The sequence below is a fragment of the Mya arenaria genome, chromosome 17, assembly GCF_026914265.1.
Source record: "Mya arenaria isolate MELC-2E11 chromosome 17, ASM2691426v1".
In the NCBI taxonomy this organism is placed as follows: Eukaryota; Metazoa; Mollusca; class Bivalvia; order Myida; family Myidae; genus Mya; species Mya arenaria.
The window spans coordinates 40,986,898-41,047,016 of NC_069138.1; the positions used below are offsets into that span (position 1 = coordinate 40,986,898).

The 60,119-nt window shown below is 36.9% G+C and overlaps 4 protein-coding genes across 4 annotated transcripts in view; all 4 read right to left on the minus strand.

Annotated features, from left to right (window-relative positions):
* LOC128222863 (DBH-like monooxygenase protein 1) overlaps window positions 1-5,990 on the minus strand; it is an 11,654-nt gene extending 5,664 nt beyond the window's left edge. The window contains exons 1-6 of the mRNA XM_052932017.1: window positions 5,647-5,990; window positions 5,043-5,187; window positions 1,926-2,075; window positions 1,194-1,364; window positions 690-776; window positions 227-409 (exon numbers count right to left, since the gene is read on the minus strand). Coding sequence (XP_052787977.1) covers window positions 227-409; window positions 690-776; window positions 1,194-1,364; window positions 1,926-2,075; window positions 5,043-5,187; window positions 5,647-5,783 — 873 coding nt within the window. The 5' untranslated portion in view covers window positions 5,784-5,990. The remainder of the gene's footprint in view (window positions 1-226; window positions 410-689; window positions 777-1,193; window positions 1,365-1,925; window positions 2,076-5,042; window positions 5,188-5,646) is intronic.
* A 5,910-nt stretch (window positions 5,991-11,900) lies between these two features.
* LOC128223489 (spidroin-2-like) lies at window positions 11,901-12,656 on the minus strand. The gene has a single exon (XM_052932769.1). The coding sequence runs from the start codon at window positions 12,654-12,656 to the stop codon at window positions 11,901-11,903; it is 756 nt and encodes a 251-aa protein (XP_052788729.1).
* A 7,527-nt stretch (window positions 12,657-20,183) lies between these two features.
* Window positions 20,184-28,725, minus strand: LOC128223490 (uncharacterized). Its single transcript, XM_052932770.1, has 9 exons — window positions 28,601-28,725; window positions 28,287-28,447; window positions 27,333-27,449; window positions 26,780-26,923; window positions 26,000-26,264; window positions 24,264-25,789; window positions 23,887-24,122; window positions 23,193-23,301; window positions 20,184-20,350 (listed from the first exon to the last, which is right to left on the minus strand). The coding sequence occupies exons 2-9, from the start codon at window positions 28,426-28,428 to the stop codon at window positions 20,190-20,192; spliced, it is 2,700 nt and encodes an 899-aa protein (XP_052788730.1). The 5' UTR covers window positions 28,429-28,447; window positions 28,601-28,725; the 3' UTR covers window positions 20,184-20,189.
* Window positions 28,726-31,635: 2,910 nt separating this feature from the next.
* Window positions 31,636-41,937, minus strand: LOC128224517 (monocarboxylate transporter 9-like). Its single transcript, XM_052934385.1, has 8 exons — window positions 41,693-41,937; window positions 38,119-38,235; window positions 37,564-37,707; window positions 36,781-37,045; window positions 35,315-36,570; window positions 34,911-35,146; window positions 34,236-34,344; window positions 31,636-31,840 (listed from the first exon to the last, which is right to left on the minus strand). The coding sequence occupies exons 1-8, from the start codon at window positions 41,832-41,834 to the stop codon at window positions 31,695-31,697; spliced, it is 2,415 nt and encodes an 804-aa protein (XP_052790345.1). The 5' UTR covers window positions 41,835-41,937; the 3' UTR covers window positions 31,636-31,694.
* Window positions 41,938-60,119: the final 18,182 nt, after the last annotated feature.

The window sequence follows — 60,119 nt, forward strand, 5'->3', positions numbered from 1 at the left end:
GAAATACTAGTACGTATTGTTAAACAACATTTTAAGTAGATATCTTAGTGTTAAATTTTATTTTGTTTTAGTTTGAATGGTAATGCCGATCAGCTTTTTTAGCATACATGTGAGGCAAGTTTTGTTTCTGTTGTTAAACAGCTGGTATGTCGCTCGCTGTAAATGCTTTTACAAAGATAAGGGATATGATCGATATTTAACAGTTGAATGTCGGGAACGTGCATACCTTTTGCCCATGGCCGAAGCTAGCAACATGTTCGCGACAGAATTGTACATGGTCTGGGGCGTCGGAGAAGCAATTGAAGCTACTTCCGGCAGCCAGGATGCTGGCGGGGTCCGGATGTCGGCACCGGTACAGCGCCATGTATTCCACGAAAGTTTCAGTCCCCGGGCTGTACACCGCGGCTGCCTGTCGAGAAGGAAGTCGCATATGCGAAGATTAGCAAACACTATACATCATAAAAGAAGTTATTATATGTATATATATATACTATGCACTATACTATGTGATATGTATTCTCATGTACTATATTTATTCATGAAGGCAAAATAGCGATGTCTTAAATCTCTTCTGATTCATATCGAGAAACAATCGAAAAGCTGGCAATAGTTAAATAACCAGATGTTAGTTTTACCCATCGCACGCGGCCATGCATGTCTCTTTGTACAAAAGGATTGTTATTATTTACCTTAATGATGTGGTATTTGTCGGGGACGGCACTAAGATCAAACACTCTACAATGGTAACTGGACTCTCTGTCCGAGGGGATTGTAAACTGCAAGAAAAAGATGAAGTTTTAATTTTATGTAAAATCGAAGCAATATATATGTAGTTTCACAGCCATTTACTGTCACACCGAGAATACTGAGATAACAAGGACAGTGTTGATATAAAATTGACATGCAAAAGTTTGAAAGTCATGGTGCAATCTGGTTCATTCTGGGCGTTCTGAGGTCCTTTACTTAGTACTGGAAAATGGAATTAATATTGCAACCTTGGCTGTTCTTTTTTATTTATTTTTGTCAGAATCGTGTAGATTCAGCCGCATACTCGCGTATAGGCAGCTCCACGCCTTAATTGATGACACGATGGCATTTTAAAACTAAATTTACGTTTCAAAGATATGTTTGAAGGTTTTTTTCTTTTGTAACGCACAGAAATTTACAATTTTCTGAACCAATTTGATGCTTACGTTTTCGTTTGTAAAGTCTATGACGTCAGCATCAGGCGGAAAGGACACGGGAGATGGGTTGAGAAGCGAGACTGATTTAGAACCCCTGTAATCGTGGTGAAACAGCGGCGTGGCACTGTTGGCGTCTGGGTCAACTGGGTCGTACGAATATATCAACTTCATCGTGGTTTTCTGAAAAATTAAGATGTGTCGTTGAATGAAAGACAATGGGATGGTGCATTGCACTATTTGTGCATATGAGTGTAGATTGTTACTTTTGAAATAACAACGTTGTTTTTTTAACAATGCCGACCGAAAAACGACACCAATACGTTAAAGCACCACTCTCACAGATTGAAAATTTTGACAACTTGAATGCTGAAAAAATCATAATGCAGGTTTTCATATTTATGTTTAAAAAATGATGTTTTATGCATTTTAGTAAGGCTTTTAGTCATAAAACATTATTTTTTGCAAGGAAATATGAAAAACTGCGATCTGATCTTTTGTCAGCAGTCTTATATCACTGGATTTCAGATATTGAAGCAACAGTTGGCTCATTCCAAGACAAAAAAATAAAAATAAATGTTGTCAAAGCAGTAAATCTGTGAGAGTGCAGCTTTAAGATATAATCTGGTGTTTCTTTCGACATAAAAGATTTGAAGCCAACCATTATTAACTGAATATCACTAAGAAATATTCTGTTTTTGTTAACAAATAAAATCACATTCTATGATATGGTCGGATACATACGTCAATCTTGATGTCGCCCACAGTATCGCACGTGTCCAGGGCTCTGTGGAATCCCAGAACCGTCCATCCGTTCTCCTCGTACCCGTAATCACCGAACCAGTCCGTGGTCTCGTTCCCGTTCGGGTGTCCGTACCGCTCCGTGTGGTAGTCCTAGAAAAGGTCCATGCACCACATGGTGAATTGTGAACATGAATCACTACATTATCAGGTAACGTGAACATGAATCACTATCTACATTATCAGGTAAGGTGAATGCGAGTTGCATTTCGAGGGGTAAAAGCGAAAAGGTTCTATCTACTTCTTTATTTAATGTCACTTAGAACCTTTTCGCATTAACCCCTCGATTTGAACACGTGACTTCCGTCCTAATGCAGTAACCATCACATGTATCGATACGTCAGAGTGGTGGCATCAATGTTGTACTGTTGAATTTGTTGTTGCTCGTAAGTTGTGTAAATTGCATGCCGTATATCGGCTGTGCCAGGGGACAGTGACAAATGTTCAAGCCACTGCATCGTTATATGTAAATATGAAATAATGATGTTAATTGTTTACAATTAAGCTTATGCAAAATATTATAATTAAGCACATGCAAAAAGCCCCCAAATTTCAAGTTTATTTTAACTTATTTTCAGGCGGATACACATGTTGTATTAATTATAATTTGTAAGAAAAGAATCGTTCTCACTGACGACCAAACCCTAACCCTAGAACAAGACGACTATTGGAATAAATGGTTACAATCTTCATATTTTTATATTTTCAAACGATAAAAACATGTTAGTGTACATTTAAACAATTCAGTGTGATCGATTGATATTTAATTACATCTGGTTCAACTTAGCTTTAACTAATGCATCAAAATGTGTGAGGAAAGTAAACCTGATTTGCTAAAGCCAAATTAGATGAAAACGTAATTCGTGCTCTGGTGCTCTGTTGTGAACTAGTCTTTCTTATTAGTTTAAACTAAGTCGGCGCCCAGACTATATTTGATATTACTTTAGAAATATTTCAACTAAGGGTCTAGTTCATATATTGCAGAACAATGCTTTCAATATTTTCCACGTTGCATGATAAAATATGAAGTTTAGTATGTTTTATAAAACTTTTCACTTTACTTGATAATGAAACATTAAATTAAAATGGCCCTGCTTATCATTTTGAAAATTTTGATTTTAAATAACAACTCAATCATAACAACGCGGCCATCTCCGGCAAGCTTCGAGATACAGACCGAGGTGTTCCGATTGATACCAACTTCCGCCCGAATAGAAGAAGGGTACACGGCACTATTACAATATCCTTTATGTCTTTAAACCTTCTACGCAGTAATGTCCCTTGGCGACAGCAAAAATGGTGAGTTTTGAAAATTTAACATTGAGCTTAATTGTTTGTTTTGAAAATGTCATCTCCAGATAATTCCCTCTTAATTTATAGTATTTTTTTTTATCCCGTTCTATATACTCATATGAGTGAAATGTGTTACAAAAACTTATACAATATATAAAGCAAGGAATTCACATAACATGCCAGTACAAATCAAAGGTGAATTTCATGCTATTGACGTTTATGTATAAGACCATTGACTCTATTTCTTCCGAAGAAACGTATGAATATTTTTGGAATAATTTACCGGAGGATTAGCTTGGAATAAACAGAATATCTATAATTCCGGGTTTAAACTATTGTAACAATATTATTAACCATAATGTCCTTCGAACATATGTACACCCAACATGAAAATATTATCATTGAAATAATAACCATTTTGGGTTATCTACATGCACGTTTTTCTTCTAATTTCATTGCGCCGACTTGATGCTATGCATCAACTTTTTTTGTCTTATGTGTGTTGATAATTTATGTACACAGCTTTAGTCATATGCCCGAGTCGGCGTAAACGGCGGTTTTTTTACGCCCGAGTAAGCGTATGGTATGAAACCGATACTGAAGTGCCTCTCAAGGGGGTTAAATCAGGAGAAAAGTATCTTTGGGGATGTTCTTATTTTACGCCCGAGTTTGAACTGACACTGGGGCCATTTTTAATTAGATTGCAACCTATATTTTCAGCCAATTTTCAGACAGAAGGCGAGTAGTTCTCAGACAGCAGTAGTATTCGGGCATTCGCGATTTTCGGCTTATTTCAGCAAAACATATTAATTAATTAGGTGATTGAAACGTCTCAGCAAGTACTGACACTTTTCATCAGACAAGGATTATAAGAAGTTGAATACCAGAAATTTCCAGTTGTTTACAAAATCACAGTTAACTTCCCCAATTGGGAATCGCAATCGCAATGCGCATGCGCAAAAAGCATACCATAATATACGTGCAACAGTCAGGTAAGACGGTTTTACCGGTAAACATGAACTATCTTTTTGTGCAGACGACATTATACATTGTAAGGAAATAATGATTTTGAGTTGAACGTTTACATTCCAAACGCCTTTAAATAGATACCCTGGTACCACTTATGTCGTATGCAAATAAATAAAAGTAATTTAATGACAAAATAATAGAATATGTATATACTGGAATTAGAATTCCTCTTATATTCATAATAAATACATAAAAACTCGCTTCAGGGAAGGTTACGGTTTTGTTGTTATTTAATGAAGCGTCCGAGAACTACTTCTTTCTAATTAAAATTTGACCCATTTTGAACCGTACGGTCGGAGCCTAAAGTGATTTAATTTCACTCTTTTTTGCATTATGTTATCAGAAGAAAGAGCTGAAGTTCATAATAAAAATAGTCAGATATCTTCAGAAAATCAGGAGAATATCTCGATAAAACCTAAGAAAGTATCCGAAAACTATTTGCCTACTGGTACGCTTAATCATTAAAAATTTCAACTTTCGCATGTGTTTAAAGGTCCAACTATTGCCACTCATCCGGTAACTCTCCCTGTGTCGGATTCTGCGTCAACAATGTGTCAGCCAATAGGTTAAGCTAAGTCAGTGAGATGACCTAAGTTATGACCTTAATGATATTCTTAATAATTCAGATTTTACTTCATATCATCTAACTATCACGAAGCTTAGAGAAAAAACTCTAACCCGAACGGATGTGGTCATAGGCGGACATCTTTACAAACAAAATAAATGAAATGCTCTCACTCTGAAATAGGCCTGTTCGTTGGCGATCCAGCCGACGACTACGTCCGCGGGGAACATCCGGCCGCTCTGAGATATGCCGAAGCCGACAAAACCTAGTGTCTGTACCTGGGCCTCAAACCAGATGTCCGAGCTGTTGAAGCCCCACCTATAGGACGATCGATAGAAGGAATTTTAGTAAACATGTTATCACTGTTCTGGTTGCAAACAGTTCGAATAAATAGGGGTTTTTAAAACCTGTTTTACACCATTCAACAATTCGTGATGTGGTGCACAAAATATTAGAAGTACGCATCGAACCGCTACTGTCAGAACCTTCAAATAAAACCTCTTTCATTTTTTCCCTTTCCCTAGAATGCCCTTTTAATTTAAAAAGTTCATACACACTAAATAGCATAACTGTATTGCTTTGTAAGTTTTGTATACCAGTAAATCATATCGTATACTTTCTGAATTGAATTTCTGGGCATACATTAAACAATATTATATTTCCATTTATATATATAAAATGATAAACTATGATTAAAATAATTACACACAGTTCACATGTATAGTCATCTTAATGAAAGCTTAAAACATGGTTTCCAAAAGTTAAAACTGAGCTTACCTGAGCACATATTTACCCTCTTGGTCCATATCAGTGGAGTATTGATACCGCGAATCCGGAGACCTGTTCGGAAGCTGTCCCTGTACGAGCGTCACGTATACCACGCACGTGCACAGTAACGCTACCCTACTGTTCATTGTTCAGTCTGATGCTTGCAACGTGAATATATATATCAGAATTTCGAGTCAAAGCAAACACTATTCGAGATTTTGATTATTTGTGAAAGAATTACAGAAAATGCTTGGTATATCACAAACAGAACAATATTTACTCTCAAATATCCGTACGAACAAGAACACGGTGAGATATAGAAGTGAGTTAACGATTATCCGCAGCTTACGTATATAATGCATCAAGTCATGGTTGACACGATATATACATGTGGTAACGTATTACTGGTATTCCATTCATTCGACAAGATCGCAGTACGCGTTAACGCTTGTCAATCCGTCAAAACAAATGGCGCGTAACAACCGTCAACGTAACGTTGTACGTTAACTGTGGTATTTGACTGGCTTAAAAGCCTTATAACGTCATACACTGGAAGTGGATTGGCAATGTATTTGTTTATAATCAGTGCACCTTAATTTCCAATTAATGAATTCGACATCATACGTAAAATCCTAAAGATTCATTGTAAAAACAAATCAAATATATGTTTGTATTGCTATAACGTCGTTTACAACGACGTTATCAAATATCGATACATTTTCACAATGCATTGCTTTTGTTTCGAAGCATTAAGCGTGTACATATGTTGTATATATTGTCAAAGTAAACGTCCTTTCACTTCACTAAGGTGGGTGGGGAATGTCGCTATATTAGACAAGTACAGAAAAGTGATTAACCACTCAAATCACGATGGTACGAGCTACACTTTCAAAAAATAAACTGGACAGAACTACATCTTAAGTTAGACAAGCGTGGTAAACCCACGTGACTAGTGACGTCATTTTTTGCGACCGCGTCAAGCAAAAAAGCCATAGATTCGACTTTTCAAAAGGCTGTAAGTATGTTAATCTTACCGCAATTGTGTTGAAATATAGCCTATATTTCGCCAAAAACGATCAAAACTGCATAATAAGAGGTTTTAATATGTGCTTCACCGATTCACAGAAAAAAACGAACGAACGTTGATGTGTGACGTTCAAGAAATTGCGTGTCTCCAGATCGGGCTGTTGGTCTAAGATAGACTCTATCTTTGATGTGCGACTTTCAAGAAATGTCGTTACTGCAGATCAAATTGTTAGTCTCAGATAGACTCTACCACGAATATGTGACGTTTAAGAACTGGTGAATCTGCAGATTGAGCTGTTGGTCTCAGATAGACTCTTTCAATAAAGGTGACGTTCAAGAAATGGCGTGTCTGCAGATCGGACTGTTGATCTCAGATAGACTCTTTCAATAAAGGTGACGTTCAAGAAATGTCGTATCTGCAAATCGGCCTGTTGGTCTCAGATAGACTCTATCAATAATGGTGACGTTCAAAAAATGTCGTATCTGCAGATCAGGCTGTTGGTCAAAGATAGACTCTATCAATAATGGTGAATTTCAAGAAATGTCGTATCTGCAGATCGGGGTGTTGGTCTCAGATAGACTCTATCAATAATGGTGACGTTCAAGAAATGTCGTATCTATAGATCGGGCTGTTTGTCTCAGACAGACTCTATCATGAAAGTGTGATGCTCATGAAATGGCGTGTATACAGATCGGACTGTTGGTCTCAGATATACTCTATCATTAATGGTGACGTTAAAGAAATGTCGTATCTGCAGATCGGGCTGTTGGTCTCCGATAGACTCTATCAATAATGGTGACGTTCAAGAAATGTCGTATCTGCAGATCGGGCTGTTGGTCTCAGATAGACTCTATCAATAATGGTGTCGTTCAAGAAATGTCGTATCTGCAGATCAGGCGGTTGGTCTCAGATAGACTCTATCAATAATGGTGAATTTCAAGAAATGTCGTATCTGCAGATTATACTGTTGGTCTCAGATATACTCTATCAATAATGGTGAATTTCAAGAAATGTCGTATCTGCAGATCGGGCTGTTGGTCTCAGATAGACTCTATCTCTATCAATAATGGTGACGTTCAAGAAATGTCGTATCTACAGATCGGGCTTTTGGTCTCAGATAGACTCTATCTCTATCAATAATGGTGACGTTCAAGAAATGTCGTATCTGCAGATCAGGCTGTTTGTCTCAGATAGACTCTATCATGAAAGTGTGAAGTTCATGAAATGGCGTGTATGCATATTGGACTGTTGGTCTCAGATAGACTCTATCAATAATGGTGACGTTCAAGAAATGTCGAATCTGCAGATCGGGCTGTTAGTCTCAGATAGACTCTATCAATTATGGGGACGTTCAAGAAATGTCGTGTCTGCAGATCGGACAGTTGGTCAAAGATAGACTCTTTCATTGATTTGTGACGTTCAAGAAATGTCGTATCTGCAGATCGTGCTGTTTGTCTCAGATAGACACTATCAATACTGGTGACGTTCAAGAAATGTCGTATCTGCAGATCCGGCTGTTGGTCTCAGATAGACTACATCAATACTGGTGACGTTCAAGAAATGTCGTATCTACAAATCGTGCTGTTGGTCTCAGAATGACTCTATCATTGATTTGTGACGTTTAAGAAATGGCGTGTCTGCAGATCGGACTGTTTGTCTCAGATAGACTCTATCATGAATGGTGACGTTCAAGAAATGTCGTATCTGCAGATCGGGCTGTCGGTCTCAGAAAGACTCTATCAATAATGGTGACGTTCAAGAAATGGCTTATCTGCAGATCGTGCTGTTGGTTTCAGATAGACTCTTTAACTGCAAATGTCAACCGACATCTCAGCTGTAGATGGTTCAGCTTCTGAGTTTGTTTGTACAAGGTGCCAACCATGCTTCTTTTTATTAGGTATTATTTATGGTAATAAAATGATAATAAATATTTTCTTGGCACAATTCACCCATAGATTGACAGTTATTTACATTTAAACCAAAATTGGAGAACGATATTATTTTTGATGAAATTGTGCAACTTGACCGTTCTACATCTTTTTTCGTAATCAACGCATGATAGCTTTGAAGGTTTCGGCCCACAACGAAATGCTTCCGGGGCCTCTGTGTCCCTTCAAGTAGTTCTTAAAAACAATGTTTCTCCGCTCTTAGGTAGCACTTGATGATGTTTACATTGCATTCTTGTATGTATTTTCAATATGACACATGATTTACCTCCAGCGGGCCGGCAAGTAATGTTTTTTGGGGCACATCTTTATTGATTTAACTGTACAAATAAGTTGTTTTGTCACAATTAAATTTTTATACATGTATAAGCATTTGAGCAATTAAACAATTGAACCTGATTATCGAGTATAATATAGTATACGAAACGAAAATGTCTCTTAAAAATGACATTGGGGCCCGAACATTCGATAAAAAAAATCGGCGCCGCATTTTACACAGACTGATCACAAGTAGACAAATATGGCTGCAGTTAAACGCGTAAGTTTTCTATTTTCGGAATATATCATATACCAGAAATGTTGTTTTAAACTGTTAACATGTGCACATTTTATGTTCGTCATTGCTTTTAATAATGTCATTATGTGTCAACAAGATATGTGTGTGCATGACGTGCATTTAACAAAAGATTAAATTCAAAACGTTGCCGCCTTGAAACTTTCCATTTCGGTCTTTATTATCGTCTAGTTCTCGGAATTATGCTAAAACTTTGTAAATTAATACGTAATAATTTATTTAAAACCCTTTTTGAAATATGTTGTCAAGTTGTTTTTACTTCAGTTAACTTAAATAACAATGACATCCGAGGTACTTACAGTATCGTAGAGTGCAATCAATATATTGTAGTTTTGTATAGCATTTATTCTACTGCATATAAGTGTTTCTCAGGTAAACGAGTGGTTAACGACATAACCTGTTATTCCGTCGACCCTGGTTCGATTCCCCAAATTGGTTATATATCTTTGTTGTTTTTTAAAGGTTTATCTTACTTAGATCAGTAAATGCTATATTTTTAATTCAATTGTTCTGCCAAACATCATCGACAGTGAAGACAAATGTGAATTCTAGGTCATTATATGATTGAAATAATGCATTCCAAAAAAGTTAAGTATGTTTATAATTAGTTGTGCCCCCCCCCCATTTAGAAAGTCCTGGATCCGCCCCTGATTATATCATATTTGAAGACAGTGGTGTGGTTTTGAATGATATTTTTGCAGGACCTCTCTCTTGGGTGGATGGATTCAGAGATGACCCCAGAGATGAGGCCATGACTGTGTTACATGGACGTTATAGATAGATACTGAAAAGAAATGATGATAGAATATAAACGAAACCATCTTGATATCGTTTTCTGGTGTTAAATTAACAGACAATGGGTTCATAATCTGTGGGTAAATAGTGTCGAAGCTGAAATTCTGCAAATTCATAATAAAGTGGTTAACTGGAGTAAATTTTCATACATTTCACAAAGAGTGTTTCGTCGGGAACCGAAACCGGAAGTGCTGGTTTAAACTTTCTACATATGATGTGTATCTTGAATGGGAGCCGAATATAAACATTCATGTACTTAACTAGCTTTGTCATTTGTTCAGCTATATTCGAATATGAATTAAACCCAGTCGAGACACATTTTCAATGAAACAACATCTTATTTAAATATAAACATACACCGTTAATTGAAGTCATGTTAATTAATTACACATTTATAATGCAACAATAGGCCACTATGTTACAATAGCTTTTTTGTCAAGCTCTGTTTTGCGATTTGTTCGTAAATCAATTTGTATGAAAGGAATGGTGAATGCAAAATATGTTATCTCATTTATAACGCTTCCATATTCTTCCTTCATAGTCTGTCGACACACATGTAAAACAACACAACTTTCATACTTCAGACTGCCATAAGTTGTTTATACTGGAGGATTGTACAATACTATCATACAATTGTAGATTATATATCCTTGAATAATGACATGAAAATAATATCGAATTGGTCTAAACAGTCGCTAGTATTCTGAAGGAATTATTTTGTATGTTTGGATTAATGTGACTCGCTCGTGTTTCTGGACCAAAAATAGTTTTCCCGGTAATGCATCTGAAAACGCTTATTTTATCATTATTTTACTCTTTGATATCGAAATTGTAGCAAAATACAGTTAAAGCATAAATAAGTGTTTGGGTTTAAGTGGTGTTCGGACAAAAGCAGATAACAGCCGGCTAGTACACAGGGCCACCAGGACTTAAAAGTTGATAAGTTGACCTGTTAAAGATACATTGATAACATCAAGTGATAATCAACCAATCACGCAACATCACATCCGTAATTAATTTTCAATCGCGTTCCTTATGCGATTGAAAATTGTGGTCTTCAAAGACGATATTTGATTAAATATCAGCATTTGGTGAAGGGTTCCAGCTTTTGGTATTTTTGTTTCAACACTCATTCTGCCACACTTTATTTCGTTATTTATAAATCTTAATCTCAATGCTCAATCATCATGATGAAGCGAACTTATTTGCAGTTTTATTGCAATCAGTTTTGACCGCAGATCATCTTTGAAGCAGTGAGTCAGATTCATGTTTAACTGTTCTCTCTCAATTTCCTTCTTAACTCTTTCTTGAATATGTTATGTGTCAAACCAATCAATTTTGTGCGCTTTCTTTAAACTATGTGTAATTGTTGTATATATTGAAACTGTTCAAACAAGAAGGCCATAAAATATGTTTGAATCAAAGAATAGCATTTTCTTTTTCAAAAGAGGCATAGCCACGAGTGAAAATATTCTTGTTCTATTATCACGAGAAAAGCAACATTATTTTGTTTGTATTGGAAGCTCTTGGGCGACATGAATGCAAGGTTCCAGAAGTAAAAGCCATCGGCTTCAGGTAGAAACCTGGACCGGAAGCTGATGGCTTCAGGTAGAAACCTGGTCCGGAAGCTGATGGCTTTAGGTAAAAAAAAACTGGTCCGGAAGCTGATGGCTTCAGGTAGAAACCTGGCCCGAAAGCTGATGGCTTCAGGTAGACACCTGGTCCAGAAGATGATGGCTTCAGGTAGAAACCTGGTCCGGAAGCAAAAGCCATCGGCTTCAGATAGAAACCCGGTCCGGAAGCTGATGGCTTCAGGTCGAAACCTGGTCCAGAAGCTGATGGCTTCAGGTAGAAACCTGGTCCGGAAGAAAAAGCCATCGGCTTCAGGTAGAAACCCGGTCCGGAAGCTGATGGCTTGAGGTTAAAAAACTGGTACGGAAGCTGATGGCTTCAGGTAGAAACCTGGTTCAGAAGCTGTTAGCTTCAGGTAAAAACCTGGCCCGGAAGCTGATGGCTTCAGGTAGAAACCTGGTTCAGAAGCCATCGGCTTCAGGTAGAAACCCAGTCCGGAAGCTAATGGCTTCAGGTAGAAACCTGGCCCGGAAGCTGATGGCTTCAGGTAGAAACCTGGTCCGGAAGCAAAAGCCATCGGCTTCAGATAGAAACCCGGTCCGGAAGCTGATGGCTTCAGGTAGAAACCTGGTCCGGAAGCAAAAGCCATCGGCTTCAGGTAGAAACCCGGACCGGAAGCTGATGGCTTCAGGTTAAAAAAAACTGGTACGGAAGCTGATGGCTTCAGGTAGAAACCTGGTCCAGAAGCTGATGGCTTCAGGTAGAAACCTGGCACGGAAGCTGATGGCTTCAGGTAGAAACCTGGTCCAGAAGCTGATGGCTTCAGGTAGAAACCTGGTCCGGAAGCAAAAGCCATCGGCTTCAGATAGAAACCCGGTCCGGAAGCTGATGGCTTCAGGTAGAAACCTGGTCCAGAAGCTGATGGCTTCAGGTAGAAACCTGGTCCGGAAGCAAAAGTCATCGGCTTCAGGTAAAATCCCGGTCCGGAAGCTGATGGCTTCAGGTAGAAACCTGGTCCGGAAGCAAAAGCCATCGGCTTCAGGTAAAAACCCGGTCCGGAAGCTGATGGCTTCAGGTAGAAACCTGGTCCGGAAGCAAAAGCCATCGGCTTCATTTAAAAACCCGGTCCGGAAGCTAATGGCTTCAGGGTAAAAAAAACTGATCCGGAAGCTGATGGCTTCAGCGAGAAACCTGGTCCGGAAGCTGATGGCTTCAGGTAGAAACCTGGTCCAGAAGCTGATGGTTCAGGTAGAAACCTTGTCCGGAAGCAAAAGCCATCGGCTTTAGGTAGAAATCCGGTCCGGAAGCTGATTGATTCAGGGTAAAAAAATGGTCCGGAAGATAATGGCTTCAGCGAGAAACCTGGTCCGGAAGCTGATGGCTTCAGGGAGAAATCTGTTCCGGAAGCTGATGGCTACAGGTAGAAACCTGGTCCGGAAGCTGATGGCTTCGGGGAGAAACCTGGTCCGGAAGCAAAAGCCATCGTCTTTAGGTAGAAACCTGGTCCGGAAGCAAAAGCCATCGGCTTCGGGAAGAAAAATGGTCCGGAAACTAATGGCTACAGGAAGAAACCTGATCCGGAAGCTGATGGCTTCAGGTAGAAACCTGATCCGGAAGCTGATGGCTTCAGGGAGAAACCTAGTCCGGAAGCAAAAGCCATCGGCTTCAGGTAGAAACCTGGAACAAATGATATCATGGTCAGTCATACATGCAATACAGATCAGAAAATTACAGAACGAAATGTGCTGAGAACTATTGTCTTGTTCATTTTGGTTTTCACTAACTATTCACAGTAAGGGATAAAATGGCTAAAATGACTCAGATGATGAGCTACTTGCTTCACTGGCAAGAATCAGTCAGTGCGTAGTATGAAATGAAATCTATGTGTCAATATGTGGATTATCACATTTGAAATCCTGCAGCAGTCCAAGAAAAGAACTATGAGCAGCAGTATTAGGTTTAAAATTGACAAAAGCAGTTTTAAAGCACTCGGATTAAAAAAGAAGAAAGTACATCTGCTGGCCAGAGAGAATGAATATGTCATACTAGATTCATGGACGAACGAAAAAAGACATACGTTGCCAACCGAGTAGGAGTAATCAATCAACACACACATCGCCAAGCAGTGCGACTACATGTATATACACAGAGGAATATCAGTTGGGACACTATCTACATGTGAAAGCTTGTGGCATGGACCTTATTATCTGTCTGAAGGAAAGAAAGAATGATAATTATAGTGAAGTGCATCTTAGAACAGCTTTGTTATGAGTTCCAAATGAGTCGGATGACGTTCAAGGAAGTCCTTGTGATGAATCAGGTTGGAATCATTAAGCGCGTACAGGAGCTTAAGTAAAATGATTCATGGAACATTACCAGTTGCAAAGTGTGAGCGATGAATCATGAAGTAAAAAGATTTAAATTCTGGGAATCAATTAATCCTCGTTTTGATGGAGTTTATGCAGCCATGGTAACGTCTGCGATGAAAGCAATACACGAAGTATTGGGAAAGAAGACATGATATATGACGACAGCTATATGGGCAAATTATCAAAGTTTTATCCATATGTATGTCAGTGTATATGGTTTTGTATAGCCGGCCCCCGAATGCCTGATGTCGCTGTGATAACATTCAAAAAGGAAGTATTGAAGAACTTTCCATCACTTATGTGCTATATTTAGTTTTATATAAAGCATATCTCCACGAAAATCTCGGAATCTCCAATATGATAGTGATTTAGTGTTATGCCTTTCACTGTACTCATGTTTTACCGTTTCAATGTGGTAATCCGATCATTGATTGATTAGGCATTGTTGACGCGTATGTGGTCTATTTGTGGTGTGCGTACGTTTGAGTCTCTCGTTCAGTGTCGTCTGGTCCCTTGCCTCGTGCTTCTTAGCAGGACTTGTACTTTATCATTGTCGACTGCTGGGATTGTCCATGTAGTTTTTACAATGCATCAGTTGTGTTGCTCTTTTTCGAGTCTTTCTCAACCGTGTGTTTAAACTTAAGATGCTATATATATTCCCATATTTTCATTAGCCGTTCTGTAGAGGTTATGATTCGATTATTTTCAGGATGTGGAGAAACGAGCGTTCCACTCATTTATTCATGCTGTTTGATTTGTTCATAAAGGTTACTAATATATAGTAATACGAATATGATGCCAAAAGTTATTCTGAACACGCCCTATTATATTATTTTTAGTGGCTGGCCTTGTATGATTTTAATCTGGTGGGGTAGGTCTTATGTATTAATGTTGAGTTGTTATGACCATATCACCAATTATCAGCGTTTTATTTAAAACAGACATTTTACTCGTTTTGTTTTTTGTTCAATACCATTGTCAGGGTGAACTGTTCCAAAGTCTTTAAAAGCCGAATTATACCCTATATATATATACATTAATCGATATCATATTTATATAAAAAAGGATTAAACAATGAAAAACAATCCTCAAATCAACCGGATATTCCTGACAACATTTCGCGGTCTATGGATCCAAATGTTCTCACACTATGTCAATCCATTGTGATGCGAGTGGTGTTAGACTGCCAGGCGCGTAGCTGCCTATAAACGAGTAAGCGGCTGAATCCACATGATTCTGAAAAAAAAATCAAATCAGGCAAAGTTGCAGTATGCGTACTTGACTACATGCTCCTAAAACTGTCAATTTTCCAGTACTAAATGAAGCACCCCAGAACGCCCAGAATGCACCAGATGGCACCATGGTTTTTCTAAAAATTTCCGAGGGGGCACGCCCCCGTAACCCCTAGCAAAATTATGAATCCACATGAATAGAGGGCTAACTATGCCCCTGACTGCAAATCAAATGAGCTGCACCAGCGTGCAAAATGTGAGGGAAATGTGAGGGAAATGCAACCTTGTTTGTTTTTTTAATCGAAAATCATATCATAAGGTTTCGCATACATAATATAATAACTATATATCAGTAACAGACATAATACATAATGTCACATTTTGACCATTACAATAAAACTCTACCGCCACATGAAGTTAACGATCTACTTATCAATTATTTTCAGAATTCCTAAACTGAATAGCTCCTCTAATGCCTGAATATCATGCAGTCCTGCAGTCTTATGACTATTTGTTTCATGCAATAATTCGCATATCTTTCTGGTGGCTTTCTTGCTCTTCATGATATCAGGATTCATTTAAGGTAAGTCCTCTTCTCCCTCATCTGGTTCTACTTCTGTTCCTCTGTCTTCTCCTACATCTATCGTCTCTTGTGTGTCACTTCTTAGCTCCATATCCGTGTTTTGTCGATTTTGATTCCCCTTTTCTCTCCTATATCTTCTGTTTTTTTGGTCAGAATGCTAAACAGTGACACGTTATCTGTATTTCAACTTCTTTATCTCTTGAAGATGTTCTATCTCTTCGTTTATCTCCATGTTCTCTTAACCCACCATCAATATTTTGTACTTTTCACAATTTTTGGTTCTTTAACAAACTCTTCCCTATTTCAAACCTGATCTCTACATTTTCTTCAAGTGTAGCGTTACCTATCTTTACTTCATTTTCTTCAAGTGTAGCGTTACCTATCTCTACTTCATTTTCTTCAAATGTAGCGTTACCTATCTCTACTTCATTTTCTTCAAGTGTAGCGTTACCTATCTATAATCATTACTCAATATTCTCTAAAATATATTATCATTGGCCAGTCTCTATCTCTATACATACTACTAACGTAATAGTAGGCAACATCTTTAGATTCACGATCATCAGTATTTGTGACGTCACAATTCTCCTTAGCCTTTTCTACACGTCTTTCTTTCTTCCTTATTTTCTTCCTAAACCCTTACCTTTTCATCGTCAAATGAAAATGCATCTTCTGGATGTTCTGCACGATATTTATCTTCCCCGTAATACACTGTATCTATGCAGGATCCTCTCCTTTTCACTGTGTACACAGGAATTTCTGTTCTTTTCTGATCACCAACATTATAGAGGTTTTCTTCAAACTAATCATGTATTTGATGTACCCCTCAAGGGCAAATATTTTAACCAATACGTTGTCTCTAATCTGTATCGAAACGTCTTGGCCTTCCTGTCATAGTAGGAATTCTTTTCAATCTTAGCTTTCTCTACGTGCTTCTTCACCATTTCATTTGCTTTCCTCATTATATATTTTACGTCATCTAGATAATCTTTGGATGATTGATTCTTTAGTTGTCGACTTGTATCTATGGCAAATACGGTATCAATTGGAAATCTGGTTTTCTGCCGAACATCATCTCAAATGGTGAACTTGTAGTTGTTTCATGAGATAAACACTTAAGTGGGCGACGTATTCTTCAAATTTGACTTCTAATGCTGCCTTCTGGAAGATTGTCCCCAGCATGCTTAAAAGAGACCGATTTATTCGTTCCGTAATTCCATTTCCCATTGGATGAAATGGAGTAGTACTTTTTTCATGCTTGTCAATTAAAAAAGCTCCTGGATAATCTCAGATTCAAAGTCATTGTTGTTCAAGCGTTGTACTATTCTTTAACGCAGGTGTCTTTCTCATCACCTTTCAATGGACACAGCTTTCACAAGTGAAACTCATTGATTTATAATTACCGAAAGTGTCTCTTAAATTAAAGCGCTTAAAGCGTTGAATGGCTTTCGGCCTGCAACGTTTTGTGAGTATAGTCATGTAATTGTCAAACATAATTATTAACATAAACAACTAAAGGTAGTATATGCTCGCTCATAATTACTTTCCCGAAAACTTTTAGAGTTTTATGTTGATTCTCAATGAGATCATGAAGTATAAGTCACTTGAAATGTGGAATACGCCAAATAGTTACTTATAAGGTATGGAGTAATGCTTTGGTTTCATAAACAATGCACTGCCACGGATAAAGCATTAAGGATTTTTTAGTAAAATCTACTCTACACTTCAAACTTGACTTATGCGTATTTAATTTACTACCAGGGTATGCCAGCTAAACCAAATTCATCCCAACAAAATGCATTGTACATATTAATTAGGTTTATGTTTAAGGCTCCTTTCTACAACGCCAAATACCTCGAATGGATCGAATCACCCACATACTATTTATTCCCTGAATGATTGATGTACATGCATCTTAATAATGCCCTCAACATATGTCACTCGTGGACAAAATGAACAGATTTACGCGATTTGATTTGGATGGTAAAAGTGTATAATATTCATTTAGTAATGGTTAAAAGGTTGTTAGTATGTACTTACACAAGAGAATGGTTTTATGCGACACACATTTTACAAACACAAGTAAAAACTAACAATCTTAATAAAAAAGATGTCAAGTAATAGCCGATTTAGGCAATTTAAAACATAGAAAATATACTTATGAATGAACTACAATCACCAAAAAACTGATTGTAGGATAGAATGAAGTATCATAATTTTATTCAAAACATTATGAATTGATATTTTACGCCTAATTAGCATTTAATTGCATCATAATACGATCCATACTTTTTCAGGGTTTTAACGACTTGTAAGAGTTTATTTCCGAGAAATAAACCTGTCCGAATGCGATGACCCACATTCTATTCGTAACTTCAATGTACATGTAGATATTATCGGTCCTCGGCTTAAGCAAAATCTAAACACAGGTATATAATACATGTATTTATTTGATTCAGTACGCGTTCATTTTGAAACTATTTGCGGATTCTGCTTTTTTATGTTGCGTTCTGTAACTCGCCGATATTAAAATAATTGCTTTTTGTACAATTTCAATTTCGTTATATTACGCAAAACACAGCTTATTCGAACTATATTAACCGCATAACATAGATTGAAAACTCATTACAGCGCTATTTATAGCAAGCTAATTAATATGCAGAACGCAGTCAGTAGCTATTGGAGCAGATTGCTTACTAGGTATTTTCGATGTAAATGTAAATGTAAATTAGGTCGGTGACCACCGCAGTTCTAACAGCGCTGGGGTTGATACGCCCGTGCGCGCATTAATTCGTCAAAAGTTAAAAAAATGTTATGTCGATCTGCCGATGCGATTTCCGAGGTACGGTTATATAAGTCTGCAGGCCTAAAAACTGTGTGATGTTTTCTTTTCCAAACGAATGGATCAATAGCATAGTCATGCTGTGGTATTTTCGGATATATCAGTTAAGGTCCTGAATTACTAGTATCAATAGTTTCATAGCTTATTTCAAGTGCATAAAGGCCATAGGCCCATGAGCATACAAAGTTAAGCATATAAACACATATCATGACAATTCATAGATCAGTGGTCAAATACAATTTCAAAGTTACACAATTTTACAATAAATAACACTATATTATTATATAATATAAACTATAATATATATATTAAATTATTAAATAATCACAGTGAGGAGACTGTTACGGGTCAATGAGGCCATTTCATTTGATTCCGATTAATAAAAAAGAATAACGTATTGCTAGTTAATAATTCAAGCATGACAGCAATGTTGAATGGCTAAAAATAAAATTCGACTTACTCCCTGATCTACTACTACTCCGCTTTATTTGAAAAGTTTGACATCTTTGGGCAATGACACAAGCGTTTCGTAGATTTATGGCTTCTCTTTATATTGAAATATACAAATTAATAGTATGATTAGGGTTAGGGTTAGAAACTTGTAGTGTATGTAATAGTTTACCAGTTGTGTAATGTAGTTAGTGTAATGTTTGATGTCTTTTAGCGTTGCGTCACTTGTTTGATGTTTACCAGTTGTGTAATGTGGGAGCGAGACAAATCGACCCCTTACAAATCGGCCTAATACCATATCGGTCCCTGAGACATTTCGGCCCTGCCATTTTGGGCCCATAAAAATATTGACTCGTGACTTTTCGGCCCCTTACTGATTTTGAACAGAGACATTTCGGCCCATTAATTGTATTTAAGTTTTTATTTTAAGTATAACCAAATGTTAAAATTTTATTTCAAAAGAAGTTGGAATGAGATATGAAATTCAACATAAAACATATATTAATGAAAATGTTGGAACAAAAAAGGTGTTTTTTAATATTTAATATATGTTTGATGTTTGTTTGTCCTTGACCGCTTTGTTTTTAAACAGGAACATGATAATAGTTTAGGCTACTGGGATTTTCCCTGTATTTTTTATTCTTGCATACCGGACGTGTGTTTCCGGTCATGTGACCAGTGCTGGAAAAACCCGTCTTACATACCCCATGTAAGATGAGTCACGCGCAACAACGAGCTACTTCTTATTTCTTTTATTATAATATTATATTATGGTTTATGAAAAATATATTATGCCATTTCAATAAAGTCAAATATATATGTTTGCAAAACTTTTAATAAAAATTGAAAATAAATAATCGTAAAAAAACGCTATTTTTGGTTATTTAAAATTTCTGCGCTCTATGACGTCAGTCAACAACGTCGCACGCGCTTTTTGGTGTAATTGTACAAAAGTTCGTTTTCTACGTCATTTTTTCCACAAATTGATCAATTAAGATATGCAAGAAAAAATAAGCCTCGTTACCGGCTTACGCACGTGCCCTCATATCCGTCCGGAAACACATGATAGATACTTATATTGTGTTACACATATCAAATCTGAAACCGTTCAAAAGCAAATCCATTTTTTAAAAGTTTTATTTTTAGGAACAAACACAACACTTCAAAGTTTCTTTAGATCAGTGTTTTTGATCCTTTGTTCTCGTTTGATGGCGAGTGTATTGATGACGTTGCCGACGACCAGAATCAGCCCACCGACGAAGAGTGCTCCTCCACCGAAGAAGAAAGCCCCACTGTACCCGTCGTAAATATCCACCAATCTACCTAAAAAAACATATTCCGTGTCTATGAATACATGTACCAGGGTACTCTGTTAATGCAAATGTGATATAGATATTTGAATTTTGGATGCCTGGTGATCCAATCATATACCAGTTTTGTAAACAAATACTATGTATGGTTCCGGTGACATGCCTGAACAGAGAAGAATAGGGTTGGTAAGTCGGAATACCCCCACCCCCTTGCCCTTTAGTCTTATACCTATCCACAGTGGTGGATTTTATTTATAAACGTTTGTTTGCTTCTATCATTGCTCTTGTTTACAAACCTGCCGCCGTAGCTTCCCTCTCATCGCCATCGTTTTCACATACGTCGCCGTTTCTACCCCTTTCGTTGTTTTCCAGCTTCTACTATTTAAATCGCTTAAATTGCTGCTCCCTTCGTCGTTATTTCAATTGCCACTACGGTAAACAACCCCTTCAGTCATTGTTTTCTTCATCTCGTTGGTGATCATATGTCTCCGGTCTCCGATGTTTACAATCTTACCGCCATCGTTTCTCCTTTCATCGCCACTGTTACCATTTATGTGGACGTTACCAGCTGTCATGCTGCTAAAATGTTACAATTATCAACGAAGCCATAACTACTCTGTCGTCGTTGTCTGCTACCAATTTTAGAATTTTGTTTGGTTTACTAGTTATCATTGATTGATCGTCATTATAAATCCATGGTTTATATTTGGCATTCAGGTTACTATTAATTTAACCTTTGCTCTACAACTAATTTAGCGCGAATGTAGACGATGTTTGCATCTTTTTTTGTTTAGTTTTAAATAAAAGTCAATTTAGCGTCATTTTGTTAAACATCCATAATTGTTTTTGCATACAATTGGCACGTAATAAACATAAATAACATTCAGTCCTTGTGCACGCCATATTACACCGCAGCGGAATTAGATGCGTACGAATACTGTAACGCATTTTTAAACCACCCTAAGTTACATTCTAGGATGTTCATGACATCATGTTATATTTTCCCCAGATGTCGTTTGATTTTTTTTCATGCACAAGTTTTACATTTAGGGTCTATCGGGTCACCGGAACCATACATACTTACTTACGCCTTTCGCTTAAAAAGCTTTTAGTGCAGAGAAAGAATGATTAAAGTAAGTCGTCCAGTTGATTCTTTGAATGTTCGACTTCTGTAACTGTCCTTGTAGTTTTCATCATATTATTTGTTTGAGTTCATTAGTTACATAGATCAAAACACAGCATGCAGAACCTGAACGCCATCCAATATGTTTTTTTCCTTCATACATTTTACTTAGAGTATTACATGGTTATACATGGCTTTTGGTTGATAATTGCCCCAGTGGAAGGAATAATTGCCCCGAGGGCTTTAGCCCGAGGGCAATTATTATCACCGGGGCAATTATCAACAAAAAGCCATGGTCCACCATGTATTATCCTGTATAATACATATGTTTTGTCATTTGTCAATGATTTCAAATAGTTTTGAGACGATAATCATTATTGCGGGAACGAATTTCTATAATAAAATGTTACTATTTACATGTATTTTTGTATAAATGACGTCAGTGTGCACTTTTTTGTCTTCGTCGGGCAATTATGCCATAATCGCCCTGACGTGCCGTGATAATCTCATGGGCGGAAACGATAATCATTATTGCGGGAACGAATTTCTATAGTAAAATGTTACTATTTATAGTAACATGTGTATTATTTATAGAATAATACATGGTTGACCATGGCTTTTGGTTGAAAATTGTCCCAGTGGAAGGAATAATTGCCCCGAGGGCTTTAGCGCGAGGGCAATTATTTTCACTGGGGCAATTATCAACCGAAAGCCATGGTCAACCATGTATTATCCTGTATAATGCATATGTTATGTCATTTGTCAATCATTTCAAATGGATTTAAAAACATGATTTTGTGGAATAAAGAGGGATATGCCATATAATTAGCATGTAGTCTGAAAGTCTTAAAAATGAGATATACATTTGTATAAAAAAATGTTTATGAATGGCATAAGCTTTGAAAAATAACGAGTGACTGGAAATCAAAATGGAAAATCTTTTCGTACGTGTTCCCAGAGTAAGCCTGCAATTTTTCCATTCTTCAAATATTCCCTGTTTTACATCGGGATTGTGATGTTCATTTCAATAGCTGAGCACAGCTAGGGTCGATCAAGCCTAGAAGCGGTTTTGTAAGATTCTCGGCTTGAATGACCCTAGCCATTTCGCTGGAATAAATAACATTTCTCAGCGAATAAAGTAAAACAAAACGTTTCAACAAAACATTTCCCTGTCTCACTGCTTCAGACCTTTACCGAATGTAAACATCTGGTTTACGGTTTCGGGTAGTACTCGTTACTGAAACACGGAAGGTGTCATTATTGGTAAAACTAATTTCACTATTATTGCACCGATAGTTCCATTTTAATCCCTTTAAAGCTTTTATTAATGTTTAAATGTTTGACTACCAAAGTATACTGCGGCCATTTGTGTTTTCGAGAAAATGACGTCAGTGTGCACGTTCTCGTCTTAATCAGGCAATTATGCCATAATCGCCCTGATGTTGCGTGATAATCTCACGGGCGAAGACGATAATCATTATTGCGGGAACGAATTTCTATAGTAAAATGTTACTATTTATAGTAACATGTGTATTATACATATGTAATCAACTTGCTTTATTGGGTCGCCGGGCATCAAATGTAACATTATGGTCAATTGAACCATAACATATTGAACTTATTTGTGCGTCGACGACCCTATTTAATAGGTCCATTGTGGGATTTCATGATTTTAAGCAAAAAAGTTTATGGTCATATTCCGCTTTTTTATGTTTAACGTAGATTGATTTACCTGAAACTGTGGGTCCAATAATAACAGCGAAGCACTGTACCGCCATGGACACAGCCAGAGAACTGGCCATCTTGTCCACGCCCAGAATGTCAATCAGTACCACGCTGCCCTGGAAATACATAGTCAATGAGGATTGTTGTAACAAAGAGTTTCCATGGAAACAATCCAATGTCTGGACAGACTCAGAATTTTCGATCAATCGTACCGCATTACATAAATGAGTATAACCTTACAATAGTTTGTTTTGACATGCAAGTACTGTTATATTTATCAATGATTAATCTAGGAGTAAATCACCAGTGTCAAACAATAATGCAAACATTAAATTCGTTTTGTTAAACGAAAATGTTATTTTCATTTCAATTATTTTTTTAACGAAAACCGAAACCGACTTTTTAAACTATCGAAACCCCTACCTGAGGCGGTTTCATCGGTTCGCTCCATCCGAAAACTAGTTTACTTTGAAAACAACATGGCGGAAAGTGATCAACCACGTTTGTTGAAACTCGATCTTTTTGATAACAATGCCTTACAATGCTCCGCCATGTTGTTGAAACTGTACACAAAACTATGCATTTGTTACTTCAAGCAAAACTATCAAACTGGTTTCGAAACTTCTGAAACCATTGAAACCAAACTGAAACTGGTTTGGTATTAACAAAATGCCCCAATTAGAACCATTATTATACACAACCTGTGCCATTTTCGCCCCATTGAACAGTCCGTCTATAACACAGAGAAACGTAAAACCCGAGAAGTTCTGCATGAATGGGAAGCACAGTAGGGTTGCTGCTTGGAAGAACGTGATAATGTTGTAGATGATTGGTCGGTTGTTTCGAAACATCTTCAGATCGAGAACAAACCCGGAAATCACTCGGAACACGGTGTCTGAGGCGGCGTTGATCGACATCAGTGTCGCTGCTTGTATATCTGTAGCAAACATAATCATATAAATTTGAATCTGACTTATATATCACCAAATATGAATGCACACATGTGAAAGGTAAATATATACATGAAATCACCACATAATTAATGTATGTATTCAATTTAGATGTTTTGTCAACTAACCAGTGCATCCTTTGGACTTTGCGAGTGCTGGCAGGAAAAGTCCTCCCGCGGGCAGTGTGAAACAGAACATAGATAACACATAACACACAAACCGGGGATTCTTCAAAATAGACCAGGAGATCCACTTCCGCTTTTTCGGCTTTTCTTTTTCCTGTATTTGATCGTTTTGGATCGACTTAAGTGCTGTTTGACTTTCGTGTAATAAAGTCAATTCATTTTCACATATGCTTTCACTATCTCTGTAACATGCTGCAATGTTATCAGATTCATAATTGATAACGTCTTGATATTTGTTTGGTGTTTCTTTGTGTACACTGTTCACTTGAATTCCAGACATTTCAATAACGATAACATTCCCATTTCTCGGATTTTCTTTTTCACTACCAACACCAACTCTACGTTCATCGTTATTAAATACATCGCTATTATCATTGAGGACATCGCTATTGAGGACTTCACTATTGAGGACATCACTATTGAGGACATAGCTATTGAGGACATCGCTATTGAGGACATCGCTATTGAGAACATCGCTATTGAGGACATCACTATTGAGGACATCGCTATTGAGGACATCACTATTGAGGACATCGCTATTGAGAACATCGCTATTGAGGACATCACTATTGAGGACTTCACTATTGAGGACATCCCTGTTGAGGACATCGCTATTGAGGACATCACTATTGAGGACATCGCTATTGGGGACATCGCTATTGAGGACATCACTGTTGAGGACATCGCTATTGAGGACATCACTATTGAGGACATCGCTATTGAGGACATCACTATTTAGGACATCGCTATTGGGAACATCACTATTGAGGACATCGCTATTGAGGACATCACTGTTGAGGACATCGCTATTGAGGACATCACTATTGAGGACATCACTATTGAGGACATCGCTATTGGGGACATCGCTATTGAGGACATCACTATTGAGGACATCGCTATTAAGGACATCACTATTGAGGACATCACTATTGAGGACATCACTATTGAGAACATCCCTGTTGTGGACATGGCTATTGAACACATCATTATTGAGGACATCACTATTGAGGACATCCCTATTGTGGACATAGCTATTGAGGACATCGCTATTGAGGACATCACTATTGAGGACATCACTATTGAGGACATCACTATTGAGGACATCGCTATTGAGGACATCGCTATTGAGGACATCGCTATTGAGGACATCGCTATTGAGGACATCACTATTGAGGACATCGCTATTGAGGACATCACTATTGAGGACATCGCTATTGAGTATATCACTATTGAGGACATCCCTGTTGTGGACATCGCTATTGAGCACATCATTATTGAGGACATCGCTATTGAGGACATCACTATTGAGGACATCGCTATTGAGGACATCGCTATTAAGGACACCACTATTGAGGACATCGCTATTATTCGATGTCTCGTGGTACGCGTGATCGGGCCGTTTACAAACTTCTGTAGATGTCACTAGAAGTTTATCATATTCAGCCTCTGTATCTGCCCTGTTCTTGTTTCTGTAAATTCCAGCAACGTTATAATATACTAACTAAGTTTGGGAAACATTTCTGTGTTGAAGTTTTGAAAAATCAGTTGAAAAGAAATTGCTTGAAATACATTATAATAGTTTTAAGTAGTTTACCTCGCTTTACAAAGAAGAATTGATAAAATATCGTACACATTTAAATTGGCTTTTGATTTACAGCGAACCGAAAAGAAATTCTTACTTCGAGTTTGTAACGCTCCTCCTGTTGGACTCAATTGGTCTGAATAACGTGCAGGATATGAATATATGCATGGACATGGCCGTCAGAATGAGAAACGTCCCCTGGATACCATATTCTTGAAACAGCAGCTCTACAAGTGGGGTTAGAGCGAACCCGCCGATACTAAATCCCGCCGACGCGATCCCAAAGGCCAGGCTACGACGCTTGTCGAAGTAGTACCCTAGTAAGATTGGGCAGGGCGTCAGAACAAGAGATCTGCCGAAACCTAGGTATGAAATGAATACATTAAGTGACACCGTTTCAGGTATTTTCTAATTCTGATTTAGTCTTTAAGTTAATACTAATCTTTCGTAAAAAAAATGTATTAACAAAACTGAATATTGGCCCTTAACTAAACCTGTACCAAATTTGAGTGGCTGACAAAGACGTCGTAATGAATTGAAGACAAACGAAGTCTAGTCCAACTTTCATATTCTGTTAATTACCCGCAAAGGGTTTTCGACGATAGTAAACAATCACAACATCTTAATCCTGATCAGGTGTGTAGCTAATAAGGGACTAGTTTACACAGACGATACCTTCTTGTCGGACGTGTTTACCACCGATTACACACATACATATCTCTTGTCGGGAATCGAACATGAGTTTCACCAAAGTGTGCCGGCTTCGGTGCTAACTGGACATCGAATACAGTGATTCACATATCGACTCATACAGCCAAGAAGTATGCGCAAGTTATCGCAGATACCACAGTGGTGATTATGTTTTTCAGCTTCTTACCAGACACGATCCCATAGCTGAAGTAAAGGAACGAGATGTTTGGAGAGAAGGCGGTCATGATGACGCCCGTTGCCAGGACAACAACACCTATAGCGGTGATGATCCGGCACTGGAACCGACCGCTCAATATGCTCACGATGGGACCTGAATGGGATACATGTACGTAGTTATAAATGGGACATGGATAGGACAGGAATAGATAAATGCACCGGTAAATTGTGAGCATTGTCAATGAAGCACGTTCAACAAACTTCAAAAATAGTAATTAACAATGATTTTTAATAAGGAAACATTGTGTATTTTTCATAATTGAATCTGACATAAAAATCTGTGTGAGGCCCGCGAATGTGTGTCTTCATTGAATGTGTATAAAAATATTTTCTCGGGCGAGGATGACGTGCAGACAGACGTCGTGTGTAACTGTATTATGTGTAATTATTTGTAAAAGATAAGCTATTAATTATTGCCAGATGTTTAAATTAAGTACATATATATACGAACATTGTTAATTACATACTTTTACAGATGTATACTATTACCAGTTGTTCATTACCAGTGGACAAGCGCATGAAACTCGATAATGACGTCACAAGTGACGTCGCCGTTGCCGTGCCACCAAAACGTTCTTTAAACCTCAGGTAGAACAAGCCATGCGACCGCACGAAGCCACCTTAATATACAAAAGACGGAACATATTTTGAGTATATCACGAAATCTTTCGACAAATTCTCCAAAACAAAAATATAACCGGAATTCTGATTTTGCGATTAATATTGTAGATGAAAGTACTAATCTGCCTTCTACCACACTTCGCCGTATCTATACAAACATTCCATATTAATAATACGCAATTTATATAGATTTATTTCAGTAAGAGTGATGGTCAAATTCCACAAAGTCAGAGAAGTGAAGTTTCTTATAAGGTTAACTAGATTTATCTTATCGTTATTGTCCCGAGTCCAGGTCAGGGTTGACAATGTGAAGAATCTCCGCTTATTAACCTTGCTTGAAAATACTATCTTTGACTTGCTTGTTACAGCTTAGTCGTTCGTGGCTTAAATATAGAGGTTATGTGTGAATTTGAAGGTTACTGGGTTTGGTTTATGTAGTTTCCATTCTATTAGTTCAGTCATATTCAACACGTACAAAACAGCACCTTTGAAAACATTTAAACATCCACACGCACGCGCAAGTACGCGCAGGTACGAACACGCATACATTCACACTTAGCACACACATACACACGTTCGCACGCACACGTTCGCACTCATACACGCAGACATAACCCTCCAACAACACACACACACAACACACGCACGTACGCATACACGCACACATAATCCTGCAACACCACACACACAAACACACATCACACAAAAACACGCACGGACGCATAAACGCACATACTAGTATAGCCCGAACCTACGCAAACCCGATAAAAAAACAACATTTAATAAAAACGCACATACATTCCTCATACAACAATCCTTACGCGGTGCACACTTACCAATAACTGTCCGCAGAATAAGAATGCCTAGGATAATACACCAGCCCCATCCACCATCCGGGGCCTTACTGGTTTCCATGGCAACTGTTTCCACATCCTCGTTGTCATCTTCTTTCTTCCGCTTTCTATTTCCGTCATCCATGCCTGATTGTACTATATTACTTTGCCCATATAGAAATATATATAATATAATTTATAAATAAAATCGAGATCCTACACATGCTCGAAATCTACATTCGAAGATAACTACCACTATCATTAAAATGTTTGAACTGTCTTACGCATATTTTACATAAGATATATGAAGTTCATACCTGTCGGAGAATCAGCTTATCAAAAGTGCAATGAGTACTCCAAGTATATATATATACACTCATATAGCCTGCATTTCTGATTTCCACAATGGTTCGCGTTATCTATAAGTTGACTCAATGACGTGATAAAGACCCAGTGCATTGCACAACATCCAAAGTAATAAACATTTATACAAGTTTACATTTAACATTTGTAAAGCATTGCTACTGATTAAAATATATAAATATAAGGCTAAATATAGGAAAACTAGAAAAATATTCTGTAATGGCTACACATCAATAGATATGTAATGATTACTAGTCGAAAGGTGATGATATAATAGTGAAGACTTGTTCACAAGTTATACAAATATATGCAAACGTTAAAAAGTGGTTAAATGACTAGGAGTTTGCATAATGTTTATAACCCAGATTTAGAACATGTTAATTTAATTATAAAACAGTTCAAGTGTAGAATATTAGAAGAATGTAATCAAGAATTGTCATGTTCCCTGTTTTGGATGTGTATAGATAATTAATAAGTCAACCATTGGATTGTGTTAAATTAAGGGTTTCTGTTACAAACTCATGTAATACTCGACATGTACTGAACGTTTTTATTTATGTTTTAATCAATACCAATACCAAAGATTAATTACAGAAAGCGGCATACGAACGTCTATGGCCATTAAACACATGATCATGGTGATAATACATCACATATACAAACACGCAAAGTTTCAGTCGTACAGTAGAGAACATTGTAGGACCTTATTATTCCCAGATTGTATGTGTGTAAGCAAGAGAATCATATACTTCACAGATTTTGTCGATGACATTGCTGCTTAATAAATTTGATATTAAAAATGTAATGATAATAAGAAATAAAAAATAATGAAAATAAAAAAATAAAATATCATAATAAAAATAATAATAATATAATAATAATAATAAGAAGAAGAAGAAGAAGAACACATATTCTTAAAACTACGCCTTTTACAAAAACAATAAAACATATCCTTGCAACAACAATAACAACAACACCACCATTAATTCTTAAAACTAACGTTTCCTCTATATTTATATTGGTCAGATTGTGTCCCCGAGGGTGAATTATTACAGTATCGTAAATGCTCGACCATTGCTAGTTAATAATTTAAGCATGACAGCCATGTTGAATGGCTAAAAATAAAATTCGACTTACTCCCTGATCTACTACTACTCCGCTTTATTTGAAAAATTTGACATCTTTGGGCAATGACACAAGCGTTTCGTAGATTTATGGCTTCTCTTTATATTGAAATATACAAATTAATAGTATGATTAGGGTTAGGGTTAGAAACTTGCAGTGTATGCAATAGTTTACCAGTTGTATAATGTAGTTAGTGTAATGTTTGATGTCTTTTAGCGTTGCGTCTCTTGTTTGATGTTTACCAGTTGTGTAATGTGGGAGCGAGACAAATCGACCCCTTACAAATCGGCCTACTACCATATCGGTCCCTGAGACATTTCGGCCCTGCCATTTTGGGCCCATAAAAATATTGACTCGTGACTTTTCGGCCCCTTACTGATTTTGAACAGAGACATTTCGGCCCATTAATTGTATTTAAGTTTTTATTTTAAGTATAATCAAATGTTAAAATTTTATTTCAAAAGAAGTTGGAATGAGATATGAAATTCAACATAAAACATATATTAATGAAAATGTTGGAACAAAAAAAGGTGTTTTTTTAATATTTAATATATAATGTATTTGATGTTTGTTTGTCCTTGACCGCTGTGCTTTTAAACAGGAACATGATAATAGTTTAGGCTACTGGGATTTTCCCTGTATTTTTAACCAGGTTTTCAACGAAAACCGGGTTATTAGAATGAGGTTGTCGTTGGGCGGATGGGCGGGCGGGCGTCAAACATTGGTTTCTGCCCAATAACTTTAGTTAGCATTGATAGATATTGACGAAACTTGGTGTGTAAGTTGCTTATGTGAAGAGCTAGCTTGGGATTGCTTTTGAGTGGGGGAGGGGCTAAGGTCAAGGTCACTATTACTTAAAATAGAAAAATGGTCAAGGTCACTGTTACTTAAAAAAGAAAAATGGTTTCTGCCCAATAACTTTAGTTAGCATTGATAGATATTGATACAACTTGGTGTGTAGGTAGCTTATGTACAGAGCTAGCTTGGGATGGCTTTTGAGGGGGGTGGAGCTAAGTTCAAGGTCACTGTTACTATTAATAGAAAAATGGTTACTGCCCATTAACTTTAGTTAGGATTGATAGATATTGACGAAATTTTGTGTGTAGGTACTTGCAGCTTATGTGAAGATCGAGCTTGGAATTTCTTTTGAGGGAGGTGGGGTCAAGGTCACTGTTCTTAAAAATAGAAAAATGTTTTTCTGCCCAACACCTTAGTTAGAATTGATGGATAGTGATGAATTTTAGTGTGAATATAGCTTTATTTATATGAAGCTGCAGATTGAACTTGCTCATACAACAAATTAATTGGCTATAATTTCTGATTGCCCATAACAAAAACCTGCTTTCGTCGCATTGCGGCGCATTTAGTTTATTCTTGCATACCGGACGTGTGTTTCCGGTCATGTGACCAGTGCTGGAAAAACCCATCTTACATACCCCATGTAAGATGAGTCACGCGCAACAACGAGCCACTTCTTATTTCTTTTATTATAATATTATATTATGGTTTATGAAAAACATATTATGCCATTTCAATAAAGTCAAATATATATGTTTGCAAAACTTTTAATAAAAAATGAAAATAAATAATCGTAAAAAAACGCTATTTTTGGTTATTTGAAATTACTGCGCTCTATGACGTCAGTTAACAACGTCGCACGCGCTTTTTGGTGTAATTGTACATAAGTTCGTTTTCTATGTCATTTTTTCCACAAATTGATCAATTAAGATATGCAAGAAAAATTAAGCCTCGTTACCGGCTTACGCAGTGCCCTCGGGTCGGATTTTTCTATCCGTACCGGAAACACATGATAGATACTTAAATTGTGTTACACATATCAAATCTGAAACCGTTCAAAAGCAAATCCATTTTTTAAAAGTTTTATTATTAGTTACAAACACAACACTTCAAAGTTTCTTTAGATCAGTGTTTTTTTATCCTTTGTTCTCGTTTGATGGCGAGTGTATTGATGACGTTGCCGACGACCAGAATCAGCCCACCGACGAAGAGTGCTCCTCCACCGAAGAAGAAAGTCCCACTGTACCCGTCGTAAATATCCACCAATCTACCTAAAAAAACATATTCCGTGTCTATGAATACATGTACCAGGGTACTCTGTTAATGCAAATGTGATATAGATATTTGAATTCTGGATGCCTGGTGATCCAATCATATACCAGTTTTGTAAACAAATACTATGTATGGTTCCGGTGACATGCCTGAACAGAGTAGAATAGGGTTGGTAAGTCGGAATACCCCCACCCCTTGCCCTTTAGTCTTATACCTATCCACAGTGATGGATTTTATTTATAAACGTTTGTTTGCTTCCATCATTGCTCTTGTTTACAAACCTGCCGCCGTAGCTTCCCTCTCATCGCCATCGTTTTCACATACGTCGCCGTTTCTACCCCTTTCGTTGTTTTCCAGCTTCTACTATTCAAATCGCTTAAATTGCGTTTTTGCATACAATTGGCACGTAATAAACATAAATAACATTCAGTCCTTGTGCACGCAATATTACACCGCAGCGGAATTAGATACGTACGAATACTGTAACGCATCTTTAAACCACCCTAAGTTACATTCTAGGATGTTTATGACATCATGTTATATTTTCCCCAGATATCGTTTGATTTTTTTTCATGCACAAGTTTTACATTTAGGGTCTATCGGGTCACCGGAACCATACATACTTACTTACGCCTTTCGCTTAAAAAGCTTTTAGTGCAGAGAAAGAATGATTAAAGAAAGTCGTCCAGTTGATTCTTTGAATGTTCGACTTCTGTAGCAGTCCTTGTAGTTTTCATCATATTATTTGTTTGATTTCATTAGTTACATAGATCAAAACACAACATTCAGAACCTGAACGCCATCCAATATGTTTTTTCCTTCATACATTTTACTTAGAGTATTACATGGTTGACCATGGCTTTTGGTTGATAATTGCCCCAGTGGAAGGAATAATTTCCCCGAGGGCTTTAGCCCGAGGGCAATTATTTTCACCGGGGCAATTATCAACCAAAAGCCATGGTCAACCATGTATTATCCTGTATAATACATATGTTTTGTCATTTGTCAATGATTTCAAATAGATTTTGAGACGATAATCATTATTGCGGGAACGAATTTCTATAATCAAATGTTACTATTTACATGTACTTTTTGTATAAATTACGTCAGTGTGCACGTTTTTGTCTTCGTCAGGCAATTATGCCATAATCGCCCTGACGTACCGTGATAATCTCATGGGCGGAGACGATAATCATTATTGCGGGAACGAATTTCTATAGTAAAATGTTACTATTTATAGTAACATGTGCATTATTTATAGAATAATACATGGTTGACCATGGCTTTTGGTTGAAAATTGTCCCAGTGGAAGGAATAATTGCCCCGAGGGCTTTAGCGCGAGGGCAATTATTTTCACTGGGGCAATTATCAACCGAAAGCCATGGTCAACCATGTATTATCCTGTATAATACATATGTTATGTCATTTGTCAATTATTTCAAATGGATTTAAAAACATGATTGTGTGGAATAAAGAGGGATATGTCATATAATTAGCATGTAGTCTGAAAGTCTTAAAAATGAGATATACATTTGTATAAGAAAATGTTTATGAATGGCATAAGCTTTGAAAAATAACGAGTGACTGGAAATCAAAATGGCAAATCTTTTCGTACGTGTTCCCAGAGTAAGCCTGTAATTTTTCCATTCTTCAAATATTCCCTGTTTTACATCGGGATTGCGATGTTCATTGTAGTAGGTGAGCACAGCTAGGGTCGATCAAGCCTAGAAGCAGTTTTGTAAGATTCTTGGCTTGAATGACCCTAGCCATTTCGCTGGAATAAATAACATTTCTCAGCGAATAAAGTAAAACAAAACGTTTCAACAAAACATTTCCCTGTCTCACTGCTTTATGACCTTTACCGAATGTAAACATCCGGTTTACGGTTTCGGGTAGTACTCGTTACTGAAACACGGAAGGTGTCATTATTGGTAAACTAATTTCACTATTATTGCACCGATAGTTCCATTTTAATCCCTTTAAAGCTTTTATTAATGTTTAAATGTTTGACTACCAAAGTATACTGTGGCCATTTTTATTTTCGAGAAAATGACGTCAGTGTGCACGTTCTCGTCTTAATCAGGCAATTATGCCCGCCCTGATGTTGCGTAATAATCTCACGGGCGAAGACGATAATCATTATTGCGGGAACGAATTTTTATAGTAAAATGTTACTATTTATAGTAACATGTGTATTATACATATGTAATCAACTTGCTTTATTGGGTCGCCGGGCATCAAATGTAACATTATGGTCAATTGAACCATAACATATTGAACTTATTTGTGCGTCGACTACCCTATTTAATAGGTACATTGTGGGGTTTCATGATTTTAAGCAAAAAAGTTTATGGTCATATTCCGCTTTTTTATGTTTAACGTAGATTGATTTACCTGAAACTGTGGGTCCAATAATAACAGCGATGCACTGTACCGCCATGGACACAGCCAGAGAACTGGCCATCTTGTCCACGCCCAGAATGTCAATCATTACCACACTGCCCTGGAAATACATAGTCAATGAGGATTGTTGTAACAAAGAGTTTCCATGGAAACAATCCAATATCTGAACAGACTCAGAATTTTCGGTCAATCGTACCGCATTACATAAATGAGTATAACCTTACATTAGTTTGTTTTGACATGCAAGTACTGTTATAGGAGTAAATCACCAGTGTCAAACAATAATTCAAACATTAAATGCGTTTTGTTAAACGAAAATGTCATTTTCATTTCAATTTTTTTTTAACGTAAACCGAAACCGACTTTTTAAACTATCGAAACCCCTACCTGAGGCGGTTTCATCGGTTCGCTCCATCCGAAAACTAGTTTACTTTGAAAACAACATGGCGGAAAGTGATCAACCACGTTTGTTGAAACTCAATCTTTTTGATAACAATGCCTTACAATGCTCCGCCATGTTGTTGAAACTGTACACAAAACTATGCATTTGTTACTTCAAGCCAAACTATCAAACTGGTTCCGAAACTTCTGAAACCATTGAAACCAAACTGAAACTGGTTTGGTATTAACAAAAATGCCCCAATTAGAACCATTATTATACACAACCTGTGCCATTTTCGCCCCATTGAACAGTCCGTCTATAACACAGAGAAACGTAAAACCCGAGAAGTTCTGCATGAATGGGAAGCACAGTAGGGCGGCTGCTTGGAAGAACGTGATAATGTTGTAGATGATTGGTCGGTTGTTTCGAAACATCTTCAGATCGAGAACAAATCCGGAAATCACTCGGAACACGGTGTCTGAGGCGGCGTTGATCGACATCAGTGTCGCTGCTTGGATATCTGTAACAAACATAATCATATAAATTTGAATCTGACTTATATATTACTTCGTTTATAAAAACGTGTACCATTATGAAATATGAATGCACACATGTGAAAGGTAGATATATACATGAAATCACCACATAATTAATGTATGTATTCAATTTAGATGTTTTGTCAACTAACCAGTGCATCCTTTGGACTTTGCGAGTGCTGGCAGGAAAAGTCCTCCCGCGGGCAGTGTGAAACAGAACATAGATAACACATAACACACAAACCGGGGATTCTTCAAAATAGACCAGGAGATCCACTTCCGCTTTTTCGGCTTTTCTTTTTCCTGTATTTGATCGTTTTGGATCGACTTAAGTGCTGTTTGACTTTCGTGTAATAAAGTCAATTCATTTTCACATATGCTTTCACTATCTCTGTAACATGCTGCAATGTTATCAGATTCATAATTGATAACGTCTTGATATTTGTTTGGTGTTTCTTTGTGTACATTGTTCACTTGAATTCCAGACATTTCAATAACGATAACATTCCCATTTCTCGGATTTTCTTTTTCACTACCAACACCAACTCTACGTTCATCGTTATTAAATACATCGCTATTACTATTGAGGACATCACTATTGAGGACATCGCTATTGAGGACATCGCTATTGAGGACATCACCATTGAGGACATCGCTATTGAGGACATCACTATTGAGGACATCACTATTGAGGACATCGCTATTGAGGACATCGCTATTGAGGACATCACTATTGAGGACATCGCTATTGAGAACATCACTGTTGAGGACATCGCTATTGAGGATATCACTATTGAGGACATCGCTATTGAGGACATCACTATTGAGGACATCACTATTGAGGACATCACTATTGAGGACATCGCTATTGAGGACATCGCTATTGAGGACATCGCTATTGAGGACATCACTATTGAGGACATCACTATTGAGGACATCACTGTTGAGGACATCGCTATTGAGGATATCACTATTGAGGACATCGCTATTGAGGACATCGCTATTGAGCACATCACTATTGAGGACATCCCTGTTGTGGACATCGCTATTGAGGACATCATTATTGAGGACATCGCTATTGAGGACATCGCTATTGAGGACATCGCTATTGAGGACATCCCTGTTGTGGACATCGCTATTGAGCACATCACTATTGAGGACATCCCTGTTGTGGACATCGCTATTGAGCACATCACTATTGAGGACATCACTATTGAGGACATCGCTATTGAGGACATCGCTATTGAGAACATCACTATTGAGGACATCGCTATTAAGGACACCACTATTGAGGACATCGCTATTATTCGATGTCTCGTGGTACGCGTGATCGGGCCGTTTACAAACTACTGTAGATGTCCCTAGAAGTTTACCATATTCAGCCTCTGTATCTGCCCTGTTCTTGTTTCTGTAAAACCCAGCAACGTTATAATATACTAACTAAATTTGGGAAACATTTCTTTGTTGAAGTTTTGAAAAATCAGTTGAAAAGAAATTGCTTGAAATACATTATAATAGTTTTAAGTAGTTTACCTCGCTTTACAAAGAAGAATTGATAAAATATCGTACACATTTAAATTGGCTTTTGATTTACAGCGAACCGAAAAGAAATACTTACTTCGAGTTTGTAACGCTCCTCCTGTTGGACTCAATTGGTCTGAATAACGTGCAGGATATGAATATATGCATGGACATGGCCGTCAGAATGAGAAACGTCCCCTGGATACCATATTCTTGAAACAGCAGCTCTACAAGTGGGGTTAGAGCGAACCCGCCGATACTAAATCCCGCCGATGCGATCCCAAAGGCCAGGCTACGACGCTTGTCGAAGTAGTACCCTAGTAAGATTGGGCAGGGCGTCAGAACAAGAGATCTGCCGAAACCTAGGTATGAAATGAATACATTAAGTGACACCGTTTCAGGTATTTTCTAATTCTGATTTAAGTTTATACTAATCTTTCGTAAAAAAGAAAAAAAAAAATGTATTAACAAAACTGAATATTGGCCCTTAACTAAACCTGTACCAAATTTGAGTGGCTGACAAAGACGTCGTAATGAATTGAAGACAAACGAAGTCTAGTCCAACTTTCATATTCTGTTAATTACCCGCAAAGGGTTTTCGACGATAGTAAACAGTCACAACATCTTAATCCTGATCAGGTGTGTAGCTAATAAGAGACTAGTTTACACAGACGATACCTTCTTGTCGGACGTGTTTACCACCGATTAAACACACACATATCTCTTGTCGGGAATCGAACATGAGTTTCACCAAAGTGTGCCGGCTTCGGTGCTAACTGGACATCGAATACAGTGATACACATATCGACTCATACAGCCAAGAAGTATGCGCAAGTTATCGCAGATACCACAGTGGTGATTATGTTTTTCAGCTTCTTACCAGACACGATCCCATAGCTGAAGTAAAGGAACGAGATGTTTGGAGAGAAGGCGGTCATGATGACGCCCGTTGCCAGGACAACAACACCTATAGCGGTGATGATCCGGCACTGGAACCGACCGCTCAATATGCTCACGATGGGACCTGAATGGGAAACATGTACGTAGTTATAAATGGGACATGGATAGGACAGGAATAATTGTGGATAGGACGGTAAATTGTGAGCATTGTCAATGAAGGACGTTCAACAAACTTCAAAATTAGTAATTAACAATGATTTTTAATAAGGAAACATTGTGTATTTTTCATAATTGAATCTGACATAAAAATCTGTGTGAGGCCCGCGAATGTGTGTCTTCAATGAATGTGTATAAAAATATTTTCTCGGGCGAGGATGACGTGCAGACAGACGTCGTGTGTAACTGTAGTAAGTGTAATTATTTGTTAAAGATAAGCTATTAATTATTGCCAGATGTTTAAATTAAGTACATATATATACGAACATTGTTAATTACATACTTTTACAGATGTATACTATTATCAGTTGTTCATTACCAGTGGACAATTGCATGAAACTCGATAATGACATCACAAGTGACGTCGCCGTTGCCGTGCCACCAAAACGTTCTTTAAACCTCAGGTAGAACAAGCCATGCGACCGCACGAAGCCACCTTAATATACAAAAGACATATTTTGAGTATATCACGAAATCTTTCGACAAATTCTCCAAAACAAAAATATAACCGGAATTCTGATTTTGCGATTAATATTGTAGATGAAAGTACTAATCTGCCTTCTACCACACTTCTATACAAACATTCCATATTTATAATACGCAATTTATATAGATTTATTTCAGTAAGAGTGATGGTCAAATTCTACAAAGTCAGTGAAGTGAAGTTTCTTATAAGGTTAACTAGATTTATCTTATCGTTATTGTCCCGAGTCCAGGTCAGGGTTGACAAGGTAAAGAATCTCCGCTTATTTATGGAGGCTATTCGTTGCCAAAAGTCCAGACGTGTAATTCCCACAATGTACTTCTTAATCGTACTAAATATCTCTTACATTTGTCAATGTAGACGTGCTATTTGTTGTTTCTATTCGTCAGTTGTTCCGTATTGATTTGTCATTTGTCATTATAGTAGTCAAAATGTATATTTGTCAGATCGTATAACTTGCCTTTAACAATATGATGATGTAATTTAGAAAGCCGAATCATGCATATGTAAAACTGCAATCCTACAGTCGACATTCGCATTCGTAAAATGAACATATGCAGTCCAACAAGTCCAGGTTTACAAAAGTCAATTGACAAGTTCAGAATTACAAGGATAGACGATTCGCTTATACCTTATATGGTAAATGTCACCGAAAGAAACGAAGGTGAATGGGCGGAGCTAACGAATCAGATTTTCTTTCGTTTATTTCCGTGGAATCAAGCAAGGGAGATAACATCTTCGCCTACCTCCTGTAAATTCCCGGTTGTAAGTCCGAGTACTCTCTCTTATTTCACAATAAAAACTAAAATTAACTTCATCTTTTATTTTATTTTGACGATCAATGTTCCTAAATGGGTTTTAAATCACCATATTATTTAGTCGATTGCAGTTGGGTGTATCTGAGCTGGGCTCACGAACCCAGATTTATACTGCCACTGTCAGTTTTTTTTTACTTATATACCCAAGCAGGCAAAAATTGTTCATTTATTTTATTTACAAGTGGACCATGGGCGGGTCGTTCAGTGTGTGTGTGTGGGGGGGGGGGGGAGCTGAAGGGCCTGTGTGCCCCCCCCCCCCAGTTGGCCCGCAAGTAAACTTATTATTTTTTTGTCAATATTTCTCAGAAAAAAAGTACTTAATTACGCCATAATGCACCAATTCAGACTAAAAATATTTGATATATTCTATTAATATTTGATATATTAACCCCACTTTCCACATATTAATGTCATGCCCACTCGAGGGATCATGTTCAAAAATTTGTGCCCTTAAGTAACGCCCCTCTAACGCAAGTCCCTGTTCAAAACCTGCTCCAGCAAACCCACGAAACTTTTGATGGACATCATTATACATTTACTATCTTAATAAGCATGTATGGTGTAAACGTGTATTTTCAATACATCATTGAAACAAAATATCCATGTGGATGGAAGAACAGCCCTCCAACCCACTTGTGTCCCCCAGTTATGAATTACGGTATCTGCCACTGTGAACCATAACAATCAAGTGGGGGATTTCAAGAACATGAAAAAATAGATATCGTGAGTCTTAGATTAGAAAAACAAACGCGCGATTTTTCCCCTCCAAAAGGGCTAGGTCCGCTTCACCTTAATGTGAAAAAAGCCCTGACTGTTGAGTGTGGGTGGGGTATAAAAGCTAGCAGCAAGTAATAATTGTTTATTAGCAATAAATTGACTTCATCATTAAAATGCTTTATTAATTACCTATAAAATAATATTCGTTACAGTATAATGTACGAGTTATATGAAGTTGTAATCTTAGTGTATTTTATCCATACAGTTCCAGCTACCAGGTAAGAAACCTCTGGGGCATCTTAGTGAATAATTTCCACTTAATGAAAATTTAGATTTTTTTCTTCGTAAATTTTAAATTATCTAATATTACTTGCAATCTTAAACATTGCAAAAAGGCAAGAAAGTGTCCTCTAATGGTTGAATTTAAAATAGTGTTTATAGTAATTTAAAGCTGCACTCTCACAGATTGACAGTTTTGACAACCTTTTTTTGTCCCAGACTCGGCTGATTTTGGCAGCAATGCTTTCTATACAAATAAGATTACTCACAATAAAACAGATCTAAATTGTTTGGAAAACTGCCGACATTTTTCATTTTTCTTAAAACGTTACTGTAGTATCACTTTTAGCCATAAAACATCAATTTGCGAACGTAAAACTGAAAAACTGTATCTGATCTTTTGTCAGCAGTTTTATACCACTGGTATCCAGACATTTACGCAAAAATTGGCTAATTCCAAAACAAAAAATAAAAATAGTTGTCAACAGGGCCAAACTGTGAGAGTGCAGCTTTAAAAGAAAAATAAGACAATGGGACTTTTCATTTTTGAAGTATAATTTAATGCTAATGGCTTACATTTTGTTGTGTTTGAGTCAAGTATCATTTTGCATACATCTCATTTCATGTCATATGTGCGTATTAATTACTATTATATAGACAAAAACATATTGTAATATCATATATTATTTTATTCGACATGAAATAATTTATAATCCATCCTGTTTCCAAATCATAGTCCATAGTGTCATAATATAGATGATTCGTAATGTCCATCATAAGGTTCGCAATGTCCATGGTCCAAAGTATCCATAATTGGTTTAAATAGAGCCGAGTGATAGCGGAAATTTCCGAAAGACGTAAGGAGGAGTTAAGACATGGTTAAGGCGGAGCTATCTATAAATAAAATTAAATTCATCTCATGTTCAACTGCGAATGAAAAGTTACCACCATAAAATGTATTTTGTAGAACTACGAACTGAAATCTGTCTTCTACACACCGCAATGTAAAACCCGGCATGTGACTTTCACAGAATGACGTGTGTTTTAACATACACAACTTTATAAACACGACTGAATCGTCTGATGAATAGATGCAACGAAAATAAAACTCCAATCGGTACAATGAAAAATGAAAATGTGCAGTGTAAAATGTAAACATACAACCGAGGAGTTGGCGGTTGTAAAATGTAAATTGGTAAATCATCAATGATACAAACCTAAAATACAAACATACACGTCTAGACTTTTGGCAACGAATAGCCTCCATACACGCACGCGCAAGTACGCGCAGGTACGAACACGCATACATGCACACTTAGCACACACATACACACGTTCGCACGCACACGTTCGCACGCGTATATACAGGCAGACATAACCCTCCAACAACACACACAACACACGCACGTACGCATAGACGCACACATAATCCTGCAACACCACACACACAAACACACAACACACAAAAACACGCACGGACGCATAAACGCACATACTAGTATAGCCCGAACCTACGCAAACCCGATAAAAAAAAACATTTAATAAAAACGCACATACATTCCTCATACATCAATCCTTACGCGGTGCACACTTACCAATAACTGTCCGCAGAATAAGAATGCCTAGGATAATACACCAGCCCCAACCACCATCCAGGGCCTTACTGGTTTCCATGGCAACTGTTTCCACATCCTCGTTGTCATCTTCTTTCTTCCGCTTTCCATTTCCGTCATCCATGCCTGATTGTACTATATTACTTTGCCCATATAGAAATATATATAATATAATTTATAAATAAAATCGAGATCCTACACATGCTCGAAATCTACATTCGAAGATAACTACCACTATCATTAAAATGTTTGAACTGCCTTACGCATATTTTACATAAGATATATGAAGTTCATCCCTGTCGGAGAATCAGCTTATCAAAAGTGCACTGAGTACTCCAAGTATATATATACACTTATATAGCCTGCATTTCTGATTTCCACAATGTTTCGCGTTATCTATAAGTTGACTCAATGACGTGATAAAGACCCAGTGCATTGCACAACATCCAAAGTAATAAACATTTATACAAGTTTACATTTAACATTTGTAAAGCATTGCTACTGATTAAAATATATAAATATAATGCTAAATATAGGAAAACTAAAAAAATATTCTGTAATGGCTATACATCAATAGATATGTAATGGTTACTAGTCGAAAGGTGATGATATAATAGTGAGGACTTGTTCACAAGTTATACAAATATATGCAAACGTTAAAAAGTGGTTAAATGACTAGTAGTTTGCATAATGTTTATAACCCAGATTTAGAACATGTTAATTTATTTATAAAACAGTTCAAGTGTAGAATATTAGAAGAATGTAATCAAGAATTGTCATGTTCCCTGTTTTGGATGTGTATAAATAATTATAAGTCAACCATTGGATTTTGTTAAATTAAGGGTTTCTGTAACAAACTCATGTTATACTCGACATGTACTGAACGCTTTTATTTATGTTTTAATCAATACCAATATCAAAGATTAATTATTTCTGTATTTCTGCTCGATTCCCTTTGTTATTAATGCTGTTCTTCGCATTATCAATACTTCATAACAACTGTAGTATACTTTCATTGAAATCAAACTTGCCTAGTTCCTATAATGCCCATCTCCTCATCTCTTTTGGAACTTCGACGTATATTGTAGGCGAAACATATTGTAGAAACGCAAGATTTTCATATCAGTGTACCTGTAGCATACTTCTGTTTGCTGCACTTAGTTGGTTAGGATATCTTCTACTATTATCCGGTGACATTCACCCGAATCCTGGCCCAAGCTCAATAAACACCACTTCTTCTGACAGTTCGGTCAGGGACAACTCTTGTAACCTATCGAAGTTTTTAAGTAGTCCTAGCTATTTTTCTGTCTTGCATTACAATGTTCAAAGTCTAGTACCGAAATTGGACTTACTGTCCAGTGAACTTTGCTCTTTCGATATACTTACATTTTCTGAAACTTGGCTTTCTGACGTCATCTCTGATGATGACATCATCATAAATGGTTTTTCTAGACCAGTTCGTAGAGATCGGCATGGAGGTTCGTACGGTGGTATTGTCGCTTATATTAAAGATGGTATTAGTTTTGTCCAAAGAAATGATCTTGAGTTATTTGATGTTGAATGTCTCTAGTTAGAAGTCAAGATCAGTAGAACAAAAAGTTTACTTGTTGGCGTTTTCTATCGCCCTCCCAATTCTAAAAACAACTATTATAAACTCATTGAGGATTCAATCGGGCTTGCGAGAGAAAGCGGGATCGATGATATTATTATAACTGGCGACTTCAATCTCAACACACTTCATGATGTTTCTCGTCGTAAAATACAATCATTGTCTCAACAATTTGGACTTCAGCAAGTCATTTCGGAGCCAACGCATTTTACCGAACATTCATCGTCGATTATCGACCTTTTATTTGTATCCAATCAAAACTCTCTAGTTCATAGTGGTTTCAGTGATCCATTAATCGACCATAACATTCGTTTTCATTGTCCTATATTTGGAATATTCAGATATCATAGACCAGTTAAAAAAATAATTCGACGTCTTATATGGAAATACGACAATGGAGATTATGAATCATTACGACAGAAACTATCGGATGTTGATTGGTCAGCTGTGAAGTGTAATAATGTTAATGACTTTACTTCAAATCTTACAAAAACCATCACTTATATTGCTAGCTGTTGTATTCCAAGCAAGGTTGTTAATGTTAATCATAAAGATCCCCCATGGATGAATGCTGATATTAAATTAAAAATTCGAAAACGCAAAAGGGCGTTCAGAAAGGCTAGGTCCAGTAATAATCCAGTACACTGGTTAAAGTTCCGTGGTCTTAGAAATGAAGTTGTTGCTCTGATTCGTCGGTCCAAATCCTTGTATTTTGATAATCTTGCTTCCAAACTCAAATCCAGCGAAATTAGTTCGAAAGATTGGTGGAAAACTCTTAAATCCTTCATTAGTCCGGATACATCCAAAGCTATTCCTCCACTCCTTAACCCAGCTGATGGAGAACTAAAGACAGACGAACAAGATAAGGCCGATATTCTGAACGAATGTTTTGTTCGTCAAACATACATTGACGACTCCAGTCAAACTTTGCCTCTGCTTGATTCAAATCCTACTCATGATATTCTTAATAACATCCACATTACGCCATCTGAAGTAAAAGATGCGATAAGTTGCCTGGTTGTGGGTAAAGCATCTGGTCCTGACGGAGTAAGCAATCGCATTCTTCTCGAAGCCTCTGCTCAACTCAGTCAGCCTTTGTGTGATCTGTTTAATGATTCATTAAATACTTCTATTATGCCGTCAAGTTGGAAGTGTTCAAATGTTTGTGCAATTTTCAAAAAGGGTGATCCTTCAGACCAATCAAATTATCGTCCAATATCACTCCTAAATACTATGGAAAAGGTCTTTGAACGGATTATATTTAAATATGTCTTTAACTTTCTCCGTGATACTCACTTCTTTACATGTTTTCAATCCGGTTTCATGCCCGGTGACTCTACCGTTAATCAACTAACATATATCTATAATAAGTTCTGCCATGCCCTTGACGAAGGTCTTGAAATAAGAGTTGTTTTCTTTGATATAAGTAAAGCTTTTGACAAGGTTTGGCACCGTGGCCTTTTGTACAAACTCGAACATGCAGGCATATGTGGTTCACTTCTTTCTTGGTTTTCAAATTACTTGGAATACCGTCGACAAAGAGTGGTTATTCCAGGAGCCTCTTCATCATTTTCTGAGATTAAGGCTGGTTTACCCCAAGGCTCTATTTTAGGCCCCCTTTTGTTTCTTATATACATTAATGATATTGTAAATGGTGTCAATTCTAACATCAATTTATTTGCTGATGATACTAGTCTATTTGTCATAGTCGAAACACCCCAAGTTGCAGCTGAGCAACTACAGTCCGATATCAACAAGTTGTCTCATTGGGCTGACAAGTGGCTTGTGAAATTTAATCCATCTAAATCCGAATCTATGGTGCTAACCAAAAAAAGATTAAAGCCCCTTCATCCTCCTTTGCAAATGTTTGATACAGTGATACCCTCTGTTGAATCCCATAAACATCTCGGAATACATATATCTGAAGATTGTAGTTGGCATGTTCATATTGATTATATTAAAGATAAAGCTTGGGCTCGGATCAACGTGATGAAACGGCTAAGATTTCAATTAGACAGGCGATCTTTAGAAGTTATTTATTTATCTTTTGTCAGACCAGTCCTTGAATATGCAGACGTTATTTGGAGTAATTGCACCCAACATGAAAAGAATGAATTAGATAAAATCCAGACCGAGTGTGCCAGAATTGTAACTGGTTGTACACGTTTGGTTTCCTTACGTCTTTTCGAAGTTGAAACTGGCTGGGAAAGTTTACAAACTAGGCGCGAAAAGCACAAACTTCTCCTTTTCTTTAAAATGAAAAATGGGTTCACTCCTGATTATCTTTCAAACTTGGTCCCCCCAACAGTAGGGCAAGTATCAACAAGATCTCTCAGAAATTCATCTAAAATTTCCATTCCTAGAACTCGCACATCATTGTATATGAACTCTTTCCTTCCTTCGGCTATCTCTTCCTGGAATAGTCTTCCAGCTGAGGCATCTTCTTTAGATACCGTGTCTGGTTTCAAAGAGTATCTCAAGTCAGTTAGTTCTAAATCTAGCAAGTTATTCTATTATGGGAAGCGTAAGCTTCAAGTCCTACATACTCGTTTACGAACGGAATGCAGCTCATTAAACCATCACCTTTATTCGAAAAACATCGTATCTTCTCCACTTTGCGGACGCCAAGAAACAACATATCATTTTCTTCTTTTATGTCCACTCTACTCCGATCATAGACTTTCTCTGATCGACTCAGTGGAAGCACTGACTGAAGTAACTCTTCGTTCACTATTGTATGGTGCTGACACTCTGACTGAAGAACAGAATTTCAAACTGTTTGATGCAGTCCACCAATATATTCACTTAACAAAAAGATTTGATTAATCGACTCCAGCTTAAATCCATCCTATGACTATTACTATGCCTTTCTTCTTTCCTTCTCCTATCTCAACATAGCTTATCATTATCTTCTTTTGCCTTTTTTTTTTTCATTATCTGATATTAAATTCCTTAAAATTTGAAATTTTACCACCGTTCTATCTAAAATCATCTTACTACTCTGAGAGCTATCATATTAATCCTTTATTTAGTAAAACCTGTATTTAATACTATTGCAAATAACCATTCAAGGAAAGGAACTTTATTAGTTAATTATACCGTTCCAATCCTTTATTTTATATGTTTGTAACAAATGCTGTATTGTTGTTTTTCCGCATAATAAATATGTTTAAACTAAAGATTAATTACAGAAAGCGGCATACGAACGTCTATGGCCATTAAACACATGATCATGGTGATAATACATCACATATACAAACACACAAAGTTTAAATCGTACAGTAGAGAGCATTAGACGACCTTATTATTCCCAGATCATATTCTTCACAGGTCTGGGAAAAATAGGATCCTTTTTTTCACAGTTTCAAACTGTGACATATATGATTGAAAATATATGGTGGTAAGCAAGAAAATCATATTCTTCACAGATTTTGTCGATGACATTGCTGCTTAATAAATTTGATAAGAAGAAAAAGAAGAAGAAGAAGAAATTAATTCTTAAAACTAACGTTTCCTCTATATTTATCTTGGTCAGATTGTGTACCCGAGGGTGAATTATTACACTATCGTAAATGCTCGACCATATCAAGCAAGCTCGGAACAGAAGTATCTTTTAACCAAAGCTCTTCTAGCACTGCGGTATTCACTGCTTGCCTTAAATTTAGCCGTTGAACGCGTTGGAAATACTTTTTTCCAGTACATTTGTCTATGCCAACACAACTCACGACAACAAACACAATACCATCCACCTTTACTAGGCATACACCAACTATGACGGTGCCAACAAGATCCAAAACTATTACTACTTAGACCACTAATACCCGTTCAGCAACAACATACAAAATAAAAAACTAAAAAAAAAAACTATCTCTACAACAACCACCACTGCGCTTGCAAATGCAGCCAACTAACAGCGGCAACAACAACAGAAACGACAACAACACAATCAACGATTCCTTATTACTAGAATATATACGCATAAATGTATATCAACAAAATAAATCTGTAATATTGGAAATAGCAATCTGTGACACATGTGACTCAGTTGTAAAATTTACTTTTTTGTTAAAATAATGATGCAATTTTTGACATGTGAGGAATATGATTTCATGGTACATAAAAATCCGACTTCGATCACAAATTTCCCAGGAGCTGTAACATATATGTTCGAAATGTGTGACAAATAAGATCTTATTTTTCCCAGCTGTGAAGAATGGGATCCTATTTTTCCCAGGTGGGAAGAATATGATCTGGGAAAAATAAGGTCTTACAGAGCATAATACAAAATAAATTAATAATATGGACATTTGTTTATGTTGATTTTTTTTCCAACTGAGAAAAAGCACATAAACCAATCATATTTACTCTGTTAATCAATCTCATCTGTTTTCAAATTTATACATACATTATTCAACTCAAAAGCTTTTGTTGAATGTAATATGATTATTGATAATCTTAGAAATTAGATTGATAATTAGACATGTGACATTAATGTATGTATACATAGATAATTTAAGACGATACTCTGTATACTATGAGTCTTAATAAACTGTCCTAGTTGTTTATTAATTGTGTCGGTAATGTTATGTATTATTATTCAAGGAAGTATACAATGTAACATCAAAACGATCTCACATTAAAAAATCAGTCAGAATTTATAATACATCTCAATTCGACAACATTTTCAATCTATTGATGTCTACAATCACATATGCATATCATGCCTCGACAAACAAGTAACTTTCCTTGGTTTTCTGCGATATAGCAAAGGCCTTTGACATAATTTTGCACCTGGGCCTTATTTTGAAACTAAAACGTAGGGGATTACACGAATTTTATCAACAGGGTCTCTTATTACTTCCAAACTAGAAGTCAACGAATGTTCAGTTCATTGGTGCATACTCCGTTGAAACTCATTACAACAGCTTACGTGCTTCATGGAATTTGCTCGCGTGCCCTACTGTGTTCATACAGCATACACGCAAGATAAAATGCGATCATTCCTTAAATAAACCCAATAAGATTTTATTTAAAACAAGTGTAGAAAACTAAACTAAATGTTATCAACATACTGGTCTGTTGTTCAAAACATTTGGTGTTTATGTTTGAGGCACCTTTCTAAATATTTACAAAGCGTGTGTACGTTTATATATATAATCACTACACACAATACAAAACCAATACAATGAATTTGCATAAACAGACACAATAATACAGATCGATAATATCTATATGATCACTACAAACAATACAAAACCAATACATTGAAATCATAAAAAAGTCACAATGATACAGATCGATAATAACTATATGATCACTACAAACGATATAAAACCAATACAATGAATTTGCATAAATAGTCACAATACAGGTCGGTAATATGCATGTTTTTTACTTATAAGCTGCGAAATGTGCTGTGATATGGACCAAACATTCATTATTGATCTAGGGCGCAACTCGCACACTATCATCTGTTAATTTCATGTGCAAACTTCAACAAGAAACTATCAGATAACATTCAAAACCGTATAGATACGTTGCATATCAAGCTACTGAGATACAAAGTCCTTTAAATACATTTAATCATATACACTTAACTATTAAAAGGTATAAATAATACAAGGGAACTTTACTTGGAGGGAACTAAACTTTAGAACATGTCGAGAACATCGACAATGTTGACAGCGGTAGTGCTGTTGACAAGCGCACGTTTGTGTTTTGTTTCCGTAAGTACTTTTACGTTGGTCAAATAAATAATTTTCTATCGAAAACATTCTTGGATGTATATGGACGGTTTACAATGTCAAAAATCTAAACAGTTAAACTACGCTGCAAGTAGATCGCGTAGTAATTTCAATTTAACAGTTAAACGTAATGACTTTACTCTTGGGAATCATAATTATTTATGCAATATACACTTTAATGACAATCAATTTAGATTAGTTTTACACATTACACGTGAAAACACATCACCTTAGTAATACTATTATTTTATGTTTTACGAACTACTTGTACTGATTTACCGGCACACATCCGAAGTTGTTTTCAATAGAAAATGGCAGAGGTATTCCGAATGCAATGCCCCACATCTTTTTCAAATTTGAGGTACGCTCTCCATCCATCTTTCTAGACTTTGCTCTTGTTGATTTCCGTATAGAGTAACAACACATACAACACTTACTAGTGGTATTCAACGGGATATATTTTGCAAAATTCCAAATCATACATGTACTACAACGTAGACTGCAGCGAAAAGATAAGCTGTCAAAATATGATAATAGGCTTGTTTACGATATCCAAACCTCACATTTGTATATGGCGACGTATATACTTCTAATTAAGTATTGTATACAAATATTTACCACAATGCAGGCTACATCTCCAGCCCCTCGCAGATGGAATACAGCAGGCAACTGGGAACGGCCTTGGTGGGCAACATCTCCAGCCCCTTCTTTGTGGGGGACAACAGCAGGCAACACGGAAAGGCCTTGGTGGGCAACATCGACAGCCCCTTTGTGGGGGACAACAGCAGGCAACACGGAAAGGCCTTGGTGGGCAACATCTCCAGCCGCTCGGTGGAGGACAACAGTAGGCAACACGGAAAGGCCTTGGTGGGCAACATCTCCAACCCCTAGGTGGAGTACATCAGCAGGCAGCACGGAAAGGCCTTGGTGGGCAACATCTCGAGTCCCTAGGTGGAGTACATCAGCAGGCAACGCAGAAAGGCCTTGGTGGGCAACATCTCGAGTCCCTAGGTGGAGTACATCAGCAGGCAACACGGAAAGGCCTTGGTGGGCAACATCTCGAGTCCCTAGGTGGAGTACATCAGCAGGCAACGCAGAAAGGCCTTGGTGGGCAACATCTCCAGCCCCTCGGTGGGGGACAACAGCCAGCAACACGGAATGGCCTTGGTGGGCAACATCTCCAGCCCCTCGGTGGGGGACAACAGCAGGCAACACGGAATGGCCGTGGTGGGCAACATCTCCAGCCTCTCGATGGTGGACAACATCACCAAAGCCTCGGAGGTGGACAACAGCAGGCACCACGGGAAGACATTGGTGGACAACATCGCCAGGTCCTCGGAGTTGGACAACAGCAGGCACCACGGGAAGACATTGGTGGACAACATCGCCAGGTCCTCGGAGGTGGACAACAGCAGGCACCACGGGAAGACATTGGTGGACAACATCACCAAAGCCTCGGAGGTGGACAACAGCAGGCACCACGGGAAGACATTGGTGGACAACATCGCCAGGTCCTCGGAGTTGGACAACAGCAGTCACCACAGGAAGGCCTTGGTGGGCAACAACTACTAATGTACTTACCACAACGTCAACATCTTTTTCACCAATAAGCACAGGTAATACAACTCTTAATGTGTAATGAACTATCAGGTGAACAGTGTGCATTGAGCGTAACAGTGGAACACGACTTACAGTCACTGAGCGTAGACCGTTTTTGCAAAGTTAAATTATAGGGGTTCGATCGCATTTGGACATCCAAAGGTTTTTCCTCTATTACGCCTATAAATGTTAATAATATAGACAATACATTGTTGTTGTTTTTTTATAACGACAAAACAGCGATTTTCAAGCATACCTCTACTCAGAGGTGAATACTGAGCAGGGAAAGGAAACCCCGTTCAGGTTTATCGCGAGCACCTGCACTGACGCTTTGGTAAGAGATACTACAGGAATGAAGACTTCAGTGAAAAATTAATGTGGGAAATGAGACGTATGAAATTGAAACTTTAGATTATTTATTTATTTTAACCTAGTTTATTTGTATTGTACAAATATTGGAATATCCGGAGCACATTTTTTTTTTCGATATAAAATGCAAAAGTTTATTTTAAGTTACTTACTTGCGCAATTTCCGAAAGTTCCCTAACATATTGTCTTCGTGTAACATTACGTTACGGTATATTTATATATTATATATGCACACTTGTTCACATTATGGTGCATTGCCGTTGTGCAGAACTATATTCCCCTTTTTCAAAATGTTATATACTATAGCATTCTGATTTTACCCCGATCTCTTTATGAACGCTTTTCAAAATGGCCAACTTCAAATGCAAAATTTGAGCACGTGTCATTTAAGGAATGAATTGCGGGCTTGATGTCATCAACCCCGCAATTCATTCCTTATATTAACACCAATAGTTCATAATTTCATTCAAGAATTGTTTAAATAAATACTTCATTTCATTTCAGATTACCTTTCAGTAATCCTTTCTTACCCATTCTGTAAATAGGACGACCCGACTGTTACCGGAAACATTTTTTTCAATTGATGTCACAATAACACGGGAAAAGATCAACCACTTGAAATCACTTTTAAACGTAAAATTGAAACACTTTTGGCAATAATACGTTTAAAATATAATAAATTTACACTTTCTAAAATGTTTACTTATATTTTACGGGACCTGTTGACACAATACAAACAATAACAAGATCAATAGTTTTCATGTATATTGTTATGCGATGAATTGCGATCCGAACATATCCGAAGATGTTGCGTTCATCGATGAACGCAATAGCCGAAAAGCAGTTCATTTAAGGAATGGAAGTTGAGGTGTAAATATTTTTTCTTAAGGGTGCAAGTTGCCAATAACTTTTAATTTTTCAAATGACGTGCTTTGATTTATTTATGAAAAGGGGGAATATAGTTCCCAACAACGGCAATACACCATAATGCGAACAAGTCCCTGTACAAGAATAAGATCGATCTTAAGATACATGCATCAGTTAAGTGTATATTCTTGCAGAAAAACCTAAAGGGATTTTATTGGAGATCCTCGGGAGTATTCGCAGTGACATCAACACAGTAGCTGAACTATCAGATGGCCTAAACTCGAAAATCAAAACGGTAGAAAAACTCACAGGTAAGTCTGTACATGGTATACTTTAGACTATTCACATCGTTTGGATCAATTCTTCTAATTCCACATATAGAGTGTTATGTAAACATTTGTAACATAACCTGTGTTTACATAAACAGGGAAGTTGGGTAAGACACCCAATGAAAAATTCAATCGAGGAAATTAAAGCGTGATTTTAAAATTACCATCTTTCTACAGCCTGAACAAAAAACAACTTTATATCAAAAATGTCTATTATCTTAACTAAAGAAATACTTTACTCTCCTGTAATTTGTATGCTTTCAGTATATCCTTTAAAAGCTGCACACTCACAGATATACTGTTTTTACAACTTTTTTAAAATTTTGTCTTGGAAAGAGCAAATTTTTGCGTAAATATCTGCAAACCAATGATAAAAGATTGCTGACAAAAGATCAGATCACAGATTCTTATATTTCCGTTCGAAAATTAATGTTTTATGGCAAGTAACGGTTTAAGAAAAAATGCATAAAACATCAATTATTGAACATAAATATAGAATCTGCGATCATATTTTTTGTCAGCAGTCTTATATAACGTGTCTCCATGCATTTTCGCAAAAATTGGCTCGGTCCGAGACTAAAAAAGTTGTGAAAACGTTCAATCTGTGAGAGTGCAGCTTTAAGCAATCTAGTCAAACTCCTAAAATGCAGTTTTACGTTCTGCGATGTGTTAACTCTTCTGTCCGGTTTCCTTATTGAAATTTCAAGCTCAAATGTCCGATTAGTGCAGTGGTTAGGCAACTCGCTTCTCATCAAGGCGACCGGGTTCGATTACAGGCCTGGGCGCATGCGAGTTCGGTTGATGGTCACCAAGACGGATAAGTGGGTTTTTCCGGTTCTCCGGTTATCAAAACAACACAAAACAACGCTCTCGCGCCACATCGTGCCAACAAAAGTGACTTAGTATTCGTTGATATAACTTTCACCACAATCGTTGTGAAAAAAATATAGTTAAAACTTACCGATGTCTTGAGATGCAACTCGATCAGGGTTAAATAGTGAAACGGATCATTAAATAACACATTTATTTGTATTGATAATCATGCAGGTCCAAATCGGTCTTTGCTACTGGACGTTCTCGGTAACCTAGAGAAAGACGCGGACACTCTCTCTCAGATGACCGGAAGTGTGCTCGATGACGTCAAAGTCGCGGAAGAAATTGCCGAATCAAAAAACTAACCCGGATCTTGTTCAGACATCAAAACATTGGCCAAAATATCGATTTATGTAAAAAAATAAACCGAATGGTGCACTGGGATTGTTAATGTTTTTAATGTTCAACAGCTTTTTGTTTCTTCTTTCTCTGTGTGTGATTTATACATGTATATTAGTAAAATAAAATATCTGAAAGAATATCATCAAACATTTATGGATTTTAGATCAATGTTATCTCTGAGAAGGTTTACCGATTAAATGATCACCGTATGACGCTAATCCTTCCGATAAACCAAGTTATTGGATTTTAAATATATTCTTAAAGGATGTCAATCTTAAAGGAACGTCCAAAAAGTTACACTAAAAGTAACGACATTACGCTTTGTAATATTTCAAACACATTTGAAAATTTCCAGAAAAAATAATTTCACTGTGATTATTCGTCAATGTATGTCACTGTTCAATTCATATACCGATGGCCTCACTTCAAAATGCCAAAGCATATCAATAAACTCATAAAGGCGAGCCGCATCTAACTCCAAAATGCCAAGTAAATAGTCCAATGAGAAAATGGTGTTGAATCATGTGATCAAAATGTCGAGTAATGATTGGACATCTCATAGAGAAGCAAAAAAACTTTGCTACTGAAAACATGGAATTTTGTAGCTTCGACATTTGGAAGTGAGGCCATCGATATGCTATGTATAAACGGAAAACGTAGATCAGAGAGTATCCGATTTATAAAGAAGTGTTTCGTTGTATCGTGATTTGCTTTTGCTGTAATGTTAAATTGCGATGCCTGTTTGCCAATGTAATTTTATATCCCCTGAAAGGGTATTTTTTCTGAGTACTATTATGTATGGAAAATGACCGAAAATACATATAAAGTAAGCAACGTGTACTTTACGTGAAATGGCCCATTTTGCAATCTTTCTGGTAAAAAAAGATTGCTTGTAGCCTTCTGTGGTAGTGCACTGACGCTTTGGTAAGAGATACTACAGGAATGAAGACTTCAGTGAAAAATAAATGTGGGAAATGAGACGTATGAAATTGAAACTTTAGATTATTTATTTATTTTAACCTAGTTTATTTGTATTGTACAAATATTGGAATATCCGGAGCACAAAGAAATTTTTCGATATAAAATGCAAAAGTTTATTCTAAGTTACTTACTTGCGCAATTTCCGAAAGTTCCCTAACATATTGTCTTCGTGTAACATTACGTTACGGTATATTTATATATTATATATGCACACTTGTTCACATTATGGTGCATTGCCGTTGTGCAGAACTATATTCCCCTTTTTCAAAATGTTATATGCTATAGCATTCTGATTTTACCCCGATCTCTTTATGAACGCTTTTCAAAATGGCCAACTTCAAATGCAAAATTTGAGCACGTGTCATTTAAGGAATGAATTGCGGGCTTGATGTCATCAACCCCGCAATTCATTCCTTATATTAACACCAATAGTTCATAATTTCATTCAAGAATTGTTTAAAAAATACTTCATTTCATTTCAGATTACCTTTCAGTAATCCTTTATTACCTATTCTGTAAATAGGACGACCCGACTGTTATCGGAAACATTTTTTTCAATTGATGTCACAATAACGCGGGAAAAGATCAACCACTTGAAATCACTTTTAAACGTAAAATTGAAACACTTTTGGCAATAATACGTTTAAAATATAATAAATTTACACTTTCTAAAATGTTGACTTATATTTTACGGGACCTGTTGACACAATACAAACAATAACAAGATCAATAGTTTTCATGTATATTGTTATGCGATGAATTGCGATCCGAACATATCCGAAGATGTTGCGTTCATCGATGAACGCAATAGCCGAAAAGCAGTTCATTTAAGGAATGGAAGTTGAGGTGTAAATATTTTTTCTTAAGGGTGCAAGTTGCCAATAACTTTTAATTTTTCAAATGACGTGCTTTGATTTATTTATGAAAAGGGGGAATATAGTTCCCAACAACGGCAATACACCTATAATGCGAATCAAGTCCCTGTACAAGAATAAGATCGATCTCAAGATACATGCATCAAGTTAAGTGTATATTCTTGCAGAAAAACCTAAAGGGATTTTATTGGAGATCCTCGGGAGTATTCGCAGTGACATCAACACAGTAGCTGAACTATCAGATGGCCTAAACTCGAAAATCAAAACGGTAGAAAAACTCACAGGTAAGTCTGTACATGGTATACTTTAGACTATTCACTATCGTTTGGATCAATTCTTCTAATTCCACATATAGAGTGTTATGTAAACATTTGTAACATAACCTGTGTTTACATAAACAGGGAAGTTGGGTAAGACACCCAATGAAAAATTCAATCGAGGAAATTAAAGCGTGATTTTAAAATTACCATCTTTCAGCCTGAACAAAAAAACAACTTTATATCAAAAATGTCTATTATCTTAACTAAAGAAATACTTTACTCTCCTGTAATTTGTATGCTTTCAGTATATCCTTTAAAAGCTGCACTCTCACAGATATACTGTTTTTACAACTTTTTTAAAATTTTGTCTTGGAAAGAGCAAATTTTTGCGTAAATATCTGCAAACCAATGATAAAAGATTGCTGACAAAAGATCAGATCACAGATTCTTATATTTCCGTTCGAAAATTAATGTTTTATGGCAAGTAACGGTTTAAGAAAAAATGCATAAAACATCAATTATTGAACTTAAATATGGAATCTGCGATCATATTTTTGTCAGCAGTCTTATATAACATGTCTCCATGCATTTTCGCAAAAATTGGCTCGGTCCGAGACAAAAAAGTTGTGAAAACGTTCAATCTGTGAGAGTGCAGCTTTAAGCAATCTAGTCAAACTCCTAAAATGCAGTTTTACGTTCTGCGATGTGTTAACTCTTCTGTCCTGGTTTTCCTTATTGAAATTTCAAGCTCAAATGTCCGATTACGTGTAGTGGTTAGGCAACTCGCTTCTCATCAAGGCGACCGGGTTCGATTACAGGCCTGGACGCATGCGAGTTCGGTTGATGGTCACCAAGACGGATAAGTGGGGTTTTTCCGGTTCTCCGGTTATCCAAACAATACAAAACAACGCTCTCGCGCCACTATCGTGCCAACAAAAGTGACTTAGTATTCGTTGATATAACTTTCACCACAATCGTTGTGAAAAAAATATAGTTAAAACTTACCGATGTCTTGAGATGCAACTCGATCAGGGTTAAATAGTGAAACGGGTCATTAAATAACACATTTATTTGTATTGATAATCATGCAGGTCCAAATCGGTCTTTGCTACTGGACGTTCTCGGTAACCTAGAGAAAGACGCGGACACTCTCTCTCAGATGACCGGAAGTGTGCTCGATGACGTCAAAGTCGCGGAAGAAATTTGCCGAATCAAAAAACTAACCCGGATCTTGTTCAGACATCACAACATTGGCCAAAATATCGATTTATGTAAAAAAAATAAACCGAATGGTGCACTGGGATTGTTAATGTTTTTAATGTTCAACAGCTGTTTTTTTCTTCTTTCTCTGCGTGTGATTTATACATGTATATTAGTAAAAAAAAATATCTGAAAGAATATCATCAAACATTTATGGATTTTAGATCAATGTTATCTCTGAGAAGGTTTACCGATTACATGATCACCGTATGACGCTAATCCTTCCGATAAACCAAAACATTGGATTTTAAATATATTCTTAAAGGATGTCAATCTTAAAGGAACGTCCAAAAAGTGACACTATAAGTAACTGTGATTATTCGTCAATGTATGTCGTCATTGTACAATTCATATATCGATGACCTCACTTTAAATGCCGAAGCTGCACTTTTTCTGTTTCGGAATATTTACATCACTTAACTCATTTCCGCATCAATACTGCAAAATGCCGAGTTAATAGTCCAATGAGAAGATGGTGTTTAATCATGTGATCAAAATGTCGAGCAATGATTGGACATTTCACAAAGAAGCAAAAATGCCGAATATTCAGAAATTGTCACTACAAACATTGTACCTGCGGAATTTTGTAAAAATAAATGTGTGATCAAATTACCAAGATTAAATACTAAAAACTTTGCTACTGAAAACATTGGATTTTGTAGCTTCGAAAGTTGGAAGTGAGGCCATCGATATGCTATGTATAAACGGAAAACGTAGATCAGAGGGTATCCGATTTAAGTGTTTCGTTGTATCGTGATTTGCTTTTGCTGTAATGTTAAATTGCGATGCCTGTTTGTCCATGTGTTTTATATCCTTTGAAACGGTATTTTTTCTGAGTACTATTATGTGAGGAAAATACATATAAAGTAAGCAACTTGTACTTTAGTTATTTATTTGAACATAAACCGGACATAAAATGGCCCATTTTGCAATCGTTCATGGTAAAAAAGCTTGCTTGTAGCCTTCTGTGGTCTTGTGTTATGGCACAGAAGACACAGCAATGGCGAGCCAAACAGCCAATGGCGAGCCAAACACCTAATGTTTTTTTTTTCACAATTTTTCACAATGATCATAAGTCTAGTATACCTGTACATGCCACAATAAAAAGAAGAGTGTTGTGACACGTTTGGTCAGTTTTTTTATTAGTTTCCGCTATGTCCATTGCATTAGTATGTACTCTTAGAATTTAGGAAAATATGCGATTTTCCGACGACGAAAATGAATATATTTTTGTGACAAAGAACTTTTTCAACACCCCTTGTTACTTCGTGAATCGTGAATAGGTCTTCTTTTATAATATTCATTTGTGATTTGGTCGTGACAGGGATAACATTGAAAAATGAAGTTGATAATAATAACCCTATGTATTGGTTGCTTCTTGCAGCAGTGTATGGTAATAATTGCGTCAACTAATTCATAAAGCTTTGAAAATGTGACGAATTCAATTGATTCAAAATGGTAGATGTTTACTGTTTTACTGTTACTATTGTACAATAAGTAACTTTCTGTGTTGATATTGCAGGGTTATTATACTAGGCTTTCTACAAGAGATTGGAGGACGAATACGTCTGAGGCTCGGACAAAGGCGACTTCCACTGGTACTGTATACTTTGTATTTGACGTCTGTCATTTTCGTTCTATGATATATTCATTGAAAAACAGCTTTCATGGGTTTACAAATATCATGAACATTTTTGCATTCGCATTTAAATAATTTTGAGTCCTGCGGCCGAGGTAAGCCGGCTCTTATTCCTGTTAATCGCCAAAATTAATCTCTATCATATACATGGAAATGTTGACTGATGTATCAATTCTAAAAAATAAAATAATGTTTTCGACAAACTATTGGATGCGACAATACTCCTTATTTCAGCTTGCCCACCCCAAGGCAACTGTGGTGCGTGTCCCACTGGATACAACACGGTCAGACAACAGTCAGTACATAATTTAGCTGAAACTTTGTCACACGGAGAATTTAGTTTGTATCAAAATCTTGAACAGGTGTATAAAATGATATAGGGAATATCGTGTTAGTCGGTTGATCTCTTCGAGGAGCTGTCTAAACTTTGAAGAATACCCCAAAAGCTAATGAAAGATATATCGGGAGAATAATCCATTCGAATTTAAGAAATATTAAGTTGACGTTCTCGTTCAAGTAACCATATTTTATAAACGATCGCGAATGTCGAGTGTTTCAGACGTTGTTAGAAGCTGAGCCGTAGGCGATGGCCATTCAAAATGAAGTTGCTATATTTTCACTTTATATTTTAAGGACTGGAGCCTGCACATTTCGCTGCTTGTGTGAGCGGGACCCGTACTACTACCACCAACAAGCGACCACACAGCCGCGTGAGTAAAACAATCAGTTTGAACAGTTCTAGTCTGCGTCAAGGACCTACAACAATGCAAAGTGATAGGGGAAGGCCTAGAATCTATAGGTTTGCGGTAAAATGTTTGGTAATCATAATTAAAAATTGAACACGCTACAGTTCCTCAAACAATCTTAAGTGGCTTTTACCAGGATTAGAGCTTAGCAAACTACTTCTGTGTTGGCATTATTTGTGTATTATTCCGTGTGCGCAGTTCTAAGGCTTTTCAAGGAAGTACACTATAAAATAATTACAATAATCTATTTTTATTTTGTTAAATCTGGATTAAGTAAGTAATTTTGCTAATTTAAATGAGAAGCCCAAGCTTGCTACGCTTAAGATATTTTGTTGAATTGAGGCCAGATCTGTCCAACCAACAATGTCTTGTGGCTTATTGAGGACATGGTTTGAGATAAATAAAAAAATAATTTGTATTTTGGCCACTCTTCAACCCATCGTTTACACTGCGGTTATTCCGTAAGCAATACTGTATGCGTATTTGGTAAATTTAAAAAAAAAGAATTCAATCAATGTGTGCATCGTCCATTATTCAAGTCGTACATATATGGTATATACAAACTACCAGCAGGCATTGCTGTAGGCATCCCAAGATTCAATCTTTATGGACTCATTCCTAATGAAACCATTCATCAGGCATGCTGAGTTTCCAGTTGTGACACGTTGCTCCCTAATGTTTTTTATTGACACTCATTTTCATGAGTTCCTACACAGGCCCAATCAATGAAAAACATGAGCTGTTGTTCTGTAGGCATCTTTAGAAAACATGTTGAATACATTGCACTATAATAGGTAAACACATAAATTGGAAACTATTTTAGATTTCAACTAGCCGGGGGCATTTTGATTGTGTGTGTTTTCTCTCCAGGACCGAGTTTGTCACGAAGCCTGCTGCTGGGTTTATTGAAGAATAT

Coding starts and splice junctions, on each gene's coding strand:
- LOC128224517 (XM_052934385.1), bottom strand. CDS start 41,834: ATGGATGACGGAAATGGAAAGCGGAAGAAAGAAGATGACAACGAGGAT. Junction 37,046..37,563: donor CAGCTATGGGATCGTGTCTG/GTAAGAAGCTGA, acceptor TTTCATACCTAG/GTTTCGGCAGATCTCTTGTT. Junction 31,841..34,235: donor TATTGGACCCACAGTTTCAG/GTAAATCAATCT, acceptor ATGTTTTTTTAG/GTAGATTGGTGGATATTTAC.
- LOC128223489 (XM_052932769.1), bottom strand. CDS start 12,656: ATGGCTTTTGCTTCCGGACCAGGTTTCTACCTGAAGCCATCAGCTTCC.
- LOC128223490 (XM_052932770.1), bottom strand. CDS start 28,428: ATGGATGACGGAAATAGAAAGCGGAAGAAAGAAGATGACAACGAGGAT. Junction 27,450..28,286: donor TATTCTGCGGACAGTTATTG/GTAAGTGTGCAC, acceptor TTGTATATTAAG/GTGGCTTCGTGCGGTCGCAT. Junction 24,123..24,263: donor AAAGTCCAAAGGATGCACTG/GTTAGTTGACAA, acceptor TGTTTGCTACAG/ATATACAAGCAGCGACACTG.